Here is a 72,089-nt window from a genome sequence, read left to right as displayed (position 1 = left end):
CGAGGACTTCGTGTGGACCATCCGTAGAGGTTGGATATTTGTGCAGCTACAAGCAATCAGAGAGAACTTCCAGATCTACATTCTCAATTACAGAGTTTGACTATCCACGCTCAGGTATTGGGTTTGGAACCTTAGAAGTGGTAGATTAAATCTATCACTAATTGCTGTTCTTGTTCAAACGCTTTATATTCAAATTTTTATGCATATAAATTCTTCTTATAAATCTATTTGTAAGAGTTTTAAGATTAGATCTTATGCATTTATTTATAGATTAAATAGTTTAATCTAATATTTTTTGTCAAAATTTTTTAAAATGCATGCATGAAACCCCTGCAAGATCCTACACTAGCAAAGGTACTCGATGTCTGGATAGGTTGAATGTATGCAAAGCAACACTCAAGAATCTATTTAGATATAGTTATCATATAATTTATCTCTTTGACCCTTGATGCTAAGATGACCCAAAGTTTAAACTATCAACTCTTAACAGTGCATCCATTATGTGTCTCAATCTAATAAATCTTGTGACTTCTCACAAAGATTGCCCTAGCCAAGGTCCTACTAAATTGAAACACAAAATATTCTCTCCAATCTTTTAGAGTGATCAATTTCATCTTGATTTACGCACTGACTTCATAGGTACTTAACTGTGCCAAGAAATCTTCTGATCTTGAATTAAAAATTCAGGTAGTCCGGTACCAAAGCACAGTTAGTTGCTTGCAAGTCACCATGGTGATCTCAGATCAGAGGGATACTTATACCTATATCCCTTTGAAGTGACTTTTGACAGTCGAGTACTCTGAAGTTGGTCACATTCAGTGAAATATACTCCTACATTTCACCTGCATGCCATACCAATATCTTCATGCTCTTTGTTTAAGAGGACAACCAACCTATATGGCACACAACGATCTATACTTGATATATCTATCATCCTAGTAATAGCATATCATTTGATCACAAACTCATTCAAGGATGAAATGATAAATCCTCCTTTATCGATTTAAAATAGTCCTAAAGACTTTCATCATAACATAGAAGTTCGATATAAAAGATGTACAAGCTTATGATGAAAAATTATCGAATAAATATTTTATTAATTAATTCATATACAATTACATCAAATAGCATAACCATCAATAGGTTGACAATTGGCTTTGGGACATATTTGTTGGGATGCGTAGGTGATTTTATGCATGTATTTTGAAATATTTTCAAAAAAATTATAGTGAAAGATAACTAGATTAATCAAATTAATCTAATATATATATGATCTAATCATCAAATCAACTTACTCTAGGATCTATGATATATTTTGTTATACATAAAATTTAAAATAATCTGAAGATAAAATCAGTATGCATGCATATGAGCAATAGATCACATCTACTTCTAATCTGAGTTTAGAACTCCATATCTGATCATGGGTCGATGATCTCCACTACTAAGAGACATGATGGAGAGGATCTTTGCTTGTTACTCACAGCTGCACATGCATCCGGGCTCTATGAAAAATCCACTCGAAGTCTCGATCTGATTGGTCTTCTCGGGAGTGCTAGCTCGCGCAAAGACCTTCTTCTTGGTTAATTTGGATCCTTTTTTCAAATCTCTGGAACCCTTTTAGAGGTTGAAGATAGACTTCTAGAGGAGATGAAGAGGTAGAAGAAAGATGAAGAAAAAAATATTTTTTTTATTTATTTTCTCTTTCCAAACCCTTAGAACCAAAAATCTGAAATTCAGAATTTTACACACACCCCAAGAGATAGGACCCTCCTCTCTATATTTCACATCATGAACCATGCCCAAACTTCTACCACATGAAGAGTTCTCTTTTGGTATCTTACATATAAAATAAACCATAAAAACTCTTTTTATAAGCATGTAAGGAGGTGGGGTGAAGAGTCCTAGTGATCCTAGACTTTTATAGGCTTCTATTTCCTTTCAAAATTTTATATCTCAAAATATATCAAAAAAATATGGAATGCCCCTCTTATATTTGTTTATTGTAAAACAGTTCTCCTACTAATCTTTTACAAAAAATCTCCTCAAAATATTAGACATATAAGGAGAAAAAAATTTATTAGCATGGAGAGGTTGATCTGGATGAGAACAGATTCTCCTGATAAGGAATATTTTGAAATCCAAGTTTAGAACCTTCCTTTTATCAAAACCAAATCAAATTTGGATGTAAAATAGATAAAGAAAAGAATTCTTTGGTATGAGAAAATCTCATACAAAACAGTTTTTTGTGTGGAGATATATGGCATACAATCTGGGTTGGCACAGGGAGAAGAGTCCTATTCCAAAAAGGACTCTAAGTATCCTTATTTGAATCCAAACCAAATCACATCTGATTTAGTCCAAATAAAATATATGAAACTCAATCTAATTAAGCCCATAAATTTTTAATCAAATTAGAAATTGATTGAACCAAAATCCTAATTAAATCAAGGATAATTCTCCCTTGGCGATTAGATCATCTCATAACCTAATCGGGTCAAACCTAATTGAATCAAATTCAATTAGATTTTATTTAATTCTCTATGCTCAATCAAATTGAATTAATTAGTAATTTAATTATTAATTAATTTTTATTAATTTACTAACACTTGATAAATTAATTTATTATAATTTTTGCATAAGATCAACCATCAATCAAATTGACGATTAAGCCCTTGAATGATTCTCAATCGTTGATCAGCCACATGATCAGTCAGAAACTTCTTTGGAGTGTGACCCAATAGGTTTGAATCTAAACTGATAACATAAAAATATTTTTTTAAACCAATCGATGTAACCATCTAGCAACGATGACCCAACATCCGGATAGATCAAATGAAGACGAAGCAACATTCAAGAACCTATTGACGTATGGTTACTGTATAATTCATCCCTCGACCCTAATGCTCAAGGATGACCAAAGATTTAACTATCAATCCTAGATAAGTCATCTACATTATATTTCAATCTTTTTTAAATCCATCACATGGATTATCTGAGCTCAGATTTTGCTAAATTGAAATACACTAATACATATCTCCTACTAATTCGCAGAGGTCAATCTCATCTTGACTCATGCACGGACTTGATAAGTACTTGTCTATACTCAGAAACCTTCCATCACTGAATTAAAAACACAGTTAGTCCAGTACTAAAGTATAGTGAGTTGCTTGCAAGTCACCGTTGTTGTTCCTAGATTGATTTTGATGATTACAAAGCAGATTGAAGGGATACAAATAATTTTAAAATGAAAAAGTCCTTATGCTCTTCAAGGGTAAAATCATAATTTCACTAAAATCCTGATTTGATAGTACCATTTGGTAGAACAAATGATTTGAAATCTATTGGTGAATATTTCATTGTGTTTGGACTTATATTTTTGAAGTTATGAAGGTTTGAAGTGCATGAGTCGACTCATGAGTCAACTCATGGCACTGTGAGCTGATTGGCACGCAAAATTTCTCCTTGGCATGCTAGTTTTCTGGCTTGGCACGACCTGTGAGTCGACTCATGAGTCGACCCACAAGGCATGAGTCGACTCATGAGTCGACCCCTGCTAATTTGAGCCAAGAATTTTCAGAAACGCATTCTCTGGTTTTTGCAACAGAGGTCGACTCATGAGTCGACCCCTGAAGCATGAGTCGACTCATGAGTCGACCCCTGCGACGGAAAATGTCAGCAACAGCTATTTTTTTGCCCGTTTTAATTGCCTTTTATGCTTCCTAAAAATTCTCTAACGGCTCTTTATCTGCCTAAATTGTTTTCTCTTGCTTCTAATGCAATAAAATGCTTTAAATGGTGAAAGAAATTGCAGATTAAATAGCAGATCAAACGTGAAATCAAAGATGAGAAAAACAGGAGAGAGGATCCGAAATCTGCACGAAAAAGCCTGAGATCAACGAAATATCCAAAAAGAAAAAGAGAGAGGATCCACAATATACAAGAGAGATTGTGAAAGAGAAAAGCAAGAGCATTCAAGAGGATCTTTCAAGCCTATTGTTCAAACTTGATCTAGAGATCTTTCAAAGCTTTCAAGAGATCTTCAATCAACAATCAACCTCTTCTCAAGCATTCGTTCAAGCATTCATCCACCTTGAGAAAATTCGAAAAGGGGTTCTTCATTTGAGTAAAGTTTTTATTGTTATATTTGCTCATTTAAAGGAGCTGTTATTGTATTAATCTGTGCTCAAAATTTTCTAACTCTTTGTGAGTTTTTGTTCTTGTTTTTGGAGGATTTCCAAAACAAAGAAAGGTTGATCCGAACCTGAAATCGGAGTGTTTTGGGTTTACTTGTACCCGAGAAATAAGTGATCTAGCTTGGGATAGCTAGTGTCGGAGTTTCCAACATTTTTTATTCAGGTTGAATACAAGCATAGTGGATTGAAATTCCCAAGTAGGAGCTTGGGGAGTGGATGTAGGTGCAAGGTTAGCACCGAACCACTATAAATCCTTGTGTTTGTGGTGTGCTTTATCGTTTTACCTTATTTCTTTATTATATCCTTACAATTCTGCTTCAGGTAATTAATATTGAATTAAAATCTTTGTCTTGTTCATCATATGTTATAAATTAAGTCTAAATTTTTAGAAACCCAATTCATCCCCCATCTTGGGTTGCATAGCTGGGCAACAAGTGGTATCAGAGCCGGTGCTCTAGCCCTTCTTTGATCTAACAATCAAAGAGCCAAAGATCTATGGCAACCCATGTCGGTACTTCTCTAGCCGAGGGGCAATCTACAAACCGACCTCCACTTTTCAATGGGTCAAATTACACCTATTGGAAAGCTCGGATGAAGATATTCATACAAGCACTCGACTATGTATGTGGAGTATCATAGTGAACGGTCCTCACACACCCACCAAGATTATAGATGGTGAGGAGTCAACCAAATCCGAAAAAGAATGGGATGAGGTTGACAAGAAATTGGCACAATTAAATGCCAAAGCCATGAATGTTCTTTATTGTGCACTAGATGCTAGTGAATTCAATCGCATTTCTACTTGTGCATCTACTAAAGAAATATGGGATAGGTTAGAAGTAACTCATGAGGGAACAAATCAAGTAAAAGAGTCTAAAATAAACATGCTTGTACATAAATATGAATTGTTCAAAATAGAGCATGATGAGTCCATAACTGCTATGTTTACTCGTTTTACTGATATAATCAATGGTTTAAAGAGTCTTGGCAAATCTTATACTAACAGTGAACTTGTAAGAAAGATTCTCAGGTCACTGCCAAGAACTTGGAAGCCAAGGTGACTGCCATCCAAGAAGCAAAGGACTTGAATACTCTACCTCTAGAAGAGCTTCTTGGATCCTTGATGACTCATGAACTTAGCATGAAGCAACATCAAGAGGATGAAGTCAAAAAGAAAAGAACCATTGCCCTCAAATCTACAACTTCGCCTGATTATGAAACGGATGACTCTGAAGATGAAGAACAGGATGAAGAGATGGCACTCATCACCCAAAATTTAAGAAGTTTCTAAGAAAAAAGAAACAGGGGATGAGAAAGAAATTCACAAAAGGGGATCAAAGCAAAGAAAAGGAGAAAGATCAACCCCTTATATGCTACGAGTGCAAGAAGCCGGGACATTTCAGATCCGAATGTCCACAATTGAAGAAAGGTCCAAAGAAGTTCAAAAAGAAGGCAATGATGGCGACCTGGAGTGCGAGTGATGACTCAAGCTCCGACGAGGAAATCTCAACAGAACAAACCAACCTGTGCCTGATGGCACACGAAAATGAGGTAACTTCTGAATCCACTAGTGAATTCACATTTGAAGAATTGCATGAAGCATTCTATGACTCAATTGATGAATTAAAGAAACTAGGGAAGAAAAAAAAGAACTGAAATTGGAAAATCAGTCCTTAGTGAAACAAGCTGAAATTCTTTCAATTGAAAAACTCACCTTGAGTCAAGAAAATCAAAACTTAAAGGATGAAATTAACAAGCTGAAATCTATAATAGATAAGTTCACCTTAAGTTCAAACAAACTAAATATGATCCTTAAAATCAGAAAGCTATATATGATAAGGCTGGACTTGGCTATAAACCTCTGAAGAAACAAAAGTTTCTGAAGGATATTTATGTTAATTATTCAGGTAACAAGTCTACAAATATTACTTGTTTCAACTGTGGTAGGATAGGACATAAATCATACACATGTCTTATTAACAAATATGCAAACACAAAGAAAATATGGGTTCCAAAAGGAACCATTCTGACTAACCCAAAAGGACCCAAGAAAGCTTGGGTACCTAAGACAGAAACTTGACCTTTGCTTGCAGGTGTGTCTAGCATCCCAAGAAGGAAACAGGAAATGGTATCTTGACAGCGGATGCTTGAGACACATGACTGGTGATGAATCACAATTCATCACGTTTGATGCTAAGGATGGAGGGATGGTCACCTTTGGAGATAATGGCAAAGAAAAGATCATCGGGATAGGTAACATTGGTATCACTCCCTCCAAATACATTGAGAATGTTTTACTAGTTAAAGGTTTAAAGCATAACTTGCTTAGCATTAGTCAATTCTGTGATAAAGGGTATAAAGTAATTTTTGAATCATCTATTTGCATTGTGACTAGTCCTATTAACGATGGCAGTAAATTTATAGGACATAGGCATGGCAATGTTTATATGATAGATTTGAATGACTTAGCCAAATTAGACATGCAATGCCTAGTATCCTTGAATGCTAAAATCAATGAGACTAGTTGGCTGTGGCATCGTAGACTTGCACATATCAGCATGCATTCTCTTTCAAAATTAATTAAGAAAGATTTAGTTCTCGGTTTGCCAAAACTAAATTTTGAAAAGGATAAAATCTGTGATGCATGCCAATTAGGTAAACAAACTAGAGTTTCATTTAAATCCAAAAATACTGTTTCAACTTTTAGACCTTTAGAGCTCTTACATATGGACTTATTTGGACCAACAAGAACCACAAGTCTAGGAGGAAAACGATATGGATTTATAATTATAGATGATTATTCTCGTTTTACTTGGGTTTTCTTTTTGACTCACAAAAATGAAACTTTTCATATTTTCACTAAATTTCATCGAAAAGTCTCTAATGAAAAAGGATTTTCAATTCAAAATATTAGAAGTGATCATGGAACTGAATTTGAAAATCAAGATTTTGAAAATTTTTGTGATGAAAATGGAATTGGCCATAACTTTTCTGCTCCTAAGACACCCCAACAAAATGGGGTAGTTGAAAGGAAAAACAGAACCTTAGAAGAAATGGCCCGTACCATGCTTTGTGAAAGCAACCTTCCAAGATATTTTTGGGTGGAAGCTATTAACACAGCATGTTACATTTTAAATCGTGCTTTAATCAGACAATTTTTAAAGAAAACCCCCTATGAACTTTGGAAAGGAAGAAAACCAAATATTGCATATTTTCATGTCTTTGGTTGCCGATGTTTTGTATTAAATAATGAAAAAGAAAAACTTGGTAAATTTGATGCAAAATCAGATGAAGCAATCTTTTTAGGTTACTCCTCCACTAGTAAAGCATTTAGAGTTTTCAACAAAAGAACTTTAGTAGTTGAGGAGTCCATACATGTTTTTTTGATGAATCTAACGATCTTCCTTCAAGGAAGAATGAGGGTGTTGATGATGCAGATCCACTAATAGAAGGTATGAAGGAGATCACTCTGAAAGATTCAGCAACTCCAAAAGACAAGGATCAAGAAGACGAACAAAATGAGAGAGGTGAAGAAATTCAAGAACAACCTCAAGGTACAAATGACCTACCCAAGGAATGGAGGTATGTTCACAACCACCCTAAGGAGTTAATTATCGGTGATCCTATGCATGGGGTAAAAACACGTTCTTCACTTAGAGATGTACTTAATCATTGTGCTTTTGTATCTCAACTTGAACCTAAAACTTTTGAAGAAGCTGAAAATGATCGTAATTGGATTAATGCTATGCAAGAGGAACTTAATCAATTTGAAAGAAATAATGTTTGGACCTTAGTATCAAGACCTAAAGATTATTCAATAATTGGCACAAAATGGGTCTTTAGAAACAAATTAGATGAGCATGGAAATGTAACTAGAAATAAAGCAAGACTGGTTGCTAAGGGATATAATCAAGAAGAAGGAATTGATTTTGATGAAACCTTTGCACCTGTTGCTAGATTAGAAGCTATTAGACTTCTACTTGCATATGCTTGCTTTATGAATTTCAAGTTATTTCAAATGGATGTTAAAAGTGCATTCTTAAATGGATATATCTCTGAAGAAGTATATGTAGAACAACCACCCGGATTTGAAAATCATGCATTTCCTAATCATGTCTTTAGATTAAATAAAATATTATATGGATTAAAACAAGCACCTAGAGCATGGTATGAAAGGCAAAGCAAATTTCTACTAAATAATGGTTTTTCAAGAGGCAATGTAGATACAACCCTATTTATTAAAAGAAATCAAAATGATATGCTAATTATACAAATTTATGTTGATGACATAATTTTTGGGTCTACTAATGAATCCCTTTGTCAAGACTTTGCTAAGCTTATGCAGGGGGAGTTCGAGATGAGCATGATGGGAGAACTCACCTTCTTCCTCGGACTCCAAATCAAACAATCAAAAGAGGGAATCTCCATCACCCAAAGCAAGTACACCAAGGAACTACTCAAAAGATTTGGAATGGAGAACTGCAAACCAATTGGCACACCAATGAGTCCCTCATGTAAGCTTGACAAGGATGATGAAGGTAAAAGCGTAGACTTAAAATACTATAGAGGTATGATTGGCTCATTATTATATCTAACTGCAAGTAGGCCTGATATCATGTTTAGTGTTTGCTTATGTGCTAGATATCAAACTAATCCTAAAGAATCTCATTTGAATGCTGTTAAAAGAATCCTTAGATACTTAAATGGTACTCAAACTCTAGGGTTATGGTACTCTAAGGACTCACAAATTAATTTATTAGGATATTCAGATGCTGATTTTGCTGGATGTAAATTAGATAGAAAAAGCACAAGTGGAACTTGCCAATTTCTTGGAGTTAACCTAATCTCATGGTTTAGCAAGAAACAAAATTCGGTGGCACTGTCTACGGCTGAGGCCGAATACATTGCAGCCGGAAGTTGTTGTGCTCAAATCTTGTGGATTAAGCAATAACTCGAAGACTTTGAAATCAAACTTAATGAAACACCAATAAGATGTGACAACACAAGTGCCATAAATCTATCTAAAAATCAAATTCAACACTCAAGATCCAAACATATTGAAATAAGACATCATTTCATAAGAGAACATGTTCAAAACAAAAATATAATTCTTGAATATGTTTGCACTGAGAATCAATTAGCTGATATCTTTACAAAGGCCCTTAGTGAGGATAGATTCTATGAAATTAGGAGAAATCTAGGAATGCTAGATCCATTTGCCTAAAATTTTTCAATTTCCAAAGAATTGATTAGAGCTCAAGTTTCAACATCTATCTTGGTCCCAAAAGCTCAAATTTATCATTCTAAAAACTTATCATTGAGCAAAATTCCTTCACTCAAAATTTCAATTTTTTCTGGAATTTATACACATTTTTCCTGATTTTCTGAACTTCATGAGTCGACCCCCATGAGTCGACTCAATGGCAAACTTGTAAATCCCACCAACTTTCAACGGGTTCATTGTTTTTATAAGGGTTACTGTTTGTGAGACGACTCATCTTCCCATCGTTCTTCTTCCAAAAGCCGTCTTCTCCAACTCTTCTTGCTCCAAATCCAAGGATTAATTTCGAGGCAATTCTCCCTCCTCCTCTCCACCAAAAATCGCCTCCTTCAAAAAAGATTTTCTGTGCTTTGTCGCTTTGCTTGGCGCGGTTGGAACGTGCCCTAGAACTTTACCGAACTTCCAAAATCCACTTCTTTTCTCCACCAAAATTCTTCGTCACTCTCTTGTGATCACTCATCCACTCAATTCAAGTCTTCTTGCCTGCTACTATAGTGGATATGGCTCCAAAGATGAAGCTTCCCCAAAGAAGGAAATCAATCCGTGAGCCTGAAAAAATTGTCCGAAAGAAAAGGCATGCTCAATCTTCAACTGCTCCCACTCCAGTTTCAGTACCTACTCAAGGTCCCTCTCAATCCTCCATAAGCCCCAGTGTGAATCCTCTTTCTGATAGAAAAGTAGAAACCGGGAAGAATATAGATTTTCGGTTCTTTGAGAAAGAAGGCTTTTCTTTTGCGAGTAAAATTAAAAACCAAGGATGGGAACTCTACTGCTCCCTTAAGGAAGTCACCTATGTTGACCTAGTTAGAGAATTCTACCAGAACCTACATTATGGAAATGAGTCAGTGAGTTCAACTGTAAAGGGAATTGATATCTGCTTGGATTCTAGGATATTGGGAGAAATACTTCAGTTGCCTAGTGAAGGATACTCATATATGGAACTCCCAATTAAAGAAGAGGGGATCAGAATTATCTTAGGAGAAACTTATTTAGGAAGTTTAAACAAGTTAGAAGCAAAGATTTTGTCCATTGAGATGAGGGTACTGCATCAGATAGTTTCAAAGCTCTTCTTTCCTAGGAGTGGTAGACATGACTTACTTTCCAGCAGAGATGTATGTGTCATGTTTCATGTCATCACTCAGACCCCCCTGAACCTCCCTGCACTTATGATAGAGGCCATGAGAGAAACTTTGAACAGATCCAAGGCACACTTGCCTTATGGTATGGCCCTTACTAAAGTATTTAGGAGTTTTGGAGTTAGTTGTGAGGGGAGGCACCTACCAAACTATCTCATGTGGACACTTTCAACCAACACAGTCTGCACAGAATGGGAATTACAATGACTGATGGTAGTTGGATCAAGGGCTCTGAAGAAAGAGCTGAGGATAGAGCTGAAACAAGAGCTGAAGACAGAACTGAAGGCAGAGTAGAAGAAGAAGGTCCATCTTCTCCTGTACATGATTTCAGGGCAGCATCACCACAACCCAGTTCATTCCTGATACTGAGGCTGGCCCTTCAGAGTTTACTAGGATGCCCACACCAGTGTATCAGCCAGAGAGCAGAGCACCTCATTCAGAGTTCAGACTGGCTGACGATCAGATCGAGCATATATCTCAGCGTGTGGCTTCTTTGCTGTCTAGCCAGTGGAGTAGTACTTCTTTTGCACCTGGAGCTACCTCTTCTGATCAGACCATTACTCCCCACATCTCCACCGTATTTCAGATGATTTCAGATCAGTCCATCAGGATACAGCAACTTGAAGACACAGTCTGGAGACTTACTGGCAAAGTTCATGACTTGCAGGGGCAATCCTTGCATTGACCCATCCCAAGCCACAGGAGTCAACTATTGAGGTCACAGACCTCACTGCAGAGGCTGGCAGGCTCAGAGGAGCACTAGAAGGTGGATATGAATTACTGAGAAAAGAGATCCGAGGATCGAGTGAGCATGCTACCACTCAGTTCACTGCTCTACTTCAATCTGTTTTCAGAGCACTGAACGTACTTGATTCCATTAGACTCACCCTTTCTGTTCAGTCCTTAGCATCTCAGCGTTCTCAGCCACCCAGTTCATCTCGCTCCCCTGCTCGTGGCAGAGGCAGACGGGGTAGAGGACGCACTTCTGATCCATCAGCATCTCATACCATATCTGATGACTCCGATCCATGATTTGTCTTGATCATTACTAGGTCCTAGGTGTTAGTATCTTGTTCTAGGATCTGTACCTTGGGGCCATGTATTGACAATTAGCTGGTTGATTTTTATAATATGAACTATGTATTGAAACAATTATGATATTAATGAAATCATCTTTTACCTATATTTCTACCTTTTGTAATAATATTGATCATATTTTGGTTATATATATTCTCCTTGTTGAAATATTGTTGTTGTTTGCTGTTGATAATTGCTATATTAAGGGGGAGCAAACATCTGTGATATACTCTAAAAGGGAGAAATTAAAGAATATTTCTGAAAAAGGAAAAGTTAACCATGTCTGATGATGTCAAAAAGGGGAGAAAGTAAACAATTAAACAAAAAGCAAGCAACTCATTAACCTAAATTATGAAAGAAAAAGGGGGAGAAATTAAACAAAAAGCAATTCAATTATTGAGAAATTAAACAAAAAGCAACCCATCAAAAGCAAAATTACAAATTATGAGAAATTAATTGAAGAATTTAAAGAACAATACCAAAAGTACAATGCTAAGTACAATACAATTTTATAACTTTTAAATTACTTCTTTACATATGCTCTGATTTACTTTAAAAATTTAAATATGCTCTGATATATTTCAAAATTCAAACTTGCTCTGATACATCTTTTGAAATTTACCTTGATACATCTTAAGAAATTTAACTTACTCTGATACTCCCTAAAATTTCTTTTAACTTGCTCTGATACATTATAAAATTTGCTCTGATACATTATAAAATTTTCTCTAATACATTATAAAATTTGCTCTGATACAGTGTGAAATTTTCTCTGATACATTGTAAAATCTTCTCTGATAATATTGTAAAAATTATTTTTCTTGCTCTGATATATTGCAAAATTTATTTTTCTCTCTTGCTCTGATATATCTTAAACTCAAAATGATCTAATACTCTTTTCAAATCTTTATGAAAATGAACAACTATTTTTGCATATGACCATTTATATCACATGCCAAAAGAATCATACTCTTTTCAAGCATATACACCTATAATGCATTCTTTTGAAATTAGTGATTCACATAAATTTTTTTTTGTTCAAATATTTTGTCATCATCAAAAAGGGGGAGATTGTTGTTCCTAGATTGATTTTGATGATTACAAAGCAGATTGAAGGGATACAAATAATTTTAAAATGAAAAAGTCCTTATGCTCTTCAAGGATAAAATCATAATTTCACTAAAATCCTGATTTGATAGTATCATTTGGTAGAACAAATGATTTGAAATCTATTGGTGAAGATTTCATTATGTTTGGACTTATATTTTTGAAGTTATGAAGGTTTGAAGTGCATGAGTCGACTCATGAGTCAACTCATGGCACTGTGAGCTGATTGGCACGCAAAATTTCTCCTTGGCACACTAGTTTTCTGGCTTGGCACGACCTGTGAGTCGACTCATGAGTCGACCCACAAGGCAGAGTCGACTCATGAGTCGACCCCTGCTAATTTGAGCCAAGAATTTCCAGAAACGCATTCTCTGGTTTTTGCAACAGAGGTCGACTCATGAGTCGACCCCTGAAGCATGAGTCGACTCATGAGTCGACCCCTGCGACGGAAAATGTCAGCAACGGCTATTTTTTTGCCCATTTTAATTGCCTTTTATGCTTCCTAAAAATCCTCTAACAGCTCTTTATCTGCCTAAATTATTTTCTCTTGCTTCTAATGCAATAAAATGCTTTAAATGGTGAAAGAAATTACAGATTAAATAGCAGATCAAACGTGAAATCAAAGATGAGAAAAACAGGAGAGAGGATCCAAAATCTGCACGAAAAAGCCTGAGATCAACGAAATATCCAAAAAGAAAAAGAGAGAGGATCCACAATATACAAGAGAGATTGTGAAAGAGAAAAGCAAGAGCATTCAAGAGGATCTTTCAAGCCTATTGTTCAAACTTGATCTAGAGATCTTTCAAAGCTTTCAAGAGATCTTCAATCAACAATCAACCTCTTCTCAAGCATTCGTTCAAGCATTCATCCACCTTGAGAAAATCCGAAAAGGGGTTCTTCATTTGAGTAAAGTTTTTATTGTTATATTCGCTCATTTAAAGGAGCTGTTATTGTATTAATCTGTGCTCAAAATTTTCTAACTCTTTGTGAGTTTTTGTTCTTGTTTTTGGAGGATTTCCAAAACAAGAAAGGTTGATCCGAACCTGAAATCGAAGTGTTTTGGGTTTACTTGTACCCGGGAAACAAGTGATCTAGCTTGGGATAGCTAGTGTCGGAGTTTCCGACGTTTTGTATTCAGGTTGAATACAAGCATAGTGGATTGAAATTCTCAAGTAGGAGCTTGGGGAGTGGATGTAGGTGCAAGGTTAGCACCGAACCACTATAAATCCTTGTGTTTGTGGTATGCTTTATCGCTTTACCTTATTTCTTTATTATATCCTTGCAATTCTGCTTCAGGTAATTAATATTGAATTAAAATCTTTGTCTTGTTCATCATATGTTATAAATTAAGTCTAAATTTTTAGAAACCCAATTCACCCCCCCTCTTGGGTTGCATAGCTGGGCAACAACCGTGATGATCTCAGATCGAAGGGACACTTATACCCATACCCTTCGCAAGCTATCCTTGACAGCAGAGTACTCCGCAGTTGGTCATATTCTGTGACAATATACTCCTACATCTTATCTGTATACCATACCAGTATCTTCATACCATTTGGTTACAAGGATAACCAATGCATATGGAACACAATGACCTACACTTGATATCGCTATCATCCTAGTAATAGCGTATCATTTGGTCGCAAACCAATTTAAAGACAATACGATAAATCCTCATTTATCGATCAAAGTAGTCCTAAGAACTTTATCACAATATAGGAGTTCATTAGAAGATGTATCTTTGTGATAAAAAATATCAAATAATTTTTATTATTTATCGATTCATATATATTTATAATTAGTACAATCATCAAATGATTGATTTTAGGACATAATTTCCAATAATTCTCACTTGGACTAAATCTAATCAGTATGGTATCATACACCCATCTTCGATTTATATCTCAGAACTCCTAAATACTGAGGTTTTAGTAAATAGGTTGGTCACATTCTCTTTTCTATCGATCTTCTAAAGATTGACGTCACCTCAATAGATTTTCTGAGTAAGATAGTAGCGATGCAAAATACTTGGTAAGCTAATGGGACTTCGGCTCCTTAACATGAGCTATAGCTCTGATGCTATACAATACAGCAGGATCATCATCAGAGGGTGCCACTCCTAGCTTATCAGTGAACCTGTACAATCACATAGCTTCCTTGTATGCATCGAATGCTGCAATGCATTCTGCCTTAGAATTTGAATTTGACTATATTTTTCTGCTTAGAACTTTTCCAGCAGATTGCTCCATTATTTAGGATAAGGATATATTTTGACACATTCTTGCTATTTTATGTCCAACTAAAAACTGGAGTCATACTCCATAAGTTTTAAGTCAGATTCTTCATAACCGAATCATCGATCCTTAGTATTTCTCAAATACTTAAGAATGATGTTCCTGTGATTCTCTTCTAGATCTTGCAGGTATCCGCTCACTACCCTAGTAAGTATACCATATCCAATTCTCATACATGGTGTACATGATACAACAAATTCTACTCATAAACATCCTATTTATGTTGGACTTGAAAAACCCAAGCAGTCTCTTAGATCTATTTCTATAGATCTTCATCCCTAAGATGAGAGATGCTTTTCTCAAGTTCTTTATGGAGAATTATGATAATAGTGAAATCTTTATTCTCTATAATGTAAGGAATGTCATTCTCGATTAAAAAAATTTCATTCACATATAGGACAAGAAATATGCTCATAGAACTATTAATCCATTTATATTTGCAAAGTTCTTCTTCTTTCTTAACGAAGCCATGTATTTTGATCACTTATCAAAATGCATGTTTCAACTCTAAAATATTTAGCATTGCCACAAGAGAAAATATCTTATTATGGTCAATACCATAATGTTGATAATATCTTTAGGCAATTAAACTAGCTTTGTAGATCTCCACTGATAGGATCAAGATGCTGTCATTAGGACACCATGATTATCAATCAAATTCTGACTTCAATAAAAATTAAAAATATATAGAAAGTAGAGAGTTGGGTCGAATCCACAGAGAAAGTAAGATTTTGATTTAAAATCTTTGATTTTATAAAAAAGATAAAATTTTAAAGAAAATAATTTAAGTTAGAGAATAAAAATTAAAAGTGTGAAAAATAAATCGGATACTAAGATCTCTAACTAGATCCTAGCATCTACTTGCAATAAAAATAAATAACAAAAATTTAAAAAAAGTATAAAAATAAATTGGTACTAAGATCTACTAATTAGATCCTAGCATCTACATGCAAAAAATAAAAGACAAGAATTTAAAGTGCAGAAAAATAAATTTTACATTAATTAAAATTAAAATTCAAGTACAAAAAATTTAAAAAGAATAATAAAATAAAATAAAAATAAAACTATAACAAGAATCTGAAGTTGATCAGCCAAGCCTTGTCGGAAAGATGGTTGATGACCTCTCCATCTTCCGTCGTACTCCGTAGAGCGAACCGACTTCTCCTTCTTTTCCTTGGGTCCCTAAAGCTATTTTATTTTTTTTATTTTTTTTATATTTTTTACTCAATTTTTTTGCTTCAAAAGCTTATTCTCGAACCCCCAATTTATAGATAAATTTTTTATAATTTTTTGATAGGAAAAGGAGTCCTAAAACCCTTAGAAATCATATAAAAACTCTTAAAAATATTCTTGGCCGTTAGATCAGCTTCGGACCGTCCAGATCTACTCAAAAATTAGAGTTATAATCTTTATCAGGGTCGGATCAAATGTTAGCCATTGGATCTGGGTTCTGATGAAGTTCTGGCCGTCAGATCACGCAAAAGAGTCCCATTCAAAGTCGGGAATGATAACAGCCGTTGGATCGCGTGATGGATTGCTTCTGGGCTGTCGGATCGCGTAAGAGAATCCTATTCAAAGTCGGCAACGAGTCTGAACCGTCGGATCTGGGTCGAATTGAATCTCAACCATTGGATCATGTCCAGGATCTTTCTCTCACTGTGAACCGTGCCTATGGACCACGTAACTATTCCTGTGGACCACGCCCGGACTCTGTGGACTGACCGACCGGTCCACCATGCACCGGAGGTAATATTTTTTATTTTTTAGGATATTTAAGCTCCATTTTTGCTCCAATTTTTATCTGAAAAATTGAAAAATATATGCATTAAATTTCTCAAAAATTTCTCTTCATTTTGGTGCTTAAATTGCTCAATTAAATTAATATCTATTTTTTTATAAATATATCTAATTTCATATTTTTTTTTCAAAATCATTTATTTTTTAAAAAAATTCAATAAATTCATGAAATTAGGGTTTTTAAGAAGATGTTAGCACCATAAATTATCAAAAATATCTTCAATAAATATAAAAATATACCACTTATCACACTCTCCAACTTGAACTTTGTTCGTCCTCGAGTAAAGAAAGAATTTAGAATCAAGTACCTTTAAACTTAAAATCTTAAATTTTATTAAATAATTTTTCAAAAAGGCCACTGATGTTCCGTAGAGTGTAAATGAGGTATGTCATTAGGGTATTAATACTAGTCAATATGAGAGTTAAACTAAGAACACTAAATATTTTCTGAACTTTTTCAAATTATCCCTACCTTTATCTCCAAATCATTAACCTTCATATGGACAAGTATATTGTTACTTCTATCCTTCATTTATTGATTTTTTTTTTAACGTTGTACCGCTATTGAGTGTCTTAACCTCTTAAGCTTTCTGTTTGACCCATGTAGCGAGTTTTCAGTCAATGACTCCCAAACCAGATGGCTTTAGGGCACTAGGTATAAAATATCCCTCGAACCTACTTACTCGAATCAAACAGGCTACGAGTTAAAACTAGTTTGACAACATAGCTTCTTTACTCTTCATACCTTTTGACATGAAACTCAATGCTTGCTTAGGCAAAGAGGCCCGATTACTCAGCATGAAGTACTTGAAAATTTTTTTTTTTAAATATATGAAGAAATATATAGTTATTCTACATAAATCTATAGAAAGTAAACTCTTCTTTGATGCTGGTAGAAAAATTTAGAAATGCTCAAAGAAAACTATTTAAGTTCTAAACTTAACTCTTTATTAAGTTTTCTTAATATTTGATCCCTCAATATCTCACAAACTCTCTGATCTGTACATCAATTTTTTTTTTTTTAAAAATACTTGGTTTAACTAGATTCTTAAGTGTAATCGATGCTTAAATACTAAATACAAACTTACTTGAAGACTTAAAAAAAAATTTATTCTCCCCCCCAACTTAATCAACATTGTCCTCAATGGAGTAGGAAATATGAACAGTGCATGTAAAGAGAAAGAAAAGGAGAGATATCACCTGATCCATAAGTCTTTTCAAAACTGATTCTCCCCCTAACTTAGCCAAGATTATTTTCAAATCCCTATAAAAAACACTAAGTAAGACTCGATTAACCTAAACAAAATACAAAAGATAGCAAAAAGTACATAACTGAAAATTAAAAACTGGGTTGCCTTCTAGGAAGTGCTAAGTTTACCGTCTTCAGCCAGACCATGCTGATTCTCTCACCTATCCTGTGTCGAATATTGGATTAATAAATTTCAATAATTTTGGATTGCCAATATTATGAAGATGGCTTATGATAAATTTCAGTATTTTATTGCCAATCTTCATAAAGTAGTTCACATCTCCGTTCTTAATTTTAACAAGATAGTTCATAAACCTATTCACAGATCCTTGTTTATCGAAAATTTCTCCTATTTGTTCTTCTAAAATACTCATGAATTAAGTTTTTGGGTTAGGAACTAAGTTTGAAGAAATAGGCACTGGAAGGATATCTTTTGATTTTAAACATGTGTTTTCAAGTGTGATCAAAGAAAATTTTAATTCTGAAGGAGATAGTAATTCTAAAGTGGAAGAACTAGCTTCTAAGGCTGAAGAAAATGAGACTTTTGATGGATATATCTTGGGTAACTCATCCACTCTCTTCTTTTTTTCACTTAGATCAACATTAGTACTAAGCTCAGGTTCTTCTATTGGGTTAGTCTCAGTACTGATCTCCTCTTCTAAATTCTCTTTTTGGCTAGCATCAGTACTAGCCTCACTCACCTGGTCTTGGTATGAGTCCTTAAGAATTCTATCACTCTTAAACTCAAAAATTGCATTGTCACTTTCAAATTGGGGATTCTTAGGTGGGCCATTGGATTGATGACTAGGTCCAAGTGATTGGTGGTTGGGTGGGTCATTTTCAAAATTTGGTATTTGTTCGTTTGGCAATTGACCTAGTTCTCTCCTCATGGTAGATTCAGTTAATTGATCTATTTGTACTGCTAGCCTAGTGAGGGATTGTGTTAGGTCATGATCATTTGTTGAAGTTGGCTAAATCTATCATTGGCTAGATTGGTCTGTTGAGGAGGTGGGTATAATAGCTGATTGTAATAGGATGGCTGGATAAGCTAACTAGGCTGACCACTATTATAGGCATAATTTTGGTATTGGAGCACATTCTGAAAGTTCTGCACAAAAAAAATTTGGGTTTGAGCCTGAGTCTGTTGGGGTCTCCAAGAAAAATTAGGATGGTTCCTCCAGCCCGAATTATATGTGTTAGAAAATAGATTATTGACAGATTTGGAGTAACCTTGAGCCGCTTGAACTTATTCTTGAATGAAAGGTGGAAACTGTGCAGTCGTGGGACATTCACTCACATGATGGGCCGGGCTAGCATAAATAGAACAAATCTCCTGATAATTAGGTGGTGGTGTGTATTTTGCAGGAGATTTTTGACCTAATGCTAGGAACTGATCAAATTTCTGGGCAAGAAGGTCGACTTTATCTAATCTTTGGGCTATTAGGTTCAGATCGGCCTTAGGACTAGAGTCTGAATATTTGATCTCATAGAATGATGGGAACATCGATGGATTATAAATGGAAGGAATAAAATATTCCTTTATCTACCTAGGTGGTTCTTAGAATTTCTAGCCATTTGATTATCATGTTTAGCATACATCAGTCATTCAATTTCAGAATTAGGTGCAACTAGGTCAGAAAAAATTATACCATGCATGTATTAGTGCAAACCCTATTATGTGTGTTGTTGAGAATTTTTTTTTTTTTTTTTTTTAAGAAGGAGGAGAAAAAGAAGAGAAAAGTTTTAAAGGTGAGATCCTTAAGAAAAATCTTATAGACCTAAGGACGTAAGATGAGAAGAATTAGTTGTGGTTAAGTGTTAATTGCAATCAAGTTAGCAAACAATTAAACCTAGACACCTATGGATTTCTTAGACCTAACAGTTTGATGTAGAGTGGCTTAGTCTAGATACAAATTGGGTTTGTTCTCACTTTTTTCAACTAGCCAGGTAAGAGGTGAGATCATGGGGGTTCCCCCATTGCTTGTCTTAGACACCAATTGAATTGGCCAGGTAAGCTAACGGAACCAATTAAATAATCACGAGTTCACTTAGGCAGAGCCTTTGTAACCTCTTGCCTTAGACACTAGTTTCAGGGATGAGTTCGAACTTACTTTGCAATTGACTTCACCACTCTTCTCAAACTGAACTCAATTGATCCTAGGGGCCAATGTCTACTTGATTTTAGTTAGATTTGGGTTAATGCGGGATGCTGGTTGGTTGTTTTTGAGCTAAAGAAGGGTGATGAAATCTCTACCTTATCTTGTTATGGGTGTTGTCCATAAATTGATTTGAGATGAATATGCACAATCAATTTCAAACAAGGGGTTCTATTTAACTGAATTAGATGCATGAAACTAATAAAACTTGAAAGCTTACTTTGTCTCCAGCGATCACCAAAAATAAATCTACAATAATGAATGCTCCTAAAAATTAAGTTTCTACTCTTGTCATGCAATTTTTATTAGATTTATATGGATGAATTTTAAGTTAATTAAAAAAATAGTAATTAATATTAAAAAAAATTAGTTAAAGCTAGGGTTAGGATTGATCTCACCAACTTGGAAGCTTTCTATCTCTCCTTTTTTTTTTAATTTTTTAATTTTTTTCTGCAAAAAGATAAAAAAAAATTAGTAAGTAATAGTCACAAGAAAATCAAAGAAATCAAACATTAAAATTGGTGCCTTCCCCGGCAACGGTGCCAAAAATTGATAAAATAGCTTTAGGGACCCAACGAAAAGTGCAAAAAAATTAATCAATTTTTTAATCAAAAAAATTAATCAATAAATGAAGGACAGAAGTAACAATATACTTGTCCATATGAAGATTAATGATTTGGAGATAAAGGTAGGGATAATTTGAAAAAGTTCAGAAAAGGTTTAGTGTTCTTAGTTTAACTCTCATATTGACTAGTATTAATACCCCAATAAAGTATAGCATCAAAATTTGATCACTGTCGTAGGTGGTCAAGAATAAAAATCAACTCAAATTATATAGATAGGATGAGTAGGGATCGTTTCCATGGAGATCTAGGACGATTATCTTTTTCTTTTTTTTAAAAGAGATAAAAAGTGAATTGATTGTAGAAGGATTAACAAAAAATAGAATAGCAAAAAAAATTAACAGTGTAAATTAAATTATGAAAGAAAATAATTTAAAGAAATAACCCATAAATTCTGAATCCACCATGCAAAGAGATTTATTTTTTTCTTTTTTTTTAAATAATTCAGAGAAATAATCCAGGAATTTTGAATCCATCATGCAAAGAGATTTATTTTTTTCTTTTTTTTTATGTTGCAATATTATTTCTTGTGTTTAAGATATTAGTATAGCTTATCTCTAAGGGGTACAGACTGTATCAGTAGATCACAGCTCATTCTGTTGGAGTATAAAGTATCTAAATTTAATTACAAGATCTAAGATTTTAATCTAGCATACCACGATCTATCTCTTCAAAGCACGTACCGTATCTAGGGATCATGGTACGTCAATAGAGGGTATAGGCCGTGTAGGCTGGATCAATACCTCAAAAGAAAATAAAAAGATATGAAATAAAAGCATAATTTTATTACATAAAATTAAATATAAAAAGAAGAAAATAAAAATTCATTTACAAGCATCATCATATTCTTGAATTGAAGGAATTTAGCCATGCATCAAGCTCTCTAGCTCCATAATCTTCTCTTTCTCTTGAATCCTTAAAAAATTCTTCCATTCCCATTCGCTGACCGCTTGTGCTACCACTCACTCTATTCCCCTCTTCTGTTTCAGACTCCCGTATTTATAGAGCGTAGCATCTTCGAGTTATAGGTGACTACAGACTTTCAAATCCCACCATCTTCTATTTTGATTGGGATTTTAAAACTTCAGCCACGTCCCAGTGTTGGAGCATGATCCTGGCTTCTCCCACGGACCTTTGGTGCAGCTGAACCAGCAACAAATAGATCTGGAGACTTCTGGACATGATCCAAGGCCCTTGACCAAATCAGTCTGGTTGCTATCTTCTTCGTCAGCCTTTCGTTCCAGATGAAGAACACCTCTGAAATCACCTCTAAAAATTCTAAGATCTGGTACCCAACTAGATCAGACCTGGACCGAGGTTCTTCAATCCATAGATCTCAAATCAGGGTATTCTAGATAGAGAAGAAGGTAGATGGAGACAGATCTCGTAGATCTGTCCTGCTGCAGCCTTTCCTGTAGATCTATTGATGGAGATCTCATCCGTGCCTCAAACGACCTCAGATCAACTCCAGATCTGAGAGGGACTTGTACCAATCTCTTCTCAAGAGATTTCAGGTCCTGGACCTAGTGTTTGGGCAATTGCAAGAGAAGGGGGAGAAGAAATGGCTGGCGGCTGCAAGGGGGGAAGGGGCTAGCGCCTCCCTTCCTTTCTTTCCTTTTATGGACTGGTGGCAAGAAACCCTAGGATTTCTTGCTCCTGGTGTGTGGAAGATTGCTGGAGAGAGAGAGAGAAGAGAGAGAGAGACTTGGGAGAAAGAGTCGTCTATTTTCTTGGCTTAATCAAACCTATACACAGTACATGTATATATAAACACAGGGTCAAGTGACCCAAACCCAAAACTCCCTTGACCAACTCTATGGGAGATTAGGTTAACCCAAGCCCATGTACACCCATGACTCGACCTAATCTTACCTATCTTGGGCCCAGACCTGGCCCATAAAGAGTTGGTCCCTTGAGGCCCACATAACCTAGACCTCAAGAACCCGAAAGGCCCACAGCCTTTCAACCTAGGGCCCAACTAGCCCTAGAGCCTCCATGAAGCCCTTATGAATGATGGACCTTGGCCTTAGCTTTGGTCCCCTGGGCCTTGGGCATACCACTTGGATCATAACAATCTCCACCTTGGTGTCCCAAGGCCTCAACCTACTCCACTCTGTCCTTGCGACTGTAGACCCATTTGCAGCCAATGGGCCTCTTCCTCTATGGCAACTACACCAATCGCCACGTCTGGTTCTTGTGGAGAGACTGCATCTCCTCGGACATCATCTGGACCCATCGCTCTCTGTCCTAGCTCTCAATAGCTTCCTGATACGTATATGGGTCTCCATTCGCTATCACCAAGGCATATGACAGCATCTCCTCGAAGCCATATCGGTCCGGTTGCCTGATGGTCCTCTTGGGCTTGTGTAGGGCAACACCGATATCAGTCCTTGATCCAGCTCGCTCCTGCTAGACCTTCCCACCTCGATCATCCATTCGAGTCCTCTCCACCTGTGGAGACATCTTAGGTAGGTTCTCCACCTGAATGTCATGTCCTTCCGTAGTACCTGCAAGAGGCAAAATAAAAGAGGTAAGCTGTCCAGCAGCGCCCTGCTGGACCTCCTCCTGCTCCTGCTTCTCCTCCATTCCTGCTCGCCTCCGTAGGACTGACTCCTCATCAAAAGTCACATCTCAACTAATGATGACCTTCTTTTTCAAGAGATCCCACAGCGTGTATCCCTTGACTCCTCGCAGATAGCCTAGAAACATTGCCTTACGTGATCTGGTGTCTAGCTTGCTCCGCTCACCAGCTCCAATGTGCACATAGGCCGTGCACCCAAATACCCGTAGATGGCCCAGCCCAACTATCCTCACAGACCACACCTCCTCTGGAAGTCTGCCATCCAACCTGGTGTGAGGTGACCGATTGACCAAGTAACCCGCTGCGTCAACTGTGTCAACCTAGAACTCCTTTGGAAGCCCTGCCTGCAGCCTCATGCATTGTGCCTTTTTCAAAAGTATTCTGTTCATCTTCTTGGCCACCCCATTCTGCTGTGGAGTCCCCTTAACTGAGAAGTATCTCTTGATCCCACACTCCTCACAGTAATCCTGAAACTCTCTGCTGGTGTACTCCCCGCCATTGTCTGACCTCAGACACTTCACGCTCCTCCCCTACTCCTTCTCCACCTCAACTCTCCAGATCTTGAACTTGGTGAAGAGCTCTGACTTCTCTCTCATGAAGTAAATCCAGAGTTTCCTTGAGAAATCATCAATCAGGTTCATGAAGTATCTGGCCCCATTCCTAGCGAAAACTGGGGCTGGTCCCCACACATCCGTGTGTACTAACTCCAGAGGGGCTGTACTGATGGTGAACTGAACTCTTCTCTGCTTTCCCATCTGGCAAGGCTCACAGATCTCTCCTGTAGTACCATCCTCTAGATCAGAGATGAGTCCTCTCCTGCTCAACTCCCTCAGCCCTCTGTCACCCATGTGGCCTAGGCAGTAGTGCCACATCCTGTAAGCCCCCTGCTGGTCCTGTGCTGCAGCTGCTGCATCAGACTCTCCAATCACCACAGATCCCTCCATGCGATAGAGGTTATTGTCCAACCTCCTGCCTCTCATCACTACCATAGCTCCATTGGAGATGTTCAGTTCTCCGCTTCTAGCCCTACTGCTGAAGCTGTATCCACTGCGCTCCAAGTAGCCTAGTGACACCAGATTCTTTTCTAGCTCCGGGATGTGCTTTACATTTGTTAATATCCTCACAATCCCATCAAACATCCTCACCCTGACTGTCCCTATCCCAGTCACCTTGCAAGGATGATTGTTGCCTAGAGTGACTGATCCCTCATCTGTCTTGGTGTATGTCGCAAACCAAGACCTGTGTGGTGTGTAGTGATGTGAGCACGTAGAGTCTAGTGTCCACTCCTCTGTGTAATGCCTGTGACCATCTGATACCACAAGTAGATCATCCTCCACCTGCTGCCAGCAACTACACTCACTGATTTTGAGCCACTTCTTTCTCCCTTCTTGTTCTTCCATAGTGGACATTCTCGCTTGAAGTGCCCGAACGCATTGCACTTGAAGCATTTCACCTCTCTCTTTCCCTTCCTGGACTTGGACCGCCCCTTGGACTTGCCTCTGCCTCTGCCTCTACCTGTCCTCTCCCCTACTGCCAAACCCTCCTGGAGAGCCCGATCTCTGGTCAACTTTTCCCTATGCTCATTCGACCTCAGCACCGAGACCATGTCCTCATATTCCAAAGTCTCCTTGCCGTAGAGTAGTGTAGTCACCAAAGAATCATATGATCCGAGTAGCGAACATAGAAGCAACAAGGACTTGTCCTCCTCATCCAGCTTCACCCTGATATTCACTAACTCCATGCACAACTGGTCGAACCTCTGAATGTGGCCAATCACATCAGATCCCTCCTGCATCCGAAGAATGTACAACCTCTTCTTCAGCATCAGCTTGTTGCACATATTCTTCCCCATATACATGGTGTGCAACTTCGACCAAAGGCCCTTCGGGGTCTTTTCTTCCAGCACCAAATACAATGCCGTATCCATCAAATATCTTCTGATCACCGAACATGCTTTCTTCTCCAACGATGCCCACTGTCTATCTATCATTCCCTCAGGCTTCTCATCCAAAGCCTGATCCAGATCTGCTTGCACCAGAAGATCCTCCACTCGGATTTTTCATTTGGAAAAATTCCCCTTGCCATCAAACATCTCGAACTTGACCTCCATATTGCTATCCATGACTGGATCTAAGCCAAACAAGCAATATAAAATCAAGAAGTGTAGAACATACCTTGATGGTACCTTGCTGAAAATTTTCAGCACTTGGGATCTTCAACTTCTCACACTTGGAACCGCTTCCTCACCACCGTAGCTCTGATACCAACTATTGGAGCACAATCTTGGATCCTCCCATGGACCTTTGGTGCAGCAGAACTAGCAACAAATAGATCTGGAGACTTCTGGACATGATCCAAGGCCCTTAACGAAATCAGCCTGGTTGCTGTCTTCTTCGTCAGCCTTTCATTCCAAATGAAGAATGCCTCTGAAATCATCTCTAAAAATTTTAAGATCTGGTACCCAATCAGATCAGTCCTGGACCGAGGTCCTCCAATTCATAAATCTTAAATCAAGGTATTCTAGATAGGGAAGAAGGTAGATGGAGATAGATCTCGCAGATCTGTCCTGCTGCAGCCTTTCCTATAGATCTGTTGATGGAGATCTCACCCGTGCCTCAAACGACCTCAGATCAACTCCAGATCTAAGAGAGACTTGTACCAACCTCTTCTTAAGAGATTCTAGGCCCTGGACCTGGTGTTTGGGTGACTGCAAGAGAAGGGGGAGAAGAAATGGCTGGCGGCTGCAAGGGGGGAAGGGGCTAGCGCCTCCCTTCCTTTCTTTCCTTTTATGGACTGGCGGCAAGAAACCCTAGGGTTTCTTGCTCCTGGTGCATGGAAGATTACTGGAGAGAGAGAGGGAAGAGAGAGAGAGACTTGGGAGAAAGAGTCATCTATTTTCTTGACTTAATCAAACCTATACACAGTACATGTATATATAAACACAGGGTCAAATGACCCAAACCCAAAACTCCCTTGACCAACTCTATGGGAGATTAGGTTAACCCAAGCCCATGTACACCCATGACTCGATCTAATCTCACCTATCATGGGCCTAGACCTGGCCCATAAAGAGTTGGTCCCTTGAGGCCCACATAACCTAGACCTCAAGAACCCGAAAGGCCCACAGCCTTTCAACCTAGGGCCCAACTAGCCCTAGAGCCTCCATGAAGCCCTTATGAATGATGGATCTTGGCCTTAGCTTTGGTCCCCTGGGCCTTGGGCACACCACCTGGATCATAACACCCAGTGTCTTGTTTTGGGCCCACTTGTAATCCTATGAGAACCGTACCAGTGTCGCACCCGCATACAAAACCTTTCTCTGTTGCATTTGAATCCGGGCCGAACCAAAAAAATTCACTCAAAGCCTCTACCTCTTGTCTTACGTGAGATCCCAACATCCATCAATACTTTGGGTTCCTATGGGCCCCAACCATTTAAACCACCAAAGGCCCACTTGATTAGTTCACTCCACACTCACGTTATAGGCCCAATCCATGCTCTCCAGCTCCTGTTGCACCCATCTCTGGCTCACTTGCTTCTGAACTGCCGAAAGTACTCTCTTGGGCCACAATTAAATGTTCATTAAGATCCACTGTAGATCATGTGAAGATCTTCTTTGGGCCATTGTTTAGACTGGCTTTTAAATGATTTTGGGCCCATCTTTGGATCACCATTTGAAGTTCATTTTAAATTCAATTTATTTTCAATTTTCTTCCTTCTAATCTGTAAATCGGGCTCTTGTATTTGTGATCATTTTTCCTACAAAACATAAGCAAAAAGCATCAATTCTTAAGAAATAAAAGTTAACTAGTATATATTTTGATGCTTTTATTGGGATATTTAATGTACTTATCACACCCCCCCACTTGAACTTTGCTCGTCCTTGAGTAAAGAAAGAATTTAAATTTAAGTACCATTTAACTTAAAATCTCAAATTTCACCAAACAATTTTAAAAAGGATACTGATATACAGTAGAACATGAGTGAGGTATGTCATTGGAGTATTAATACTAGTCAATATGAGAGTTAAACTAAGAGCACTAAACCTTTTCTGAACTTTTCTAAATTATCGCTACCTTAATCTCCAAATTATTAACCTTCATCTGGACAAGTATATTGTTACTTCTATCCTTCATTTATTAATTGCATTTTTTTTTAATATTGTACTGCTATTGAATGTTTAAACTTCTTAAGCTTTCTGTTTGACCCACGTAGCGAGTTTTCAGCCAATGACTCCCAAACCAGATGGCTTTAGGGCACTAGGTATAGAATACCCCTCGGACCTACTTACTCGAATCAAACAGGCTACGAGTTAAAACTAACTTTACAATAAAACTTTTTTTTTGCCCTTCATACCTTTTGATGTGAAACTCAATGCTTGCTTAGGCAAAGAGGCCCGGTTACTCAGCATGACATACTTGAAATTTTTTTTTTTAAATATATGAAAAAATATATAGTTATCCTACATAAGTCCATAAGAAGTTAACTCTTCTTTGATGCTGGTAAAAAAATTTAGAAATACTCAAAGAAAACTGTTTAAGTTCTAAACTTAACTCTTTATTGAGTTTTCTTAATACTTGATCCTTTGATATCTCACAACTCTCTAGTCTGTACATCAATTTTCTTTTAAAATATACTTGGTTTAACTCAATTCTTAAATATAATCTGGTGCTTAAATGCTAAATACTAACTTACTTAAGGACTTTTGAAAATATATATTTTTTTAAAATATTTTAAAAATATTTTTTCTTCCAACTTAATCGACATTATCCTCAATGGAGTAGGAAAAATGAACGGTGCATAAAAAGAGAAAGAAAAAGGAGGGATGTCACCAGATCCAGAAGCTTTTTTCAAAATTGGTGCTTTTCCTATTTTAGCTAATATTGCCTTCAAATCCATACAAAGCAAGCCTTGATTAACCTAAACATAATGCAAAAGAAAGTAAAAGCAAAAACTAAAAACTAGGTTGCCTCCTAGAAAGTGCTAAGTTTTAAGTCTTCAGCCAGACTGAACCTGAGATACAGAATCAATTAGAATAAATAGGCTCATGGAGAACCATGGCCTCCTCCTCAATTTTAGTAGGCAATTCCAAGAATGGTTTCAATCGTTATCCATTTACTTTAAAAGTAGCACCATTGCTTGGGTTTTTGATTTCTACAGCTCCATGAGAAAAAAACCTCTTTTACAATATAGGGCCCTGTCCATCTAGATCTAAGTTTTCTAGGAAATAAATGTAGCCTAGAGTTATACAAAAGAACTTTTTGACCAGATGAGAATGATTTTCTAAGGATTGCTCAATCATGAAATACCTTAGTTCATTTTTTGTATATCTTAGCATTGTTGTATGCCTCATTCCTGATTTTCTTGAGTTCATCAATTTGTAACTTCTTATGTTGTCCAGCCTCATCTAGATCCATGTTTAGCTTTTTGATGGCCCACATAGCTCTATATTCAAGCTCTACTAGCAAGTGACATGCTTTACCAAACACAAGCCTATAAGGAGATATTCCTAAGTTGGTTTTGAAGGCAGTGCGATATGCCCAAAGAGCATCTACTAGCTTCAATGACCAATCTTTTCTATTGGTGCTTACAGTCTTCTCTAGGATTTGTTTGATTTGATGATTAGAAACTTCAACTTGTCCACTGGTCTGGGGGTGATAGGGTGTGGCCAATTTATGAGTGATGTTGTATTTTTTCATCAGGGTTGCAAAGGTTCGATTACAAAAATATGTTCCCTGATCACTTATAATGGCTCTAGAAATTCCAAAATGAGAGAAAATATTTTTTTAAAAAATTTGATAACAATTTTGCTATCATTCGATCTACATAGCATAGCTTCTACCCATTTGGATACATAATCGACAGCCACTAAGATTTATTCATTTTCGAAAGAATTTGGAAGTGGTCCCATGAAATCGATTCCCCATACATCAAAAATCTCAACAACTAAGATCGGATTTAATGGCATCATATCTCTTTTTATGATCCGTCCTACTTGTTGACATCTAGTGCAACTTTTACAGTACTCATGTGCATCTTTAAACAAATTGGGCCAGTAAAATCCATATTGAAGAATTTTTGCAACAGTTTTCTTGGCTCCAAAGTGGCCACCACAGGCTTGGTCATGACAAAAAGATAAGATACTGTTGATCTCATGGTCAGGATACATCTTCTAATGATTTGATCAGGATATTGTTTAAATAGATATGGATCATCCCAAATAAAATACTTTACTTGGGCAAAGAATTTATGTTTGTCCTGAGTGTTCCAATAAGAAGAAATCCTACCAGTGGCCAAGTAATTGACAATATCAGCGTACCATGATTCTTTGGTCACGGACATGAGTTGTTCATCAGAAAAAGATTTTTCTATTGATGGTTTGTTAGAGGGTGCATCAGTCAATCGGGACAGATGATCAGCCATTACATTTTTGGTTCCTTTCTTATCCCTGATTTCTAGATCAAATTCTTGAAGAAGTAAAATCCATCGGATCAAACATGCTTTTGCATATTTCTTTGTTAAGAGATGTCTAATGACTGAGTGATCAGTGTATATAATGACATGTGACCCAACCAAATAAGATTTAAACTTTTCTAGAGCAAAGACAATAGCCAAAAATTCTTTTTCAGTGGTTGAATAGTTAAGCTACGCATCATTAAGGGTTCTACTAGCATAATAAATAACTCATGACAGTTTATCAATTCTTTATCCTAAAATAGCTCCGATGGCATGATCAGATGCATCACACATGAGTTCAAAGGGTTGAGTCCAATCAGGTGGATGAATGATGGGTGTAGATGTCAGTGCCTTTTTAAGATGCTCAAAAGACTCGAGGCACTCAGAAGTGAAATTCAATTTGATGTCTTTAGCAAAAAGATTGGTCAGTGGTTGAGCTATTTTACTAAAATTTTTGATAAACCTCCTATAGAAGCCAGCATGTCTTAAGAATGAGCAAATTTCTTTGACTGATTTGGATGGTGACAGATTTGCAATCAAATCTACTTTGGCTTTATCTACTTCAATTCCCTTTTTTGAGATAACATGGCCAAGTACTATGCCTTCTTTGATCATAAATTGATATTTTTCCCAATTAAGCACTAAGTGTTTCTCCTTACACCTTTCTAAGACTAATCTTAAGTGATGTAGACACTCAGAGAAGGTAGAGCCAAAGATGGAAAAATCATCCATGAATATTTCTAAAAATCTCTCAATCATATCAGAAAAGATGCTGACCATGCACCTTTGAAAAGTAGATGGAGCATTACATAAACCAAAGGGCATACGTCTATAGGCAAAAGTTCTAAATGGATAGGTAAATATGATCTTCTCTTGATCCTCTGGTGCTATAAGAATCTGATTATAGCCGGAATATCCATCAAGAAAATAATAGAATCATGTCCAGCTAATATTTCCAACATTTGATCAATGAATGGTAGGAGAAAATGGTCCTTTCTTGTGGCCGCATTTAATTATCTGTAATCAATACAAACTCTCCATCTAGTTTGGACTCTAGTCGGCACTAACTCATTTGCTTCATTTTGGACCACTGTTACCCCAGACTTTTTAGGCACTACTTGAATTGGGCTAACCCATGAACTATCTGAAATAGGATAGATAATTCCATTGTCTAGTAACTTGAAATTTCTTTCTTCACTACCTCCTTCATAGCTGGGTTAAGTCTTTTTTGGGGTCTCTGATTGGCTTGGCTTCCTCCTCTAAATAAATTCGATGTTGGACAATTGAAGGACTGATCCCTTTGATGTCAACCATGGTCCAGCCTATGGCTTCCTTAGTTTCTTTGAGGACAGCTAAAAGTTTCTCTTCTTGAGTTTGATCTAGGTCTGATGTGATAATTATGGGTAGGGTTGCTGATGGACCTAGATATGTATATTTGAGATGTTGAGGGAGTGTTTTGAGTTCTAGTTTAGGTGCTTCTTCAATCGATGGCTTGTGTATAGGTTCATCCATCCTCACAAGTGGTTCAACAGGTGGTTGCCATTGTGGATGAACTCTCTGATTACTAGATGGAGATATTTCATAAGCTATTTCAAATTCTTGATCTGATCAGAGATTATAGTCAAAATCTTCTTCTCCTAGGTCAATGGTCTCATAGATCTCATCCTGAATTAGATTTACATCAACGAATTGGTCCCTTTTTTTTTCAAGATTGAAAATATTAAGATCAATAGTCATATTTCCAAATGAGAGTTTCATGAGTCCATTGCGACAATTGATTAGGGCGTTGGTGGTCGCTAAGAATGGTCTTCCTAAGATTATTGGAATGTGACCTTCTGGATTAATCACTGGTTCAGTCTCGAGGATCACAAAATCCACAGGATAAATAAAATTACTTACCTTGATTAACACATCTTCCACAACTCCTTTGGGGATCCTCAATGATCGATCTGCCAATTGCAATATAATTTCTGTAGGCTTTAATTCTCCTATCCCCAATTTTTCATAGATCGAATACGGTAGGATATTCACACTAGCCCCTAAGTCTAATAAGGCCCCGTCAATGATGGTTTCCCCAATAACACAAGAGATTGTAGGAGACCCTGGATCTTTATACTTGACAAGCATGTGGCTTGATAGATATGAGCTTACACTAGCTGCCAAGAAGGTTTTCTTGGAAATGTTGGTGGTCTTCTTCTTTGTGTACAGGTCTTTAAGAAATTTGGCATATGTGGGAACTTGTTGGATCATATCTAATAGAGGGATATTCACTTTAACTTGTTTAAACATCTCTAAGATTTGATCCATACGGGCTGAGTATTTGTTGGTCCTAAGTCTATTTGAAAAAGGAGCTACAGAATTGGTGGGTGATGTCTCGAATTGCTTAATCCCTGATGTGGATTCTTTCAGTGGCTTGGGTGGTTTGTTAATCTCTATTGACTCCTTAGACTTATCTAGATCCTCCTACTCGATCTGATCAATTATTTGCTTATGAGGTGGTTTAGACAATGGTTCATTTTGATCTTCAGGTGTACTGACATGGTTGTCTACTTATTTTGCAGACCTTAAAGTATGAATTGCATTTAATTGGTTGATCTGGGCTCCTTGTTGTGGTCCTTGATTGTTTTGGGTCCTAGGATTAGCCTCGGATTGACTCGGTAGTTTATCTTTTTCTCTTTCACTTACAGCCATGGCTAATTGACCTAATTGCATCTCTAAATGGGTAATAGCCTGGGTGTTGGAAGTTAGAAGCTGGCCTGTGGTCTGTATGAAGTTGTTTAGTATAGTGTTGGTGCTAGCAGATGATTTTGCTAGGATTTCCAGACTCTTTTCTAGTGAGTTAAGCTTTTGATCATAGCTGAAACCTGATGGGGTATTTGATGATTGAGTGGGTCTGGGGTTGGGTTGAGTGAAAGTAAGTCTAATTGAGTTTGACCCTTGTGACCAAAAAAAATTGGGATGATTTTTCCATCCTGGATTGTATGTTGGTGCATAGGGGTCATTTGTGGGTCTTTGATAGGCTGCGTTTGCTTGTGCTACTTCATTCTCGACTGGATCCATCAAGAAAGGACATCCTTCCATCGTGTGGTCTATGGCATTACACCCATTGCAAGTTGTTGTTGCAACTTGGTTCACTTGGGTATGTTCCTTGAGTTCTAGAGCCTCTATCCTACGGATCAAAGATGAAATTTAGCCTCTTCAGCTAAGGAAGGTTGAACTAGATATACACCCCCTCTTGAAGGTGTGTGTCTGTCGGATTCTCTAGTAATCTCCCATTGTAGGCTCTTTTCTGCTAGGTCCTCTAGAAATTGTCAGGCTTCTATGGGTTCTTTATTTATGAATTGACCCTGACACATTGATTCTAACATGATTCTTGAGTTTGGATCTAGTCCTTCATAAATGATTTGACACAGCCTCCAAGCTTCTATTCCATGATGTGGGTATTGACTCAAAAGATTCTTAAAATGATCAAAGCACTTCCAAAAAGACTCACCTGGTAATTGATAAAATTGATTAATTTCATTCCTAAAGCTATACTTGTTACTTCATTGGGATTAATCAATTTTTAGTTTAACTCTCATATCGTGATCGCATCAATTTTTGGTGCCGTTGCCGGGGAAGGCAACAATTTTAATGTTTGATTTCTTTGATTTTCTTGTGACTATTGGTTACTAATTTTTTTTATCTTTTTATAGAAAAAAATTTAAAAATTCAAAAAAAAAAAAGTGATAGAAAGCTTTCAATTTTGCTTGGTGAGATCAATCCTAACCCTAGCTTTAACTAATTTTTTTTAGTATTAATTACTATTTTTTTTAATTAACCTAAAATTCATCCACATAAACCTAATAAAAATTGCATGACAAGAGTAGAAACTTAATTTTTAGGAGTATTCATCATTGTAGATTTATTTTTGGTAATCGCTGGAGACAAGGTAAGCTTTTAAGTTTTATTAGTTTCATGCATCTAATTTAGTTGCATAGAACCCCTTGTTTGAAATTGGTTATGCATATTCATCTCAAATTAATTTAAGAACAACACCCATAATAAGATAAGGTGGGGATTTCATCACCCTCCCTTTGCCCAAAAACAACCAACCAGCATCCCGCATTAACCCAAATCTAACTAAAATCAAGTAGACATTGGCCCCTAGGATCAATTGAGTTCAGTTTGATGGAAGCATCCGCTCGATACAGAACTGCGTTAATCGGCTGGTCAGTGAGCAGTGTTATGGTGTGCCCTTGAAAGTAAGGTCAGAGTCTTCGGGCTACAATCAACAAGGCATAAGTTAGTTTCTCTCACTTAGTGTACCTAATTTTGGTGTCTCTTAATACTTAACTTATGTAGTAGATCGATCGTTGAATTTTTGCTTCTTTCTTAACCAGAACTATTGCGAGAGCCACAGGGGAGATCACCAGGTACAGAAACAACTCCTTTTCAGGTTCAGGCTTTGCCAATAGTGGAGGTGAGCCGAAGTAGTTCTTCAATTCTTCGAACGCTCGCTGACTTTCAGTAGTCCAACAGAAGTTCTTTGGCTGCTTGAGAGTCTGAAAGAAAGGTAGGCACCATTCGGCCGACCTTGAGACGAAACGATTCAGAGCTGCTACTCTCCCAGTAAATCACTGAACTTCCTTTATTGACTTCGGGGTGGTCATTTCCTGGATGGCATGAATCTTTTCTGAATTTGCTTCGATCCCACATCCCGATACCATAAAGCCCAAGAATTTCCTTGAGGTTACTCCAAAAGCTCACTTGATTGGGTTCAGCTTTATCTTGTATTTTTGGAGGGCGCTGAAGGTCTCCTCAAGGTCGGCGATGTGGTTCATTGAGGATTTACTTTTTACAAGCATGTCATCCATGTAGACCTCCATGTTGCAGCCGATCTACTCTTTGAAGATCTTATTCACCAGCCGTTGATAGGTCGCCCCTGTATTTTTTAGGCCAAAAGGCATGACCTTGTAACAAAAAAGATCACGGTCAGTGATAAAAGTAGTTTTTTCTTCATCCTCCGATGCCATCCTGATTTGATTGTAGCCAGAAAATACATCCATAAAAGTGAGAAGCTCATGGCCCGAGGTTGCATCCACTAATTGGTCCATTCTGGGCAAATGGTAACTATCCTTCGGGCAGGCTTTGTTCAGCTTTTTGAAGTCTATACACATCCTCCACTTGCCATTCGCCTTCTTAACGAAAACCACATTAGAGACCCAGTTTGGATAGTTGACTTCTCTGATGAACCCAACTTTCAGGAGTTTATCAACTTACTCAGCTATTGCCTTTTGGCTTTCCGATGCATGACCTTGGATTTTTTTCTTCATCGATCGATATTTGGGATCAGTAGCTAGACGGTGTTCCATGACTTTCGTATCAATCCGGACCATGTCCGTCGGAACTCAAGTGAAAACATCCATATTTTTTTATAGAAAATTGATGAGCTGTGTCCATACCTCCTCTCCTAGGTTGGAGTCGATCTTCACCATGTGCTCTTCATTTTCATCGTTCAAAGGAATTGAGACAAGATCTTCAATTGGCACACCTCGTTCTTCAGCAAGGTCATCGCGGGTGTCTAATCCATCAATCGGACAGGGGTCAGACTGACCATTTCTTTGTAAGGCTATGTTATAGCAGTGTCTTGCCAGGACTTGATCTCCTCTGACCTCTCTGACCCCTTGGCTTGTAGAAAATTTCAATTTCAAATGGTAGGTCGATACCACAGCTCGGAGGCATTGAGGCCAGGTCGGCCGAGTATTGCATTGTAGGCAGACGGCGCCCTTACTACTAAAAATCTACTTGCGCTCTAGATTGTTTCGGGCACCGACCTGCAACTACGATCAAAGTTATTACTCCTTCCACTGGCACAGCATCGCCAGTGAACCCTACCAACGGAGAGCTTATCGGTCCTAATCGATCATCCGGAATGGACATTTTTGAGAATGCATCGTAAAATAAAATATCGACCGAGCTTCCACTATCAACAAGAATGCGGCGTACATCATAGTCAGCAATATTTAAAGAAACTACAACTGCATCATTATGGGGGAATTGAATCTCCTGGGCATCTTCTTCAGTAAAAGTTATAGATTCTTCAGTCCTCTGCCGCTTGGGCGGTCCGACCGATCCACTGGCTACTCCCCGTCGAGGTCCTCCAAAGATGGTGTTGATGATCTTGATTGGAGGTCGATCTTCAGACTGTTCTTCCCTCCTTGACGGCTCTGGTTGTGGTAGGGCCTTCGGTTGATCTTCCCTATCTTCAGGTCGGCGTCGGATGAATCTATTGAGCCGACCTCATCTGATGAGCTCCTCGATCTTATCTCAGAGCTGAATACACTCCTCCGTGTCATGGCCATGGTCACGATGATAGAGGTAGAACTTGTTAGGGTTGCACATTTTAGGATGTGTGCGCATCCTTTCCGACCTTGGCAGCTGCTCCCTGACCTCCATCAGCACTTAAGTTTTTAGAGCATTGAGAGGGGCATAGCTGTGGAATCTTCCTGGTGGAAGAGCCCCATCAAACTCTACAGTCCGGGCTTCTCTGCTTACGAGCTCGGGGGGGAGTTCGAACATGCTTGTGCTCGAAAAGAGTTCGAGAATGTGGCCGAGCTTCACTTGACCCTTTGTCAGCTGTGGGCTTGCTGGAGTCACCCGCTTGCCGCTCCTTCGCAGCCTCCTCATCCTTCAGCTTGAAGGCTTCCTCTGCTCGGGCATATCCTTCGATCTGAGCCAGCAAATCAGCGAAGTCCCTGGGATACTTCTTTTTTAGGAAAAATAGAAGATCATTCTTTTGAAGATCGCTCTTCAAGACGGCCATTGCAACTGATTGGTCCAAGTTTCGGACCTCCAATACGGTGACGTTAAAATGGTTGACATAAGTTCGGATGGATTCTCCCTCCTTTTGCTTGATGTTGATGAGGGACTCCAAACTTCTCCGGAGGTGCCGGCTGCTGACGAAATGAGCCACAAACTAGTGGCTCATTTGATCAAAAGAGAAAATAGTACCCAGCTTCAGTATCGAGTACCAATTTCTTGCTGCTCCCTTCAAGGTAAATAAAAAAGCTCGGCACAGGATGGTGTCTGGCACATCATGGAGCAACATCATTGTCTGGAAGGCCTCCAGGTGGTCAACCAGTTTTGAGATCCCATCGTAGCTCTCAAATTGGGAGAGCTTGAAGTTCGACAGGATCGGTTCCTGCATAATCATTTGAGAAAAAGAGGGTCAGTACAGATATCCTCATCGTAAGCAGGGGGAGCATGGTGCAGCTCTTCGATCTATCGGTTCATCTCTTGGAACCTTTGATTCAGGAGATCCCCTCGATCGCGAGTGTCGAGGGTCTTCTGGCAGAACGGAGGTAGAGACCCTCCGGAGATGGAATCGTGATCATGTTGGAAAATGTGTCCCAAAAAGCTAATCGTCAAGCTGTTGACGGTTGAGCAATCAAGTATTGTAATTGATTTGTTAATAAATAAAATATATTTGGCATCTTCATCATAAGCTTTCATCTTCTAATGAACTCCGTTGTTATGATGAAGTCCTTAGGACTATTTAAGTTCGATAAAGAGAGGATTTATCGATTAGTCCTTAAAATTGTTCACGACCAAATGATAAGATGTTAATAAGGATGACAGCTTCTATCGAGCATAGGTCGCTGTAGGCCATATGGGTTGGTTGTCCTCTTAACCAAGGAGTGTGGAGATACTGGTATGGCATACAGGTAAGATGTAAGGGTACATCATCATTGAACGTGACCAACTCCAGAGCATTCTGCTGTCGAGAATGTCTCTGATGGGATATAGGTATAAGTGTCCCTTAGACTTGAGATCGCCTCAGTGACTTGCAAGCAACTCACTGTGCTTTGGTACTGGACTAACTGAATTTCTAATTCAGGGATGGAAGGCTTCTGGGCACAGTCAAGTACTTGCAAAGTCAGAGTGTGATCGAGATGGGATTGACCACTCCAAGAGTTGGAGAAGAATGAGTCGCTGTATTTCAATTTAGCAAAATCTTGGCCAGGGTAATCTATCAGATAGATTTGATATTTTGAAATACAATGTAGACAACCTGATCAGAGTTGATAGTTAAACTCTGGGGTGTCCTATGATCATTTTGGTCAAGGGGATGAATTATATAAAAATTATATCCGCATGGGTTCTAAGGATGTTGTTCTACATATTCGACCTATCCGGTCATCGGGTACCATTGCTAGATGGTCACTTTGATTGGTACAAAAAATTATTTCTGTGCTATCGGCTTAGGTTCGGACCTATGAGGTCACACACATTAGAGTTCATGATCCGATCGGATGGTTGATCAACGATTAAGAATCGTTCTAGGGTTAAATGATCAATACGATTGATATTTAACCCAGTGCAAGTATTGCAGGAGGATCGATTAGCAATTCGATTGTTAATTGGCTTAATTTGATTAAGCCAATGGGCTGAGATTAAGTCTAATTAAATATAATTTAATTAAATTTATTTTGGGCTTGATTGGATCAAGTCCAATTGGTTTATTGGATAAACCAAGTGCAAGAAAAAACTAGTCCTAGTTCAACTAGGACTTGGGTCAATCTAATTTTTAATTTGATTAGAAAATTAAATCAGATTTAAATCTAATTTAATCTGATTAAATTAGATTCTTAATTGGGTTAAGACCTATTTTAATTAGGTTGATCTAATTTTGATTTGATTTGGTTTGGGAAATCAAATTAAAATAAGTCATAAGATAGAATTCTAGTAAGACTAGGATTCCACCTTGCGCCACATAAGCCTTCTCCACGCCCTCTCTCTTATTCAATACCAATCTCTACTTATTTTGTGCAACAAAAGCCCTCTCCCATGTCTCTCCCACGTTCACAAAAGGTTTCCTCTCTTCTTTCTTACATGGAAGGTGGTTTGGATCAAATCAAAAAAAGAATAAGTTTGGATTTCGAATTCTATGAGATAGAGTTTTAGAAATCCAAAACTCTTTCAATTTTGCACCGAATTTATCCAAATTTTTTTTGAACTTTTCATGGATTTTAGGGTACATATTGTGCATCTATTTTTGGTGATCCATATATGAAAATAAGGAGGAGGTACTCAAGAGTTGGACGCCCCTTAACTTGCCATGTTTGGATAAGCCTTGACTAGGTATTTGACCTAAACAAGGACTCTATCATATCTCTCTGTATAAAATGAGTTTCTTCATAAAATTTTTGAAAAAGATAGAGATTTGAGAGACCTTTGAGCCATCCAAAAATCAGAGAGAAAGACCTTTGGGTCATGGAGATATAAAAGACGCAAGTTAGGGTGTCTAGAGAGAAAAACGTGAAGAAGAAGAGGGTCTTCTTCTAGGGTTTTTTATTTTCATATCTTTCCTCCCTCCATCTTGAGTTTTTTGAGAGTGTCTTAGATTTGAAACTCTTCCTTTTACTTTTCATCTTTGGAAGAGTCCAAATCAAGAAGAAGGAGGCACCTGATCAACCATCAAAGAAGGATCAGCGCAGTACTAGCATACTGTGCTGATTTCCTGAAGCAGGACTTCTGATCGAGATTCGTGGGCTCGTGTGGATGACTCCTAGAGGTCGGATGCGTGTGCGGCTTGCAACATCATGGTTAAGCCTGGATCAGCGAGGTTAGAGCATGTAACTTGCAAGGTAATAGATCTGATCTATTATTTAATACATACATTAAATGTGGTATAGAAACATGTTGATATGATCAACATGTAGTTCATGCTATATTTATATATTTTAATTTTTGATTTAATGCTATGTAATAATCATGTAATAGGATCTTAGATCTAGAGATTCTCTGGTTTTAAAAAATAAATTTTAATTTATTTTAGTCTTCCGCTGTATGATCTTGAAAAAGTTTCAAGATCTAATCCTGAAACCCTAGATCTGGTTCCTACAATTGGTATCAGAGCCTAGGTTTTTTATTACATGATTATTTATACATGCTTAGATTATTTTTTAGATTAGATCTAATTTATAATCTAATTATTAAATCTGAAATTAAAATTTTAGATCAATCACGAACTGCAAGGTTGTCCTGCTGTAAGGTTTACCCCTTACAGTGCAAAGATTGTCCTAGTTTGTGTAGATCTATCTTTAATCATAAATTTGTTAGATATGATCTAGATTAAATTTATAATTTATTAGATTTAAAAGATTTTTAAATCTAAAATAAAATCTCTTTGTTAATAATTTTTGTGCAAAGAAATTGTTTAAAGTTGAAATTATTTCAATTACATGAACCTGTTTAGATTAGATCTAAAGTAGTTTCATGTTTAATTCACTTGTATCTTGATTATGAATCAAACATGCAATATGGTTGGTAGAATCATATTGTAAAATTGTTTTACAAATATAAAAATTATTTTTTGAAAAGTCAAACCCAATCCTCAGTCCAAAACTTAATTAAGAATTAAGAAGTTGTTTGATTAGGTTCTAGGATTGTGAATTGAAGAATCTAAGACACAAATCATAACACATTGGGTTAATGGGTTAGTGAGAATTAGGTCCATTAATTGGGTTAGACCTATGGTTAGATTAAAGATGGACTTAATTAGAGAATTGACTAAATCTAATCAATTGTTGTCTTAGATTAGGTCAAGGATTCTCTAGATCAATTACAATAGTTGTAGTTGGTCAAGTCCATGTCTTTAATGAGAACCAAATGGACTTGATTCTTGGCTAAGCGGTCTAGCATGAACTGTTAGGTTGATCTAATCGAAACTAATTAAACCAGTTGGTGTCTAAGGTAAACCAGACCGGTGGTTTTTAATTGGGAGCCCGCTTACCTGGCCATTTCTGATGGTGTCTAAGGCAAGCTTTGGCAGACCCTCCCACTGATCGAACTTCCTAGCCTCTTGGTGAAATTATATTTTGATCGGATCACTTGACTATTCGAGCTGACCCATGTCAGCTAGGTAAATCAGTGCGACTGATTTAGGTGCTCTTAGACCAGCCCTTTTAATGGTCTCCCTTAAGCTGACTTGGTGAAGCCAGTGGGAGGATCATGATAAGCTGGTTCATCTGACCTCATCCTCTATATTATTTAAATCCTCTAAAATTATTAGGTCCTTAAAATGATAAAGTTATGGATATAACTGAGTCATAGCCTCCCATTAAGGTGTTTGATAATGAGTCCATTAACTCAATAATCATTGCAGACCCAAAGGCCTGGTGCTTGTTGACTAATAGAATTATCACTCATCATATGACGACTTGGAAGTATCTCTCTAATGGTGGTTAGGTGAGCCAACCAAAGTTGGCTTAATCATTCATTGGTTAGATACACCAAGTATGATCATGTTAATGGTTGGACCTAACTGGATCCTTACAGTGGAGGCCAAAGCCTACTGATTAGGTTTCTGGGGCAAAATTAAAATTACTAGAAATTGTTTAGAGAAATAATTGGTTATGAACCTACCCTTAGATGTACATGGGTTGGCCAACCAAAGTTGGGCTTGTGTGCAGTCTAAGTGGATTCTAGTACCCACTAAGGAATTAGGGTAATTCCTCGAATTGGAGGTAGAGGCTACCAATTTGAATAAAATAGTGGGAGAAACCTTTTGATTAAAGTCCAAATCTTTAGGTTTAATGAATCAATTACTAATTAGGTTATGGTTCTTCTTTGTGCAAATATGGCCACTTCCCTATCGCTCCGATCATTGTTGGACAATGATAAGTTGGTGGGACCCAACTTCGATAGCTGGTATCGAAAGTTGAAGATAGTCCTGGAGCATGAATGGATCCTATATGTGATAATGGATCCTGCACCTAAGGAGCCAGCTGTCAATGCACGTGGAACAGTCAGAGACACTTATCAGAAGTGGCTCAATCATCGGACCACGGTGCGCTGTATCATGCTGGCTGCTATGAGCGATGAGTTCAGTCGCAAATTCGAGACAGCTCAGCCAAAGGACATGCTTCAAGTGTTGGAGGATGCCTTTGGCACACCCGATGACGTGGAGAGGTACAAGACTAGTTGTGCCATCTTCAACGCCAAAATACGGGATGGTGTCTCTGTCACTGATCATGTATTGTACATGATCAAGCTGATGGAAAGATTGAGCAAGCTCGGCTTTTTCTTGCATGAGCAGCTTGGGAAAGATGCAATACTGAACTCGCTGCCCAAGTCTTATCTCCCATTCCTCACTCATTATAGAATGACAAAGCCTGAAGAGAACTACCACGGGTTACTGGGGTTGCTTCAGAACTTTGAGAAGGATCACCAACTTTACAAGCAGTCGATGAACTTAGTGGGAGGTTCATCTTCTGGTTCTCGACCTTTTAAGAAAGGAAAGAATAACAAGAAGAAGAAAGTGAAGAAGGTGCAAGTTTAGGCTGGGACATCAGTGCAGAGCCGACCAAAAAGATCAAGCCCGATAAGAGTCTATTCAACCGGCAAGCACCCTAGATTAGATAGTGTGTCAGATATCTACTTATGACACTGTAAGCTAGGTCATATAAACAAGAACAGAATAAACAGGTTGACTCAAGAGGGAATCCTTGAAGTCAGTGATTGTGAATCACTTCCAACCTGTGAGTCCTGTCTTCTTGGTAAAATGACCAAGTCACCTTTTACTGGAAAGGTGAGAGAGCTACTGAGCTCTTGGGCCTAGTACATACTGATGTTTGCAGGCCCATGAGCACCAGTGCTAGAGGTGGATATTTCTACTTCATAATTTTCACGGATGAGCTATCCCGATATGGATATGTCTATCTGATGAAACATAAGTCGGATTCATTTGAAATGTTCAAACGATTCTGAAGTGAAGTAGAAAAATAAACTGGGAAGAGTATTAAAACTCTTCGATCTGATCGAGGAGGAGAATACCTTTCTAGTGAATTTCTCACATATCTAGGAGAGAATGGGATTCTCTCCCAATGGACTCCTCCAGGAACACCACAGCATAATGGTGTGTCTGAAAGGAGGAATCGAACTCTGTTAGACATGGTCCGATCCATGATGGGTTTTGCTAGCTTGCCGATATCCTTTTGGGGATATGCAGTCGAATCGGCCAGTTATCTGTGAAATAGGGTTCCAAGTAAGTCTGTAATTAAGACTCCATATGAGATATGGATGGGACGTAAGCCAGTACTTTCACACCTTAGGGTCTGGGGGTGCCCGACCTATGTCAAACGATTAGTCACAGACAAACTTGGACCTAGGTCTGATAAATGCTCATTCATAGGGTACCCCAAAGAGACAAAAGGATATTTTTTCTACCATGCTGATGAACAAAAGGTGTTCGTCAGCCTTAAAGCAATCTTTTTAGAAAAGGAGTTTCTTGGTAAAGGAACCGTTGCCTCTAAGGTTGAACTTGATGAAGTTCAACAGGTAGAAGGACCGACACCAATAGCTGAACCTGAGTCGGATATGATTAGATCAGATTCGGAGCCCAATATACCTGCACCATTAAGGCGATTCGGTAGAGTACCGCATCAGCCGGACAGATACTACGGTTTTTTGGTCCGGGATGGTGATCCCATCAAACTTAATGAGAATAATGAGGATCCGATCACCTATATGGATGCAATGCAGAGACCTAATTTTGAAAAATGGCTTGAAGCCATGAAATCCGAAATGGAGTCCATGAAGGTCAACGATGTATGGACATTGGTTGACCCACCTGAAGGGGTTAAACCCATTGGGTGTAAATGGGTCTTCAAAAGGAAGAGGGGCGCAGACGGAAAGGTGGAGACCTATAAAGCCCGTCTGATCGCCAAGGGGTATCGTCAACGTTATGGTATTGACTATGACGAGATGTTTTTCCCTGTGGCAATGCTCAAATCCATTCGGATAATGCTTGCAATAGCTGCCCATCTGGATTATGAGATCTAGCAGATGGATGTAAAGACAGCTTTCTGAATGGAGAGCTGACCGAAGAGGTGTATATGATACAACCTGAGGGGTTTACATCCACAGATGAGTCCAAGGTATGCAAGCTTCAGAGATCCATTTATGGATTGAAGCAAGCTTCTCGGAGTTGAAACATGCATTTTGATAAGGTGATCAAAATGTATGGCTTCATTAAGAATGGAGAAGAGCCCTGCATCTATAAATGGGCAAATGGTCCAGTTGTAGTTTTTTTGTCTTGTACGTGGATGACATTCTCTTAATCGGGAATGACATCCCTGCACTACAGGGAATAAAAGTTTGATTGTCATCACAGTTCTCCATGAAGGACTTGGGTGAAGCATCCTACATCCTAGGGATGAAGATCTATAGGGATAGATCTAAAAGGATGCTTGGGTTATCCCAGTCCATGTACATAGACACTGTGCTGAAGAGGTTCAGCATGGAGAATTTCAAGAAGGGCTATCTACCGATAGGCCATGGAATTTCTCTCTCTAAGAAGGATTGTCCGACAACTCCTGAAGAGAGAGAGCGTATGAGTAGAGTCCCATATGCTTCAGCCGTGGGATCTATCATGTACGCCATGACATGTACAAGACCAGATGTGGCATACTCACTAGGAGTAGTGAGTAGATACCAATCTGATCCTAGAGAAAATCACTGAAAAGTGGTTAAAGCCATCCTTAAGTATTTGAGAAATACTAAGGACCAATGGTTGGTTTATGGCGAGTCAGATCTGAAACTTGTGGGGTTCACAGACTCCAGCTTCCAATCTGACCATGATGACAGCAGGAGCGTGTCGGGTTATATCTTTACTCTGAATGGTGGAGCCATCTGCTGGAAGAGTTCCAAGCAGCATACTGTGGCAGACTCTGTTTGTAAAGCGGAGTACATCGCAGCATCGGATGCTGCGAAGGAAGCTGTGTGGCTGAGGAAATTCATCAACGAGCTCGGAGTAGCACCCTCCCTCGATGGTCCGGTTCTGCTCTACTGCGACAGCATTGGTGCCATAGCTCAGGTGAAGGAACCCAAAGCACATCAGCAGACGAAGCACATCTTGCGTCGCTTCCACCTGATCCGAGAGATCGTAGATCGAGGTGACGTCGACTTTCAGAAGATCGATGGAAAGGAGAACCTGGCCGACCCCTTCACTAAAGCCCTGGCAATAAAGGAGTTCGACAACCACAAGTCAAAGATGGGTATTAGATACTGTGCCGAGTGGCTTTAGGACAAGTGGGAGTTGTTGGGAAATGTGTCCCAAAAAGTCAATCGTCAAGCTGTTGACGGTTGAGCAACCAAGTATTGTAATTGATTTGTTAATAAATAAAATATATTTGGCATCTTCATCATAAGCTTTCATCTTCTAATGAACTCCGTTGTTATGATGAAGTCCTTAGGACTATTTAAGTTCGATAAAGAGAGGATTTATCGATTAGTCCTTAAAATTGTTCACGACCAAATGATAAGATGTTAATAAGGACGACAGCTTCTATCGAGCATAGGTCGCTGTAGGCCATATGGGTTGGTTGTCCTCTTAACCAAGGAGTGTAGAGACACTGGTATGGCATACAGGTGAGATGTAAGGGTACATCATCATTGAACGTGACCAACTCCAGAGCATTCTACTGTCGAGAATGTCTCTGATGGGATATAGGTATAAGTGTCCCTTAGACTTGAGATCGCCTCAGTGACTTGCAAGCAACTCACTGTGCTTTGATACTGGACTAACTGAATTTTTAATTCAGGGATGGAAGGCTTCTGGGCATAGTCAAGTACTTGCAAAGTCAGAGTGTGATCGAGATGGGATTGACCACTCCAAGAGTTGGAGAAGAATGAGTCGCTTTATTTCAATTTAGCAAAACCTTGGCCAGGGTAATCCATCAGATGGATTTGATATTTTGAAATACAATGTGGACAACCTGATCAGAGTTGACAGTTAAACTCTGGGGTGTCCTATGATCATTTTGGTCAAGGGAATGAATTATATGAAAATTATATCCACATGGGTTCTAAGGATGTTGTTCTACACATTCGACCTATCCGGTCGTCGGGTACCATTGCTAGATGGTCAGTTTGATTGGTACAAAAATTTATTCCTGTACCACCGACTTAGGTTCGGACCTATGAGGTCACACATATTAGAGTTCATGATCCGATCGGATGGTTGATCAACGATTAAGAATCGTTCTAGGGTTAAATGATCAATACGATTGATATTTAACCCAGTGCAAGTATTGTAGGAGAATCGATTAGCAATTCGATTATTAATTGGCTTAATTTGATTAAGCTAATGGGCTGAGATTAAGTCTAATTAAATATAATTTAATTAGATTTATTTTGGGCTTGATTGGATCAAGTCCAATTGGTTTATTGGATAAGCCAAGTGCAAGAAAAAACTAGTCCTAGTTCAACTAGGACTTGGGTCAATCTAATTTCTAATTTGATTAAAAAATTAAATCAAATTTAAATCTAATTTAATCTGATTAAATTAGGTTCTTAATTGGATTAATACCTATTTTAATTAGGTTGATCTAATTTTGATTTGATTTAGTTTGGGAAACCAAATTAAAATAAGTCATAAGATAGAATCCTAGTAAGACTAGGATTCCACCTTGCGCCACATAAGCCTTCTCCACGCCCTCTCTCTTATTCAACACCAATCTCCACTTATTTTGTGCAACAAAAGCCCTCACCCAGGTCTCTCCCACGTTCACAAAAGGTTTCCTCTCTTCTTTCTTACATGGAAGGTGGTTTGGATCAAATCAAAAAAGGAATAAGTTTGGATTTCAAATTCTATGAGATAAAATTTTAGAAATCCAAAACTCTTTCAATTTTGCACCGAATTTATCCAAATTTTTTTTGGAATTTTTATAGATTTTAGGGTACACATTGTGCACCTTTTGCTGGTGATCCATGCATGAAAATATGGAGGAGGTACTCAAGAGTTGGGCGCCCCTTAACTTGCCATGTTTGGATAAGCCTTGACTAGGTATTTGACCTAGACAAGGACTCTATCATATCTCTCTGTATAAAATGAGTTTCTTTATAAAATTTTCAAAAACGATAGAGATTCGAGAGACCTTTGACCCATCCAAAAATAAGAGAGAAAGACCTTTGGGTCGTGGAGATATAAAAGATGCAAGTTAGGATGTCTAGAGAGAAAAACGTGAAGAAGAAGAGGGTCTTCTTCTAGGATTTTTTGTTTTCATATCTTTCCTCCCTCCATCTTGAGTTTCCTGAGAGCGTCTCAGATCTGAAACTCCTCTTTTTACTTTTCATCTTTGAAAGAGTCCAAATCAAGAAGAAGGAGGCACCTGATCAACCATCAAAGAAGGATCAGCGCAGTACTAGTATACTGTGCTGATTTTCTGAAGCAGGACTTCTGATCGAGATTCGTGGGCTCGTGTGGATGACTCCTAGAGGCCAGACGTGTGTGCGGCTTGCAACATCATCCTTAAGCCCGGATCAGTGAGGTTAGAGCATCTAACTTGCAAGGTAATAGATCTGATCTATTGTTTAATACATACATTAGATGTGGTATAGAAACATGTTGATATGATCAACATGTAGTTCATGCTATATTTATATATTTTAATTTTGATTTAATGCTATGTAATAATCATGTAATAGGATCTTAGATCTAGGGATTCTCTGATTTTAGAAAATAAATTTTGATTTATTTTAGTCTTCCGCTGTATGATCTTGAAAAAGTTTCAAGATCTAACCCTGAAACCCTAGATCTGGTTCCTACAGATCAGATAGAGGGCCCTCCACCTTTTGCTTCCCCTTTTCGGGGAATATAGGGCGACTGGCCCAAGTGGGCCACCCGATCGTCGGATTCTGAAACTCTGACGATGCCCTCTCCAGCCACACAGATGCCTGCGACTGCTGCTGCTGCATGGCCTGCACCGCTTCGGTGAGGCCCCTGACCTACTGAACCAGCAGGTCGAACTGCTCCATGCCAACTGCCATTGTCGGAGGAGGAAGAGCTTGAAAAACTAAAGATGAGGCCGGAGCTGGCGGATCTCGCTGAGATCTGGCCATGAAGGCTGTAGATCGTCTGGTGGATGTCTTTTGGAAGGGCATCAGGTTGGGATCTGGTCGGAGAAGAAGAAGAAGATGTCGAAGAAGATGGTCGGAGACAGTCCCGTTGAGTACTCCTTTAAGAACAAGGGTCCTGCGAAGACACAAGCTCCTTCCTCTAGCACCAATTCTATTGGTGCAGAATTCCATCGATGTCGGAGAAGCTGGAGTCGAGAGGATCGCGGCCGCCGTCGGGACCTACAAGGAAAGTCTAAACCAGATTTGGGGGTGCTCCGGCAAGACCCTCCGATGCTCAAGTCAGTACCCTGCTTCAATAGAAATGGAGCACTCGAATGAGATTTTAGCATAATTTCGAGATAGAGTTTAGAGCTTAGAGGAGAACGTATCTGGGGGGTCTCTTTTATAGGTGGGAGAGCGTAACCGATTGACAGCGATATCCATAACTGCCTGATAGTGGGCCGTTCGGGGCCACATGGAGTTTGTTACGGAGAGTGGTAGTGTCCATTATCGTGACTTGTCAGAGAGTGGTGGGGCCACATGGAGTTTGTTATAGAGAGTGGAGTGGTGTCCGTTGTCGTGACTTGCCAGAGAGTGGTGGGGCCACATGGAGTTTGTTACGGAGAGTAGTGGTGTCCGTTGTCGCGACTTGCCAAGGAGTTCGGGTCGGACGACTGAAGCTCGGTTGGGACGTCTGGTGGAGTGGAATAGCTTTCTATCTCAGCAATCTAAGAGAAGCTCAGATATTTTTGAGGTTGCTGACGGGTTAACTGTTGTTGGGTGCCTTAGACGTCAATGCTGCAGACGAAAGTCATCTGCTGTAGAAGCCCAATGAAAACTTTCTGTTGGAGAAGTCCGGTGGGAGTCCGATTGCTAGAGAAGTCTGTCTAAAATTTATCTGGTGTAGAAGCTTGTCTGAAGATTGTCCGCTGGAGAGATCCAGTTGCATGAGAAATTCGACAGAAGGTTGACTGATAGCGAAATTCAGAAGGTGTTGTAGAAGGTTCGTTCGCTGGAGAAATCTGGAGGACACTGTGGAAGGTCGATTGGTGCTGTTGAAGGTTGATGGTTGGAGAGATACGGAAGACACCAGAGGCAGTCGATCACTATAGAAATTCAGCTATTGAAGCCCGTCCGTTGTAAAAGTTCATCTAGAATCCGACCGCTGTAGAAGTTCGGATGGAGTCTGATTCTTATAGGAGTTCGGAAGGAGGTCGCTTACTGTAGAAGCTCGGATGGAGATCGATTCTCTTAGAAGTCCGGATGGAGATCGCTTATCATAGAAGCTCGGATGGAGATCGATTGCCGTAGATGTCCGGATGGAGATCGCTTATCGTAGAAGCTCGGATGAAGTCTGCTTGCAATAGGAGTTCGGAGTAGAAATTCGGCTGTTGGAGCCCATCCGTTGTAGATGTTTGTCTGGAATCCATCCGCTGCAGAAGTTCGAACGGAGTTCGGTTCTTGTAGGAGCTCGGATGAAATTCGAAAAGCGGTCGACCACCGTAGAAACTTGGATGGAGTTCGGTTACTGTAGAAGTCCTGCTGCTGGAGAAGCTCGGACATTAATGAAGTCCGAAAGAAGCTCGGAGTAAAGTCGATCATGATAAGAGGAAGTCTGGAAGAGATTCAGAGAGTAGTCGATTACTGTAGAAAATCGACTGATAGTGAAGTCCAGAGAGCATTTGGAGTAGTCCGATAGACGACTGAAGGAGCTCATTATTGGAGAAGTCCGGATGGCACGATAAGAGTTTGTTCGTTGGAGGAATCTAGAGGACACTGTGAAAGGTCGACTGTTAGAGGAGTCCAGATGGTACTGTGGAAGCTCGGACGATCGAAAAGTTCAGAAAGACGTTGCACAAGGTCGGAAGCCGGAAGAGTCCTGGGAGGATTAGCCTCTTACGAACTTCGACTGGGGTTATTTTATACCCAACAGATCCCTTTTAAGAGATCCATTAAGTGCCAACTATTAGAGTCTTTGCATTCATTTTTTCACATGCCACATGGGGTCTAGGAGACATCCCATACTGGTCCCATATGCCTACTTTTAAGTGGGCACGCCCAACTTGATCAAATCAAGTGGCACGCCATGCAAACAATCAAGAAAATTAATTAAGGGTTTGATCCTTAATTTATATAATCCAAAATCTTAGTCACCTAACAATTAGAGTCTAATGAATCTAATTTATTTAGATTATTAGTAGGTAATTAACTTGAATTAATCTTATCAAATAAGAAATTCAAATACAAAAAAAAAATTAGATTCAACCATGTGCTAGCAAGGTTACCCTGAACTCTATAGGATTTTTCTCAACCTAATTGAAACTTCATAAGTCTAATTGCTTATTCTAGATCTAATCTCTTTGTTGTATAACCCCATAAGTTTAATTTTATCTGATAGTGAGATATACTATGATCTCTATCATAGTATCATTGAAATTTTTTCAATGGATCGAAATAATTTCACTCAACTCATCAAGGATTGTTGATCTTGAGCAATCATAGTGAGCTCTCACAATCCACTAGTGACACCCAGCAATATGTAGTGGCAATCTAATAGAATCGAAAAGAACCTCAAGATGTAGTTCATATATGATTCAGTCTATCTATCATGACTGACTAGATGACAGATCATGGATAAATCGTCAAACCTCATTATCAGTCATATGATATATTTGATTAGCTCAAGTTCAATTGTGATCCTGAAGAAATTTTTTTTTCATCAATCACACTGCTATGGCCACTAACTTTCAGACTTAGCCTCTCAAATCTCATAGGACTATTTCTTTCTATTAAGATCGATAGATTCCATTTAGATGCACATCCTACTTCTACAGTGGATCAATTATCGCCAACATATACTATAAGGTCTCAATGAGGTCATGTTTATGTGTCAATCAAATCCCAGCAGTCTCACTGCGAGTAATCATACCATCACAGATCCAAAGACTATTCATACAACTACAGCATCGAGGTAACCACTGACGATTAATTAAAAATTTAAGTGATCTCTCGTATGGTCAAGCTCAGTACTAGTTATTCTCTAACAACTATCCACACTCGTTGTTCCGTGTCTCTACATTATAGACCTGAAACTCATCAATTCTAAAGGAAGCGATTTGTACGTTGGTTTATTCGGATCAATCATCATTCTAATGATGATACTATGATCGAGAGTATTTAAAAATTTTATACATGTCTCTAATTCTCAATACTTTGAGAATACTTTGAGAAAATTTTATACATGTCTCTAATTCTCAATACTTTGAGAATATGAAACTTTTATTTAAGGTAAAATTATTGGTAATACACTCATAGACTTTTTGAGTCCCATGGTCACGAAAGGTTTGCTCCCTGTCAGGGTTCTCCAAAGATGGTGTTGATGATCCCGATTGGAGGCTGATCTTCAGGTTGTTCTTCCCTCCTTGACGGCTCTGGCTATGGTAGGGCCCTCGATCGAGCTTCCGGAGGACCTCGTCTGATGAGCTCTTCGATCTCGTCTCGGAGCTGAATGCACTTCTCCGTGTCATGATCGTGGTCACGATGATAGAGGCAGAACTTGTTAGGGTTGCACTTTCTGGGGTGTGCGTATCCTTTTCAGCCTTGGTAGCTGCTCCCTGACCTCCATCAGCACTTGAGCTTTTGGAGCATTGAGGGGGGCGTAGCTGTGGAATCTTCCTGGGGGAGAGCTCCGTTGAACCCTGCGGTCCGGGCTCCTTTATCTACGAGCTCGGGGGGGGAGTTCGGACACGCTTGTATCCGGGGGGAGTTCAAGAATGTGGCCAAGCTTCACTCGGCCCTTTTTCAACTGCGAGCTTGCTGGAGTCACCCACCTGCTGCTCCTTCGCAGCCTCCTCATCCTTCAGCTTGAAGGCTTCCTCTGCTCGGGCATATTCTTCGGCCCGAGCCAGCAGATTAGCGAAGTCTCTGGGATACTTCTTTTTTAGAAAAAATAGAAGATCGTTCTTTTGAAGACCGCCCTTCAGGGCGGCCATTGCAACTGACTGGTCCAAGTTTCGGACCTCCAACGCGGTGGTGTTAAAATGGTTGACGTAAGTTCGGATGGATTCTCTCTCCTTTTGCTTGATGTTGATGAGGGACTCCGAACCTCTCTGGGGATGTCGGCTACTGACGAAATGAGTAACAAACTGATGGCTCATCTGATCAAAAGAGAAGATAGTACCCGACTTCAGTGCCGAGTATCAATTTCTTGCTGCTCTCTTCAAGGTGGATGGGAAAGCTCGGCACAGGATGGTGTCTGGCGCGCCATGGAGCAGCATCATTGTTCGGAAGGCCTCTAGGTGGTCAACCGGATCTGAGGTCCCGTCGTAGCTCTCGAATTTGGGAAGCTTGAAGTTTGGCGGGATTAGTTCCTGCATAATCATTTGAGAGAAAGGAGGGTCAGTACAGATGTCCTCACCGTAAGTAGTTGGAGTATGACGGAGCTCTTCGATCTGTTAGTTTATCTCTTGGAATCTTTGATCCAGGAGGTCCTCTCGACTGCGAGTCTCGAGGGTCTTCTAGTAGAACGGAGGTAAAGACCCTCCGGGGGTGGAATCATGATCGGACAGAGGGCTCTCCGCCTTCTGCTTCTCCTTTTCGGGAAAAATAAGGCGACTGGCCCAAGTGGCCCACCCGATCATCGGATTCTGGAACTCCGACGATGCTCTTTCCAACCGCATAGATGCCTGTGGCTGTTGCGGCTGCTGCTGCATGGTCTGCACTACTTTGGTGAGGCCCCTGATCTATTGAACCAGCAAGTCGAACTGCTCCATGCCGACTGCCGTTGCCGGAGGAGGAGGAGCCTAGAAAATTGAAGACGAGGTCGGAGCTTACGGGTCTCACTGAGATCTGACCGTGGAGGCCGTGGATCACCTGATGGATGCCTTTTGGGGAGGCATCAGGTGGAGATCTGGTAGGAGAAGAAGGAGAAAATGTCGAAGAAGATGACCAAAGACAATCCTGTTGAGTACTCCTTTAAGAACAAGGGTACTGTGAAGACACAGGCCCTCCTTCTAGCATCAATTCTGTTAGTGCAGAATTTCACCGACGTCGGAGAAGCTGGAGTCAAGAGGATCGCGTCCTCTACCGGGACCTGCAAGAGAAGTCTAAACCGGAGTTGGGGGTGCTCCGGCATGATCCTCTGACGCTCAAGTCAGTACTCTACCTCAACAGAAATGGAGCACTCAAATAGAATTTTAGCAGAGTTTCAAGATAGAGTTTAGAGCTTAGAGATGAACGTATCTGGAGGTCCCTTTTTATAGATGGAGAGCGTAACTGATTGACAGCGACGTCTGTAACTGTCTGATAGTGGGCCGTTCGGGGCTACGCAGAGTTTGTTACGGAGAGTAGTGGTGTCAGGAGGCCGTTCAGGGCCACATGGAGTTTGTTATGGAGAGTGGAGTAGTGTCCGTTGTTGCGACTTGCCAGAGAGTTCGGGACTAACGGCTAAAGCTCGGTTGGGACGTCTGATGGAGCAGAATGGCTCTCTGTCTCTGCAATCTAAGAGAAGCTCGGATGTTTTCAAGGTCGCTGATGAGTCCACTGTTGTCAGGTGTCTTGGGTGCTGATGCTGCAAGAGAAAGTTATCTGCTGTAGAAGCTCGGACGGAGACTTTCTATTGGAGAAGTTCGGTTTCATGAGGAATCCGACAGAGGATCGATCGACAGTGGAGTTCGGATGGCGTTGTGGAGGTTCGTTCGCTGGAGAAGTCTTCAGGACACTGCGGAAAGTCGAACGTTGGAGGAGTCCGAGATTTAATTCTGCTGTAGAAGTTCGAACGAAGTCCGGCTCTTGTAGGAGTCTGGATGAAGTCTGCTTATTGTAGAAGCTCGGATGAAGATCGGTTGCCGTGGAAGCTCGGATGGAGACCTCTTATTGTAGAAGTCCCGCTGCTGGAGAAGCTCAGTCATTAACGAAGTCCGAAAGAAGTTCAGAGTAGAGATCCGGCTGGTGGAGCCTGTCCGTCGTAGAAGTTCATCTGGGATCCATCCACTGTAGAAGTTCGAACGGAGTCCGGCTCTTGTAGGAGCCCGGATGAAATCTGGAAGGCGGTCGACCACCGTAAAAATTTGGATGGAGTCTGGTTACTGTAGAGGTCCTGCTGTTAAAGAAGCTCGAACATTGATGAAGTCCAGAAGAAGTTTGGAGTAAAGTCGTTTGCGGCTGGAAGAAGTCTGGAAGAGATTCGGAGAATAGTCGATCACTGTAGAAAATCGACTGATAGTGAAGCTCGGAAAGCATTCGGAGCAGTCCGGTATATGAATGGAGGAGCTCATTATCGGAGAACTCCGGATGGTATTATGGAAGCTCGAACGGTCGGGGGAGTTCAGAAAGATGCCACATAAGGTCGGAAGCCGGAAGAGCCCTGGGAGGGTCGGTCTTTTACGAACTTCGATTGGAGGTACTTTATACCCAATAATTTTTAAGATATACATCTAACAATCAGGAGTCTAATCACGTATTAAATTTTCACCAATCATAAGTTATCTGTACAATAACCAATTAAGGTCTTCTTTTGAAATTGAGTATCTTTCGAGCTCTATAATATGGTACTATATATCTCATATAAGATGTAAAGTATTATGTGATCAGGACTAAATTCTCTTTTTTGAGTTATGAAGGGGTTTCATCAAAATATTTTTTTTTTTGAAAAAATTTTGAACAGATATATTTTACAATCTAAAAAGAATTAGATAGAATGGTTCTAAGTAAAGTTACTGTAAAAATTCAGATTCTTATCCTATAGAATTTTATCTTTTTTATAATTATTATCTACTAGTTATATCAATTTTTGAAATATTTTTTTGTTAATTAAAAGAGGAATTCAATAAGAATTATATAATATCAGACTTCACTGTTACAAGCAGAAGCTAAGTAACCCAATTTGTTATTTAACAATGAATGGGAGGGGAATCTAAATTTTATTTTTATTTTTTAACTTTTTTTAATTTGAGTTAAGTAAATCGAAAAAAATGTATTTTTATGGTGTTCGGAATGCTTGGCCCTGAGTGGAGACTGCACTGGGTGGGGCCCGTCTTTCTTTTCTGTTGTCTTAATTGCTGCCGGTGGTCTGGACCCTTTTCCCAGGTGGCTCAACGAAAACTCCGACGGAAGGCACTGAGAACACATGCAATCGTACCATTCCGCCAACAAAAGACCAATGTGAACTCGAAACAAAACGCAAAATAGGAATTCTAAAACTCTTCCTACATTAGATTCTCTCTGTCTTTGGACTCTAGCTCTTTGTGTACCAAGTGAAACAAAGAATATATGCCTGGTAATATAAGGTGGTATGCTACGAAGATGGCCGGGTAACATCCATGATTTTACCATCATTCCTGTGATTCAACAGAGCAAAGTTGTTGTGTTTTTCTTTCTTTTTTTTTTTTTTTTTTTTTTGTATTTTGTACAGAAAATGTGGGGTTGGAGGGGCGGGGCGGGGCGGGGCGCGGCGCGTAGCAACAGAGCAAAGTTTTCGTCCGCTCATATTAGACTGTATTCTGCAAAAACTCAAACCTTATATTAACTGATAACAGTCTATCCAAATAAACGTTATGTCTCTATACATGATATTAGCCGACCTTATATTAACTGATAACAGTCTATCCAAATAATCGTTATGTCTCTATACATGATATTAGCAGACAAATACTAGCCTAATCAACCGCCTTGCGCAATTCTGGTGGCGACGCGGTGGAGCCCTCTTTCTGTTTTCTCCGGCGCACGCGGACCGGCAGCCCACCTCCTATGGATGCCGTGAGGCCAGGGGAAAACTTAGGCGGCCGGTTCCCGTCGATCATGTCGACGTCAAATCCTTGGACCACCGCGACGATGACGCTCTTCATCTCCATCAGCGCCATCTCCTTCCCAAGGCACTTGCGCAGGCCACCTTGGAACACCGGGTACCTGAACGGATTCTCGCATGTGAACATGCCGTTCCTCAGCCACCGCTCCGGCCGGAATTCTCGGCAGTCGCTCCCCCACAACTCCTCCATTCTCCCCATGGCATACGCGTGGTATGTCACCCTCGTCCCTGTGCTAACGAATGTCCCGTCCGGCAGCACGTCATCATCGACGCAGAATTTGGAGTCGAACTGCACCGGTGGGTACAGCCGCATGCTCTCGTAGAGCGCCGCTTGCACGTAATGCATCTCTTTCAACTGCTCGTATGTTATAGCCCAAATCCATTACAGCCCACAAAGCCCAAAACGGAAAAAAAAAAAAAAAAAAAAAAAAAAAAAAAAACAGGAAACAGAGGAATTCAGAACCGGAAAGAAGACTCCCGATCGGAGTCTCCTTCTCCGGCTAAATCCGAGCAAGAATCGAACTCCTAAGACCCCTCGGAGTCCTAGGAGTTCCTATAAGAAGACCCCTCTCTTTAGAATCTATCCATCGACTCTTTTCCCTCTTTTTCTCTCCGATTTTTCCGAAGAAGAGCCGCGGGCACAGTTGGGTTCTCGCCGTGTTTTCTCTCCGACGAGGTCCCAAGAGGTTGAGGAAAGTTCCTCTCTTCCTCCTCTCCTTCTTCTCCTTCCTCCCATGCTCCTATGCATGGCTGCCGGCGACGAATGTCGCCGATCTACCGACGGGAAAGAGACTCTGTTTTTGAGTCTCTTTTCCTTGAAATCTCTGGCGCCGGCGATCGGAATTGACCGCCGGCCCTGTTTCGTCCGTGATCGGGGGAGATGGCCCGTCGGCCACCGGCCTCCGCCGTGGCAGCAACGGCCCGAACGGCCGATTGAGGCCTGAGGACAAGAGTCCTCTGTTCCGGCGCGGGAAGAAGAAGAAGAAAAAAAAAAAGAAAAGAAGAAAAAGAAGAAAAGAAGAAAAAGAAAAGAAAAAGAAGAAAAAGAAAAAGAAGAAAAAGAAAAAGAAAAAAAAAAAGGGGCTGAGAGAGAGAAACTCTCTTTGCTCTCTCTCTCTCTCTCTTTCTCTCTCTAGATCATAGGATTTATGGAATTAATTTATTATTAAAAATAAAAAAAAAATTAGCAATAAAAATAAAAATAAAATTAGGGTGTCCATGGGTTAATTCGAAAATCGGAATGCTATCGACGAATTGATCCTAGTGGAGACATTAGATTTTAATAATTTAGTTATTTTTAATTTGATGAAAATTTGATTTAAAATATGATATTTGACGTATCAGGTTCTGAGAAGGATTTTCGAGATCCCTAGAATTTTTAGTTTGGACTTTCTTTTGAGGTAAGTAGTGATTACTTTTACTGAATTTATCTGGTAAATTATGAATTAAATAAATTTATGCATGATTGTGATTGAAATTATTTATTGAAATAATTGTTGGAATTATTTATGATGAAAGTTAATTATAGAAAATTATTTATTGAATGATGTTATTTGCTGAGCAATTATTATGATAATATATGATCTCAAAGAATATTATAATTGATTTGACTCGAATATCAATTAATTTTATTATTTCTGAAAATAATATATGAATTGGAAGACAATATGAAATTGACAACCTGACTGTGTTGAGGACCCCGCCAATGGGGGCATATATGTTGGCAATTGACTGTCCTGAGGATTTACGTCGCCAGTAAGACCAGCGACATGTCGCCAGATAGACCAGCGATAAAACCGCCAGTTAGACCAGCGGTTCCAAAGGACTTGGCTGCCAGATGATTCGCAGCCCACCGCAAGCAGATACGCGGTATTATGACCCTGCCACAGGGATAATGTGGTCATAGTCATGGTTGGTAAGAAGAATTTAAGAAATTGAAGAAATTAAGAAGAAAAGCATAATTAGAAATTATGATGAATTGACTTCTAAATATGATTGACAGAATAAATATGATTTCATGAAATTACATATTGAATTGTTATGCATAGTATTATTTGCTTGATTATTCAGTTAAAGGTATACACTACTTACTGAGCTATTTAGCTCATGATAAGTTTTATGTTTTTCTTACAGATCCAAAAAATTAGCATGATGCGGGTTTTCGGTTGGGAGAGCGATTAGAGATGGAGTTAACTCATTGATTTAGGATTCTCTCAGATTTGATTCAAGACCTTTAGTTTTGTTTTTAGTATTGACTTTGTCAGACAGTTACTTTCTTTTGAACACTTAGTTTTGATTTGTTATTTGAACCAAGGTTTGATTATTGAATAAAGAAAAATTTATTTAACTATTTGTGAAGATATCATGATGAGATGCCTTGCATGCTTATGGAAAAAGTATTCTATAAGTATGCGGCGGTTGCCATGACCCTCGATTCACAATCTCGGATCGGGGGCGTGACAATTAATATGGTATCAGAGCATAAGTAGATAGATAGAGACATGTAGAATAAAGTGAGTGATGGGTAGACATTAGGAAATTGAAAGGTTAAGTTATGAAAATTATGATTTGACTTGTCACAAGTTATAACCTTATTAATGATAAGTTATTATCTCAAATCTAACATAGGTCAATATGCCTCTGCGACGAGCAAGGAATACTCAAAGAACGGTAGGAGGGACATCAAATCCACTTGGCGATAATACTCCTCAATTAAACAGCGGTACAACTCAGCAGGAGGGAATCCATGATCCTACCAGAAATACTCCGACAGCACAGGAGCCGAATATGACTCAACTAATGCAAACTCTGATCGGAGTAGTTCAAACACAATAACAGTTACTTCAACAACAACATGCACAGCCACATCAGCATTTTCCACCGGCACCTGGACATGGAGAACATCCGATGCAAAGAAACAATATCGTCGAATTTAAGAAGCTAGCCCCTCCAGCCTTCAAAGGGACCATCGAGCCACAAGAAGCAGATAACTGGATTATGGAAATGGAGAAGGCCTTCACCGTGCAAGAATGCCAAGATGAAGAGAAGATCCGCTATACAGCATATCTGTTACAAGGCGAGGCATACAACTGGTGGCGTATACTGGAACAAAAATATGAGCACGATGGGATACCACTCACTTGGGAGAGATTTCGAGATGAATTCTTTGACAAGTATTTTCTCCGAAGTGTCAGAATACAGAAAGAACAAGAGTTCATTCACCTGAGACAGGGTAACAGATCCGTTGCAGAATATGAAGCCAAATTCACGGAGTTAGCCAAATTTGTTCCGAGACTAGTTGAAATTGAGCAAGATAGAGTACATAAATTTGAAATGGGACTGAAGACAGAAATCAAGAGACAGATTGTACCCTATGAGCTAAATACCTATACCTCAGTTGTGAACAAAGCTCTAATAATTGAGAGAGAAGCTAATGAAGCTCATGCGGAGCGTGAACGGAATCAGAAGAAGAGAAATAGATTTAGTGGAACTCAAGGATGAAACCAGAACAATAAGGTTCCAGCAAAGAAGCCAGCAACTGATAAGAATCGTGAGAATGAGACAGCTAAATGTTCGAGATGTGGCCGAAGAGAGCATGAGACTTCTAATTGCCCATGGAATACTGGTTCGTGTTTTAGATGTGGCCAGAAAGGACATAAGATTGCAGATTGCCCGCAGATGGACGAAAATAGATCAACACAAGCAAAGGACGGAGGTCAAAGGCCGAAAACTCAAGGAAGAATCTATGCCCTCACACAACAAGATGCTCAGGCCTCCAATGCTGTGGTGACAGGTACCATTCCTGTATCTGGTATTCATGCTTCAGTTTTGTTTGATTCTGGTGCTACACACTCCTTTATATCCACTACTTTTATTAGACAGCATGATATAGGTTGTGAACCCATGGAAACCAAATTATATGTTGAGACACCAGTAGGTGATATTTTGAGTACCGAAAGTGTGTGCAAGTCCTGTAGTATTAAGATAGGAGAAAGAGAATTACCGACAGATTTGGTGGTCCTGGATATGCATGATTTCGATGTCATTCTAGGAATGGATTGGCTGGCTACATATCATGCCTCTGTGGATTGTCATGAAAAGAGAGTAAATTTTCACATACCGGGAGAATTAACTTTTAGTTTTGATGGAAGTACAGGAACCACCCCTCCACGTATTATTTCACTTGAACAAGCTAGACAGATGATAAGAAAGGGATGTAGAGGTTACCTAGTATCAATAAAGAATAAAGAACATGATGAATTGAAGTTACAGGATATTCCTATCGTAAATGAATTTTCGGATGTATTCATTGATGATTTAGTCGGACTACCCCCAGATAGAGAACTTGAATTTACTATTGAGTTGGCACCTAATACCAATCCGATTTCTAAAGCTCCTTACAGAATGGCCCCTATGGAATTAAAGGAGTTAAAAGATCAATTACAAGATTTATTGGATAAAAGTTTTATAAGGCCTAGTGTATCTCCTTGGGGAGCTCCAGTCTTATTTGTGAAGAAGAAAGATGGTAGTATGAGACTTTGTATCGATTATAGAGAGTTGAATAAAAATACTATCAGAAATAAGTATCCTCTACCTCGAATTGATGATTTGTTTGATCAGCTGCAAGGTGCACAAGTCTTTTCTAAAATTGATCTTCGTTCAGGGTATCATCAGTTAAAAATTAAAATAGAGGACATACCAAAGATGGCATTTAGAACTCGTTATGGACATTATAAATTTTTAGTGATGCCTTTTGGATTAACCAATGCTCCAGCAGCCTTTATGGATTTAATGAACAGAATATTCAGATCTTATCTTGATAAATTTGTTGTCGTATTTATTGACGATATCTTGATATATTCAAGTAGTAAATTGGAGCATGAAGAATACTTACGGTGTGTACTACAAATATTGAGGAAAGAAAAACTTTATGCCAAATTTAAGAAGTGTGAATTTTGGTTGGACAAAATAGCCTTTTTAGGACACATCGTATCTAAAGATGGAATTTCTGTGGATCCAGCAAAAGTGGAAGCTGTGATGCAGTGGAACAGACCTACAAATATTTCTGAGATTCGAAGTTTTCTGGGAATGGCAGGGTATTATAGATGATTTGTAGAAGGATTTTTCCGCATAGCTGCACCTTTGACTCGTCTTACTCAAAAAGGGGTTAAATTCGAGTGGTCTGAAGTTTGTGAACAGAGTTTTCAAGAATTAAAACAACGATTAGTGTCAGCCCCTATCCTTACTATACCAACAGGAGATGAAGGTTTCACAATTTATAGTGATGCATCTAAAAAAAAACTCGGATGTGTATTGATGCAACATGGTAAGGTAGTAGCCTATGCCTCAAGATAATTGAAACCATATGAACAGAATTATCCGACACATGATTTGGAATTAGCTGCAGTGATTTTTGCCTTAAAAATTTAGAGACATCACTTATACGGTGCGCAGTGTGAAGTGTTTACTGATCATAAGAGTTTGAAGTATATTTTTACACAGAAAGAATTAAACATGAGACAGAGAAGGTGGTTAGAACTATTAAAGGATTATGATTTAACAATCCATTATCATCCGGAAAAAGCTAATGTTGTTGCTGATGCCCTTAGTAGAAAATCTGTGGGAAATATGTAATTTTAATTACACACCAAAGTCAATTGTTAAAGGATATAAGAAAACTGGAATTAGACATCCGAATATATGACTCAACAGTACGGTTAGCCAACTTGAGGATTCAGCCAACACTCATAGAAAGAATTACAGTTGCCCAGAATAATGATCCACAACTAATGAAAATAAGAAATTCAGTGGAAGCTAGTGTTCAATCTGAATTCAAGATACATGAAGACGGTTCGTTAAGGTTCGACAACAGGATTTACGTACCTAATGATTCAGCACTCAAGCATGAAATACTTCAGGAGGCACATCAGACCGGTTATGCAGTTCATCCGGGAGGTACTAAGATGTATAGAGACTTAAAAGAAATGTACTGATGGAATAATATGAAGAGAGAGATCGCTCAATTCGTGGCTCAATGTTTGGTGTGTCAACAAGTTAAAGCTGAACATCAGAGACCGGCGGGACTACTTCAACCTCTTGATATTCCAGTTTGGAAGTGGAAACATATCACTATGGATTTTGTAACTGGACTACCGAAGACTCCCAGTAAAAATGATGCAGCCTGGGTGATTGTGGACCGATTGACAAAGTCTGCACACTTTCTTCCAATTAGAGTTGGTTTTACTTTGGAAAGACTAGCAAAGTTATATATGAAAGAAATTGTAAGGTTACATGGAATTCCAGTGACCATCGAATCAGATCGAGACACCAGATTTGTATCACAATTTTGGAAGAGCTTACACAAGGCATTAGGAACAAAATTGAACTTCAGTACAGCCTTTCATCCACAGACTGATGGTCAATCAGAGAGAACTATTCAGATCTTAGAAGATATGTTGAGAACCTGTATTTTGGATATGAAGAGTTCATGGGATGAGCATCTACCTTTGATTGAGTTCGCTTACAATAACAGTTATCAGGCTAGCATTGGTATGGCACCTTACGAAGCTTTATATGGTAGAAGATGTCGATCACCGATTCACTGGGATGATGTCGGTGAGCGAAGAATATTGGGTCCTGAACTTGTTCAACAAGCAGTCGAGAAGATTCAATTAATTAAAGAACGACTTCGGGCAGCACAAAGCAGACAGAAATGTTATGCAGACAACAGGAGACGGAAATTAGAATTTCAAGTCGGTGACCATGTGTTTCTCAAAGTATCTCCTTCAAAAGGAATCTCAAGATTTGGCATTCGTGGCAAATTGAATCCCAGATATGTGGGTCCGTTTGAGATTTTGGAAAGAATTGGTGAGGCGGCTTATCGACTTGCCTTACCCCCTTCACTTGCAGGAGTACATAATGTTTTTCATGTTTCTATGTTAAAAAAATATTTACCAGATCCAAGTCACATCGTGGAACTTGAACCAGTACAAGCCAGGAAGGATCTAACATATGAAGAATACCCGATACGGATCATAGACCATAAAGAACAGGTGCTGAGACGTTGCAACATTCCTTATGTCAAGGTACAGTGGAGTCGACATTCAGAAAGAGAAGCTACTTGGGAGCTAGAGGAAGAAATGAAGCAAAAATATCCCCAGCTCTTCGAGACTACAGGTATGAAAAAATTTTGAGGACGAAATTTCTTTTTAGGGGTGAAGAATGTTATAGCCCAAATCCATTACAGCCCACAAAGCCCAAAACGGAAAAAAAAAAAAAAACAGAAAACAGAGAAATTCAGAACCGGGAAGAAGACACCCGATCGGAGTCTCCTTCTCCGGCTAAATCCGAGCAAGAATCGAACTCCTAAGACCCCTCGGAGTCCTAGGAGTTCCTATAAGAAGACCCCCTCTCTTTAGAATCGATCCATCGACTCTTTTCCCCTCTTTTTCTCTCCGATTTTCCCGAAGAAGAGCCGTGGGCACAGTTGGGTTCTCGCCGTGTTTTCTCTCCGACGAGATCCCAAGAGGTTGAGGTAACTTCCTCTCTTCCTCCTCTCTTTCTTCTCCTTCCTCCCATGCTCCTGTGCATGGCTGCCGGCGACGAATGTCGTCGATCTACCGACGGGAAAGAGACTCTGTTTTTGAGTCTCTTTTCCTTGAAATCTCCGGCGCCGGCGATCGGAATTGACCGCCGGCCCTGTTTCCTCCGTGATCGGGGGAGATGGCCCGTCGGCCGTCGGCCTCCGCCGTGGCAACCATGGCCCGAACGGCCGATTGAGGCCTGAGCACAAGAGTCCTCTGTTCCGGCGCGGGAAGAAGAAGAAGAAAAAAAAAGAAGAAAAGAAGAAAAAGAAGAAAAGAAGAAAAAGAAAAGAAAAAGAAGAAAAAGAAAAAGAAGAAAAAGAAAAAGAAAAAAAAAGGGGCTGAGAGAGAGAAACTCTCTTTGCTCTCTCTCTCTCTCTCTCTCTCTCTTTCTCTCTCTAGATCATAGGATTTATGGAATTAATTTATTATTTAAAAAAAAAATTAGCAATAAAAATAAAAATAAAATTAGGGTGTCCATGGGTTAATTCGAAAATCAGGATGCTGTCGACGAATTGATCCTAGTGGAGATATTAGATTTTAATAATTTAGTTATTTTTAATTTGATGAAAATTTGATTTAAAATATGATATTTGGCGTATCAGGTTCTGAGAAGGATTTTCGAGATCCCTAGAATTTTTAGTTTGGACTTTCTTTTGAGGTAAGTAGTGATTACTTTTACTGAATTTATCTGGTAAATTATGAATTAAATAAATTTATGCATGATTGTGATTGAAATTATTTATTGAAATAATTATTGGAATTATTTATGATGAAAGTTAATTATAGAAAATTATTTATTGAATGATGTTATTTGTTGAGCAATTATTATGATAATATATGATCTCAAAGAATATTATAATTGATTTGACTCGAATATCAATTAATTTTATTATTCCTGAAAATAATATATGAATTGGAAGACAATATGAAATTGACAACCTGACTGTGTTGAGGACCCCGCCAATGGGGGCATATACGTTGGCAATTGACTGTCCTGAGGATTTACGTCGCCAGTAAGACCAGCGACATATCGCCAGATAGACCAGCGACAAAACCGCCAGTTAGACCAGCGGTTCCAAAGGACTTGGCTGCCAGATGATTCGCAGCCCACCGCAAGCAGATACGCGGTATTATATCTTGCCACAGGGATAATGTGGTCATAGTCATGGTTGGTAAGAAGAATTTAAGAAATTGAAGAAATTAAGAAGAAAAGCATAATTGGAAATTATGATGAATTGACTTCTAAATATGATTGACAGAATAAATATGATTTAATGAAATTACATATTGAATTGTTATGCATAGTATTATTTGCTTGATTATTCAGTTAAAGGTATACACTGCTTACTGGGCTATTTAGCTCATGATAAGTTTTATGTTTTTCTTACAGATCCGAAAAATTAGCATGATGCGGGTTTTCGGTTGGGAGAGCGATTAAAGATGGAGTTAACTCATTGATTTAGGATTCTCTCAGATTTGATTTAAGACCTTTAGTTTTGTTTTTAGTATTGACTTTGTCAGACAGTTACTTTCTTTTGAACACTTAGTTTTGATTTGTTATTTGAACCAAGATTTGATTATTGAATAAAGAAAAATTTATTTAACTATTTGTGAAGATATCATGATGAGATGCCTTGCATGCTTATGAAAAAAGTATTTTATAAGTATGCGGCGGTTGTCATGACCCTCGATTCACAATCTCGGATCGGAGGTGTGATATCGTAGCTCGCGACCGACGCACCGCAGCCGTCCCCGCCGCTCCTGGTTACCAGCTTGATCTCTCTGCGAATGTTCGCCTGGACGGCCGTGTGCCGCGACAGGAGCATGAAAAAGCTCGTTAAGGCAGAAGCCACTGTGTCGCGGCCCGCGAGCATGAAGCTGATGACAATGTCACGGAGGTACCACTCGTCGTCGATGGAGGCCATGAAGCGGGAGAGGAGGTCATGGGAAGACGAGAAGCCAAACTTCCTTCTCTGGCGGATGACCTCATCGGCTAGGAGGTTGACGAGACGGATCGCCCGCCGGAGCTCCCTCTCTGAACCCCAGTTCAAAAGCCGCTTGGCCTTCCATACAACAGGCGCTGCTGCGGCGGCCCGCAACGCCGACAGCCTGGAGGCCGTGTCGAAGGCTGCCGCGAACTCTGACATGGGCAGCGAGAGCTTAAGGCAGCCCGGATCGAGCCCGAAGGAAATCTTGCATATGTTGTCGAACGAGAATCGCCGGAACACGTCCTGGAAGTCGAGAACCTGAACGGTGTCAGCGACGGAGACGAGCAGAGGGAGCAGGCGGCGGCGGCTCTCGCAGGAGACGATGCGGCAGGAAAAGGACCGGACGGATGTGGAGCCGAGCTCGATGGTTGCGATTTTGCGCTGGAAGCGCCAGACGTCGCCGTCGACGTTGAAGATGCCGCGGCCGAGGAAGTCGCCGAGGATCGAAGAGAAGGGCTTCCCCTTTGGATAATTATCGAATCGGGTTTTAAGCATGTGCTCGACGTTGTCGGGATTGACCGTGATGATATTGCAGAGCACATGGATGTGAATAGTGCGTGTCGGCGATTGCTGGAGGAGGTGGGCATACCAGTCGCAAAGGTTATCGAAGTCGGCGGTCCACGACGACGTCACATACGCCTCGCAGACGGAGCAATTGCACCACCATGGCCGGGACCTTAGAAGCTGAAGTGAAAGAGTAAAGACCAGAAATATAGAAGTGAAGGAAAAGAAGAGGAAGGAGAAATGAGATTGAAAAGTTTCTAAGTCCATATCCCCTAGAGTCTTGGGTTGGACAGTATGAGAGGAAGGAGCGGAAAGTGAGGAGAGGTGTTCTATACCTATGATAAATCCTTATCTATGTAATTATATAATAGTGACGGCCTCCTTATTCATCTATTGTCGATCCAAAATGATTAAATCTAAGCATGTACGTTGGACGCTGGCGAAATAAATAAATAAAAGGTGGGTCGAGCTGTTTAATGTAATGAAAAGGGGTGGGAGACTGGCGGGGCGGAGGGCTGGAAACGGAGTACTTAACAATCTGGGATTGAGATGGTGAATGGGCGGACGGAGTGGATGGGGCGTGTATGGAGGGAGAGAGAGTGAGAGGGCGCGCACGCACGGATAAGGCGTGCGTCGACGACTCGAGCCGAGAATGCGTGTCAGAGTGCGTACCTCTTGGTTCCATCGTGGACCGTATGGCTGTTCCATCTTAGCTCAAGTACGGCTGTTCCATCTTAGCTCAAGTGACTATTTTTGGCTTCTAAATTTTTTTTTTTTCATCCGTCACCGAATTTATTTTTTCATGAACAGAAGTCGGGTCCCAATTTTTCTATAAGATCCTCCAACAAATATTTTCAGTATTTGAAGCAACATCCATAATGAACCACAAAAATTATTAGTGAAGTCTATGAATCTCTACGAGCAAATATCCCCGATTACTTACCCAAGAATAAAAAGAAAACTTATAATGACCCTATAGTATCAGAGGTGTTAGATGCATTTTCTAGAAATAAATATGACGACATATTGTAATAAATTTAGAACATAATTTTATATTTAATATATTAATTTGATCACTAAAATGATAAGTTTATTTTTCATTCAAATATAATGTGTCCTTGAATCGTTCATAAAATTAACTTTCGATATATATTCTCAAAGAGTTGAGAATTAGAGACATATATTTAATACCTAAATACTTCCAATCATAGTATCATTATGAGGATTGTGGTTGATCCGTATAGACCGACACACAGATCGCTTCTTTCGGGATAGATTAGTCTCTGATCTCAGTGTAGAGATACTGGACGACGAGTGTGGGTAGTTGTTAGAAAATAACTGGTACTGAGCGTGACCATACAAGAGATCACTTGGATTTCTATTTGATCGTCAGTAATTGTCTCGATATTGTAGTTGTGTGAATGATCCTTTGACCTGAGATGGTACTACTACTTGTAGTAAGGCTGCTGGAGTTTGACTGATATATAAATATGGATCTCAATGAGCCTTTGTAGTGGATGTTGGCGACAGTTGATCCACTGTAGGAAAAATACGCATCAAGATGAGATCTATCGATCTTGATAGAAAGGAGTAGTAGGCTAAGTCTGAGAGTCTATGGTCATAGTAGTGTGATTGATGAAAAAGAGATTTCATAAGAATCACAATTGGACTTGAGCTGATCGAATCTATCATATAACTGATGTTGAGGTTTGATGATTTATCCATGACCTGCCATCTAGTCGGGACTCACGATAGAGGGACTGAATCACACGTTAACTATACTTTGAGATTTATTTTCGATTCTACTGGATTGCCACTATATGTTGCTAAGTGTCACTGTAGATTGTGAGAGCTCATTAGGATTGTTCTGGATCAACAATCTTTGATGAGTTAGAGTAGAATTATTTTGATCCATTGAAAAGAGTTTCAATGATACTTTGATAAAAATTATTGTATATCTAACTATCAGATAGAATTGAATCTATGGGATCACACAACAAAGAGATTAGATCTGAAATAAGTAATTGGACTTATGAAGTGTTAATTACGTTTAGAGAAACCTGATTGGGTTCAAGATAATCTTGTTAGCATATGGTTGGACCCAATTTCTTCTTTATATTTAGATTTCTTATTTGATAAGATAATTCAAATTAAATTACCTGCTAATAACCTAAATGAATTAGATTCACTAGGCTCTAATTGTTGGGTGCCAAAGCTTTTGGATCAAATGAATTAAGAGTGCAAGTCCCTAATTATTTTTCTTGATAGTTGAGTTGGGGCACCACTTAATTTGATCAAGTTGGACGTGTCCCACCTTAAGAGGGTGTATGGATCCTTATTGGGGCATATCATAGGTGTATTTTGGGGTGTGATTTAGTGGGTACAAGGGCTCCAAGATTTGGTGCCTAATAGGTTTCCTAAATCAAATTGAATAACTTAAGTTATAAGGATTCCTAATACAAGTAGGACTTGTATTATGAGATTGAATAAAATTCAATCTCTATATCTATTTAAAAGGACCTCTCCTAAAATCTCTATGCATCACAACTAGCAACTCACACGCCCTATAGGAGTGCCCCCATGCCCTCTCTTCTCCTCCCTTTCTCTTCTCCCTTGGGCATCCAAACGCCCCACCTCTTGGGCGTCCCATCATCTTCCACACCCAAGGCTGTTGGGCATCTCTTGTTTGCTAGTTTTCAGCATATGGTAGTAGCATAAATCAAGAGAAGAAAAGTAAAAGAAGAAGAAAAGAAGAAGATCAAGAAAAAGATTAAAAAGTTGATCGCAATCTAAGCTTCGTTCAGATTTGTAGGCTGAATTTTCTTAGAGAAGAAAATTCAATCTTAAAAGGATTGTTCCAGACTGATCTTGAGTAGATATCCATAGAGGTCAGACATTTGCATGGCTAAGAGAGAGCCTCTTCTCTTTCAGATTCAGATTTGAAGAAAGAAATTTCGAAACAAGTATGTGATTCGATCACATATTAAATTTCAGTATATGTATAATTTTAGCATATGAAGTAGATTCTTATGGTTTATATTTTATGCATGCATGATATAGATTAAAAAAAAAATTTAATCTTCTATTCTGCTATCATATTTAGAAAATAAAATTTTGTAATATATATACATACCCCTACATACAAATTTCAACAGTGATATCAAAGTCATAGGTTTCATATGTATGAAATTGGTATACATGTTTTGAAAAGAGTTTCAAAATCTGATTTTTTTTATACATGAGATATATAGATAAATTTTTGAATCTAAAATTTAATTTTAAATTTAATTTTAGAATATATAGTTGATATGTTAAAGCATACATAGATCTGAATTTTGATCCAGAATGATTTTTAGTTCATGTTTATATGATATGTAGATGCATGCATAAATCTAAAATTTTATTTAATCTAATTCATGATTCATATATGAGATATATAATTATATATTTAAGTCATAAAATTATTTTTAATATGATTCATGATTAGTATATGAGATATATGATATCATGTGTTGATCTGAATTTTACATGCATATATGAGATATATATTTGTATGTTAAATCTGAAAATTATTTTTATGATTTAAAATTTACTTTCATGTAAAAAATTTAGATCTAAAATTTAATTTTAGAATCTGAAATTTATGTTTGTGCATGAGGGTTTTCGGTTATGGAAAAATCAAAAGTTAGGTTATGTAATTGGTTTGCATCTAGGGTTTATGACTTGAACATTATGAATTTAATTCGTTAAGTAATTAATCAAATCAAATCAAGTATTGATTAGAACTAGATCAATTAAGTTATATAATCATGCAATTGTTGTTGATCAGATTGATTAAATCCCATATGTAGAATCAATTAATCTAAAGACCTAATTTAGCTCAATGGTTTGAGCCTGATTCGCTTGAGTTAATCTATTTGGACTAATTGACCTATTGATGTTTAAGGCAAGTAATTGAGATATTATTATTTAATTAATTTTGTTAGTTGATCTGACTAATTTATTGGTGTCTAAGAAAGTAACGGGAGGATCCCCATCGATCTCCACTTACCTGGTCAATTTGGAAGATTAAGTCTTCATTGGATTGCTTCGCATTTTTGGTTTAGCCCATGTCAATTAAATCGATCATATGATGACTGATTAGATGAGATCTAAATCTAAATCTCTTCATAAATATTAAGTCCATAGGTCTTCCACCATTGTAGATGTACGAGTATGCTACTGGTATTGATTATTCTCGACTGGTTACAATGATTCAGTTGCATCAAGAACATGCAACCATTCTATTAGCAAAGAGTTGCTCTAAGATAAAAATGGGGTTGGACCCAATAACTGTTAGGTGAGGGATCCAATGATGGTCTTGCACCTGCTTGTGAATGGTGGGTCGGGCTTAACTAAGGAGTGTGGTCAATAACTATTAGGTGAGCCCACATGACTTAGAGATCAAATCGCTGCAACATGCTTAGAGAAATATTTGAGCAAAGAGTTATGCACGTATCGATGTGCATGTTCTTAATAACTGTTAGGTGAGGTGCATGGTATCGGTGGGACCGTAGCATCCACTATGAATCTTTTTATCGCATTAAGATTTTTGTTTCCCATCCCAAGAGTAGAGGGATCCAAAAAATTAATGAGAGTTATTGTTTGCATCTTAAAGTTTCTAGAAATAAATATAACATTAAAGTATAAAAATCTACCTTGAATCTCTACTCTCGTAGTTAACAATATCAGCCTCAAACCCTCTAGCCCGCATTCTTAAACCAATCATTTGATCAGAACTAATTACAAAGATTGGCTCAAAAACCTCAAGATTGTCTTGATCTTAGAAAAATTAGGTCTTGTACTCAACCAAAAACCTATAGTGTTACCAAATCATCCTACTGCTGAGCAAAAAATTACTTTTGAAAAGTAGATGGATGAAGACAGTTGGGTCAAGTGCTATGTGCTGGCATCTATGTCAAATGAGTTACAAAATCAACATTAGCATATGCCCACTATCAGGGCTATGATCACTCACCTGCAAGAGTTGTATGGTGAACAGAGCCATAGAGCATGTTTTGAAGTATCTAAGAGACACTTCAATTTGAAGATGTAAGGACAGTCAGTCCATGAGCATTGTATGATAGTGATCAAGGATATTGAGGAGCTTGAGAAGCTCAGGCTTGAAATGCAAAAGAAATTATTGATAAATTTGATCCTTCAATCTCTTACGAGTTTATATAGTCAATTTATTATAATTTTTTATATGAACAAACTCGATTGTACTATATCCAAACTGACCAACATGTTAGTCACTATAGAAGGAACCTTGAAGAGTTCAAGGGGTATTGTTCTCACTGTAGAGCGAACTTCTTCCAAGAGAAAGTCTACTGGAAAGAAGAAGATAAAATTGGCTAAGAAGCAAAAGAAATAGAGCAAGCCAAAGAAGGACGTTCCTAAGAAGGTCGAAGCAAAGAAAAAGTGTTTCTACTGTGATGCTGAAGGCCATTGGAGGAGGAACTGTCTGCTTTACCTGGAGAATCTAAAGATCAAAAAGGGTGATAAACCTTTGAAAGGTATGCTCGTAATTGAATCTAACTTTAGGTTTCTTCTACTTCTAGTTGGGTATTGGATTTTGGTTCGAGTGCTCATATATGTACTTCAATGCAGGATCTAATAGAAAGTAGGAGGTTGAGGAAAGGTGATATGATCCTTTGAGTTGGCAATAGAGCAAAAATTACTGTAGAAGTCGTTGGCACTTATACTCTTCAATTACCGTCTAATTTTAGATTAAATTTAAAAGACTATTATTTTGTTCCTGTAACTAGTCAAAATTTAATTTTTATGTCTGTGCTAGCATAGGAAAGTTTTGAAATTAGTTTTAATAAAAATTTTTATTTTATTTATTTATAAAATAAATTGATTGCATAAGGTCTTTTAATTGATAGTCTATATCACTTGTATGTTGATGTAAATATAAATTTAAACAAGCAAATAGTGAGTGCCATAGGTCAAAAGAGATCCAAAGATGAAATTAACCAGAAGTACTTGTGGCATCATAGACTAGGCCATATTGGAGAGGTAGGATAAATAAATTGAAAAAGGATGAGATCCTTGGCTCTCTTAATCCAGAATCATATCCAGTTTGTGAATCTTGCCTTCGAGAAAAAATAATCAAGTTATTCTTTGTAGGATATGGGGAAAGAGCCATTGAGTTACTTATTCTGGTACACACTGATATATGTGGGCCATTTGATGTACAGATCAGAAGTGATTATAGCTACTTCATTACCTTTACCGATGATCTGTCTTGGTATGGATATGTGTATCTGATAAAACACAAGTCTAAAGCCTTTGAAAGATTCAAAAAATTCAGAAGTGAAGTAGAAAAA

At 38.8% G+C, this 72,089-nt stretch overlaps 1 protein-coding gene across 1 annotated transcript; it reads right to left on the bottom strand.

Moving 5' to 3' along the window:
- Positions 1 to 55,491: 55,491 nt before the first annotated feature.
- Positions 55,492 to 65,985, bottom strand: LOC105036146 (cytochrome P450 94C1-like). The gene is made up of 3 exons (XM_073242773.1): positions 64,960 to 65,985; positions 58,580 to 58,594; positions 55,492 to 56,004 (listed from the first exon to the last, which is right to left on the bottom strand). The coding sequence occupies exons 1-3, from the start codon at positions 65,983 to 65,985 to the stop codon at positions 55,492 to 55,494; spliced, it is 1,554 nt and encodes a 517-aa protein (XP_073098874.1).
- Between the last annotated feature and the right edge of the window lie 6,104 nt (positions 65,986 to 72,089).

This window comes from Elaeis guineensis, chromosome 8 (genome assembly GCF_000442705.2).
Source record: "Elaeis guineensis isolate ETL-2024a chromosome 8, EG11, whole genome shotgun sequence".
Lineage (NCBI taxonomy): Eukaryota > Viridiplantae > Streptophyta > Magnoliopsida > Arecales > Arecaceae > Elaeis > Elaeis guineensis.
The sequence above is the reverse complement of the archived record's forward strand: the minus strand, read 5'-3'. Positions and strand labels throughout refer to the sequence as shown.

Excerpts from the sequence above, each read along its gene's own strand:
- LOC105036146 (XM_073242773.1), bottom strand. The coding sequence starts at position 65,985 with ATGGACTTAGAAACTTTTCAATCTCATTTCTCCTTCCTCTTCTTTTCC.